Genomic DNA, 72,089 nt, shown 5'->3' with positions numbered 1-72,089 from the left:
TTCTCATCCATGCATGTGTCCGCTCTCCCTCTATCCACTCCTCCCCAAACCAGCCCATCCCCCTCATTCTTCCACTCCCTCCATTTCACATTTACATCAAAACATGTTGAATGGCCCACAATGCTTTGTCACAAAATAACAACTGTCACCTTCAGCAGAATTCATTAAATCAATGTTAATGTTGTTTTCCTTTAATGTAATTTCTGTCATTGAAATTTAATTCTCCAACAATATTTGGGAAGATTTTTAATTGACGTTTGCTGTAATTAATTGCTGGGCAGAAACCAAGGCAGAGACAGGGAGAAGTTAAAAAACGCAACCTGACAGAGATTGGGAGAGAGGAAAGGGGTACTGGCGGGGCAGGCCGGGGAGAGGGGCCTGCTGGGACGGTTTCATCATCACGGCCACCCCCCTGCTGATGGGGTAGGAGAAGGGAGGGGGAGATAGATTCTTCTTCACAGTCGGGAGATTTAATTGCACACAGATTCCATTACCTCCGCACAAATGTCACGTTCACTTCTGATCAGTGGCAAGGCAGGGCCTGGCAGTCAGCCAGACTAGAGTGCAGAAAGTGTTCAGCCAATCAGAGAACCCATGGCAGACAGAGGAGAGGGACAGGGAGACTAGAGCATGCCAAAGATGTTAAAAACAAAGGACAGTCAAACACACAAAGCTGCCGATGCCACTACGACCGGTGTATCATTCAGCGAGTAAAGTGTGTAATTTTTGTTTTGATTGATATTTTTCAATGATTTTGCCAATATGACACAAGGTGGTCATGATAGTGTTTCATTTTTAATGACTATGTCATCGGTATGATGATATTCTGTAGACGTTTGTGCAAAACATGTTCTGTGTTAAAAAATGTAACGTTAGAAACCTAACCCTAAAACTGTTTCTAATTGACAAAACAAAAGAGAAAACATGTTTAGTATAATGTCTAATTTAAGTCACCATTCAAGATCCATACTTGTGTAGTAATACTTTCTGCAATGCATCAACATAGTTATAAATATGTTCAACAAAGTTTCAATATGATAAACCACTTGATAAATGTACACATTCTTTTAAGTTGTTTCAATATTTAAAGTCATAATGCAATTTGGTTAAATAAAAATGGAACATTATTTGGCCTGAACAATTAACAATTCTTGAAAATACTTTGAGTATCTGTTGGCATCTAGATTAACCGAATTCTAATTAGATGCAAATTAGCATAATACATTAAATCCTACTGTGCTGCAGACTAGTTCACAGATTGGCAGAGCACACACACAACATTAAAAGTCATTTTAAGAGTGGATGTAGATAGAGTAAGAATGTGCTCTTACCGTGTTCACTCGTGTAGGAAAGACTGGCGCTCCATTCTTCCAATGAGAATTCAGCTTAGGTTCTTTGGAGGCGGGATCATCAGCAGTTCACAGATGACACTGTATTTAAGTATGCGAGGGACAGACAGAAGAGAAGGACAGGGGAGATAGATATATGTCTATTACAAACAGGATGTGAAAAGGTGGGGAGAGTCCCTACAGTTCACTTAACCCACATCAACCATGAATGTGAAGAGGGAAAATTAAACGTGATCAGTTCCAACCACACATATTTTACATGAGTTATGACACACTGATTCCTGTTGTCATCTCATGACCTAAATACATATCGAGTCATGTCACTGTTTAAATCTTTACAAAGACAGATCAGTGGTGATTGCATAATGTGGTGATGATGCTGCTGATGAAAATGTCAGAGTTAACAAAATGACAACGTATACAACTACAGAACTCTGATTCTCATCTAACTCTGCATGTTCTCAGTGACACACTGAACTATAAACCCACACCATTGTCTGTGAGCTCTGTCTCAAAATAATCTGAATTTTGAAAGGCCATTTTCTGAACACCATTCAGTCAGTTACAAAATTACATTGTGAACGGTATACCATATTTTACGATATATCGGTATTGATACACAGACCGGTTTGGGTTTTTACTTTATCTTCTATAACTGTATTTTAATGTTTGGTTTGTTAAATGTGACACGCCGTGTGTTATGTACATTTCTATAGTTTACTCCGCATCTTGAGTCCTCTCTCTCAGCTCTCTCTCTTTGCATTCCGGTGTCCACAGACCAAGCCCCGCCCCCCTGTCAAGAAGCACATTTGTTGTTCCTCGACCACAAGACACTTGCATTCAGTCTGTATGGTCAATGCAGCACATGCAACAATGTTGATGACAACAATGCTGTTTTCACTTTGCTTCTTAATATAAATCCCCTAGCGTTCTATATTTACACTATTAGTTTATGTTTCTTACATCTGAAAACTGATCGTTTGTCTCGTCTTAGGCAGTTGGGCCTAAATCATGTTAGCCGCTAATGCTAATTGCTAGTTAGCTGGCTAGCTAATAAATGTACTGAGTCAGAGCAAACGTAACTAGCTATACAGCCTGATAATACCAGTGATGGTGGGAGACCTAAATTAGAATGTTGTTTGTGTAACAGTATCATCTAAATCAAAGAGGAATACTCAAAGCATGAATATGTTAAGTACATAAAGTAGCTAAGACAAAACATTCAATGTAGCCAAAGACTACAGGGTCCCCTAGGAAACACTTATCAACACTTTGGTTCCTACCCTGTCACAATAACTCCTCCCTGGCATTTTTATTTGTCGTCATGTCAAACACTGTATTCAAAGTGCCCACTATTATATTCTAACTATAGAATTATAATAATCATTATATTTCCATGGAACCAACAGTTCACCCAAGTGTTTAGCTCTAAATGGCAAATCAAATCGCAACATTTGGTTGAAAATAAGCCCTAGATTGTTTGGCCATATCATGCAGCCCTACGTGTGGAAGCCCTATGTATGAAAATACAGATTTTTTTGTGGGGGGCGGGGGTTCAGTTGAATTGAACAGTATAAAGCAATCAGAATGGAGAAAGACCCATTGAAATCACTTAGAATGTATGTGTTGCCACCCTAGGATCACTCACTACTCAAAGCAAATTTAGAACTTTTATTATTCAAAAACATAAAATACCGTCAAATACTGTGATTCTTTAATTTTTTTATACAGTGATATCATATTTTAGCCATATCACCCAGCCCGAGTGTGTGTGTGCGTGACCATCTATGTCTTTAGGCCCATCTGTTTATGGCATGAGTGTATAATGCACTTTTGTTCTCCCACCAGAAGAACAGACCATGGAGATCCAGCTCCATTAATTGACCTTGCCTATGACAGCCAGTGTCAAAAGACTAAATATATAATTCTGACGCTTTCTCTGTGCAGCAGTAGTGTGTAGAGGCCCCAAACCAGACACAACAAGCCACAGGCCCGCCATCCCAACTCCTCATAATTCACGAGTGTGGAATTCAGCTAACCCCATTAACACGGCATTGTTTCCACAGGCGGGCCACATTCCTCTGCCCGCCATCAGCCTCTGAACCCCAGATAAGACCCCTCTGATTACCCGTCTGCATGCCTGTCATTACTCCCAAAAAATGTTGATCCCAATAGACAGCTTCACCTCTCTGAATTTATGGCTGCACCATTGGGGCTCTGCTCAAAAGAGCATTGGCTCAAAAAGGCCCTGTAAACTTTGAGACCCCGCACAGAAGGCACTCACACCAGGCCATTGAGAAAAGACAATGGCTCCAAGAAAATCTAACTGATGAGATCATTCTAAAAGAGATTCGATTCATGGTCTCATGTAAGGGATATAAAGAAAGTGTGAGAGTAAAAGTACTTTTGAAGGTAGGTAATTATACTTAACTTCGCAAATTAGCAGGAAGCAGTTAGAGTGGCTGTTTAGTTTATAGATGTGCCACTGGCTTTCCATCCCAAAAAACTGAACAAACAGCCAAACACTGTATGATACAGTACAGTATCTTGAAAGTCATATTCACTGCCAAAACATCCAATAGACATATACAGTACAACAGCTAAGCTATGTTTCACTTGTGGACTTCCACACAGCAGCTGCTCAACACACAACTTTCAGCTTCAGAAGCATGTGTTTTTAATCTCCCCTTTTCACCCAAATTACAATCTTTGTCAGTTTCAAAGGGAACTAGTAACCAGCAACTTTAAAGTAGTGTGTTAATAGATACTTAATTTGTGTGTCAAGTTTCCAAGCGATCTGACAACAAATTTGTGGTGTTTGTTCTACCCAGGTCCATGAAACATTAGGTAAACTGGATGGGATCAAGGATAACCTACTTTTCCCCTGGGCTGGGCGGTGTGCCGTATTTTACTATATACCGGTATTGATGCACGGACCGGTATGGGTTTTTACTTTATCTTCTAAAACGGTATTCGAATGTTTGTTTTGTTAAAATGTGATATGCTGTGTGTAACGTCCATTTGTACAGTTTACTCCGCTACTCGAGTCATCCCTCTCCGCGCCGCTTTCCACACAGACATCGCCTTGTCACTCAAGGAGCGCATTTGTTGTTGCTTGACCACGAGACACTTTCGTTCAGTCTAAATGGTCAATGCAGCACACGCAACGATGTTGTTTCCACTTTGATCTTAATATAAATACACACGCGTTCTATAATTACAATATTAGTTTGTGTTTCTTACATCTGCAAACAGCTAGTTTGTATTTTCTTAGCAAGTTAGCCTAAATCGCTAGTTAGCGGGCTAGCTATGCGGTTTATTGTTGCCTAGCTGACTCGCACTGAGTCAGAGCAAACGTAGGTAGCTAATACAGCCTGATACCAGTGCTGGTGGAGACCTAAATCAGCATGTTGTTTGTGCAACAGTATCTTCTAAATCAAAGAGGAATAGGCTAAGCATGAATATGTTGGCTACATGAATAAAGATTTGATGTAGCCAAGGATTATAGGGTCCCCTAGGAAACACGGAACATCACTTTTGTTCCATGGCATTTTCATTCGTTGTCATGTCAAACAACACTGTACTCAAAGTGCCTACTATTATTTACATTCTAACATTAGAATTAATATAAACATATTTCCATGATTCCAAAAGTTCACCCAGGTGTTTTGATCTAAATTGCAATTGCAACATTTGGTTAAAAAAAAGGCCTAATTTTTTTGCCCATATAGTGGCAGTGTGGAAGTTCTCAAATGAGTGCAGGAAATTCAGAAATTGATGGAAATGCAAGTTATTTTAGGTTTAAGTTTTAATTATTTTTATTTAACTAGGCAAGTCAGTTAAGAACAAATTCTTATTTACACTGATGGCCTAGGAACAGTGGGTTAACTGCCTTGTTCAGGTGCAGAATGACAGATTTTTACCTTGACAGCTTGGGGATTTGATCTATCGACCTTTCGGTTACCAGCCCAATGCTCTAACCACTAGGCTACCTGCCACCCCAATTGAATTGAGCAGTATACTTTAATAATGGGAATTGATGTAAAATATATCACTAGCCACTTTAAACAATGCTACTTAATATAATGTTTACATACCCTACATTACTCATCTCATATGTATATACTGTACTCGATACCATCTACTGCATCTTGCCTATGCCGTTCTGTACCATTACTCATTCATAGATCTTTATGTACATATTCTTTATCCCTTTACACTGTGTATAAGGTAGTAGTTTTGGAATTGTTAGGTTAGATTACTCGTTGGTTATTACTGCATTGTCGGAACTAGAAGCAGAAGCATTTCGCTACACTCGCATTAACATCTGCTAACCATGTTTATGTGACAAATAGATTTGATTTGAAAACAATCAGAATGGAGAAAGACCCATTGAAATAATTTAGAATGTCTTGCCACTAGAGGTTGACCGATTATGATTTTTCAACAGCGATACCGATTATGGGAGGACCATAAAAGCCGATACCGATTAAAAAAAAAAAAAAATCGGCCAATTTTTTTATTTGTAATAATGACAATTACAACAATACTGAATGAACACTTATTTTAACTTAATATAATACATCAATAAAATAAATTTAGCCTCAAGTAAATAATGAAACATGTTCAATTTGGTTTAAATAATGCAAAACCAAAGTGTTGGAGAAGAAAGTAAAAGTGCAATATGTTCCATGTAAAATATGTGCCATGTAAGAAAGCTAACGTTTCAGTTCCTTGCTCAGAACATGAGAACATATGAAAGCTAGTGGTTCATTTTAACATGAGTCTTCAATATTCCCAGGTAAGAAGTTTTAGGTTGTATTTATTATAGGAATTACAGGACTATTTCCCTCTATACCATTTGTATTTCATTAACCTTTGACTATTGGATGTTCTTATAGGCACTTTAGTATTGCCAGTGCAACAGTATAGCTTCCGTCCCTCTCCTCGCTCCTCCCTGGGCTCGAACCAGCAACACAATGACAATTAGCGCGCGCTAACTAGCTAGCCATTTCACTTCGGTTACACGAGCCTCGTATCAGGAGTTGATAGGCTTGAAGTCATAAACAGCGCAATGCTTGACGCACAACGAAGAGCTGCTGGCAAAACGCGCGAAAGTACTGTTTGAATGAATGTTTACGCGCCTGCTTCTGCCTACCACCGCTCAGTCAGATACTTGTAGCAGATACTTGTATCAGATACTTGTATCAGATACTTGTATCAGATACTTGTATCAGATACTTGTATCAGATACTTGTATCAGATACTTGTATCAGATACTTGTATCATATTATATACAATGCAGGACACGCTAGATAATATCTAGTAATATCATCAACCATGTGTAGTTAACTACTGATTATGATTGATTGTTTTTTATAAGATACGTTTAATGCTAGCTAGCAACTTACCTTGGCTTACTGCATTCGCATAACAGGCAGCCTCCTTGTGGAGTGCAACGAGAAAGGAGGCAGGTTGTTATTGCGTTGGACCAGTTAAGGTTGCAAGATTGGATTCCCCGAGCTGACAAGGTGAAAATCTGTCGTTCTGCCCCTGAACAGGGAAGTTAACCCACTGTTCCTAGGCAGTCATTGGAAATAAGAATGTGTTCTTAACTGACTTGCCTAGTTAAATAAAGATTAAATAGAGGTGCAAAAAATTAAATAAATAAATACATCAGCGCCCAAAAATACCGATTTCCGATTGTTATGAAAACTTGAACTCGGCCCTAATTAATCGGCTATTCCGATTAATCGGTCGACCTCTAGTTGCCACCCTAGGGTCACGCACTACTCGTGAAGCAAATGTAAAACTTGAATTAATCGAAAACATAAAATACCGTCAATATGAAAAATACCAAATAGATATGATATTTTGGCCATATCGTCCTACTCCCCCCCTCCATGTCCAATACACAGCGGGACCACAGTCAAAGGGAGATCAAACCATACATAATAAGGGCCCCATTGACAAACGTCAATACCAAAACATTATATATGGACCAAATGGTGGTTGGTAGCCTCAGAATGCTGTCTGTGTCCAACACAGTCCACCTGAGCTGCGACTGCCTGTCATCAGGTAGCTAGCAGGACTCCATCTGACTAAAGAGAGAGAACATGGTGGCTGGATCGGATCAATGGCTTGACCCATTAAGTCACAACACTCCTAGTACCTCATCTAATAAGAGCCGGGCTCCAGGAGCACCCATGGCTGACCCATGCTGCTGGTGACAATTATAAGAGAGTGGTCTTTCAGCAGCGACGCCCACTTGACCTGGCAGCGCAAAGGCAAGGAGGAGATCCACATGATTTAAACTCCTCCCTAAGACGTGCTGACAAGGTTAGAGGGTCAACGCAGACATTAACAGGTCAGTGTGTGGCTCACTTGGGAACAATTACTCCCAGTCACAGCTAAGTGGACACTTGATTGAACACGACGGAGGCAGGACACACTTCCCACAGATAACAATCCCCAGAGCCATTTAGGATAAAAAGCCCTTGTGATACAGCCTTTATGGGCAAAATTCATCTTCCTTTTCCCCTTTAAAGCAATGTGAGAGTGATAGAGAGGCATTCTTTGGAGCAGATGAGCCTCTGAGCATTAACATTTTCTACCAATGCTAATAGCAGCTTATGACATCCAGACAATTACAAGGTGACAGAAAATAATAAAACAATGGCGAGACTGTGTTAATTTCATTAGGAATCAATGAATCCGTTTTCTTGCTTTTTGTTACAGAATATAGAACATTTTAAGATACTGATAATGTAGTATATTATAGAATTATATTATATAATATAGAACTGATAATATAGTGTTTTGGACTTTAACAATTAAGTATAAATGGTCTCAAGGCTCCAAACCAATTAACTTTGAAACCAATGCAATCCAAATATCTAGAAATAGGCCTATATGTGCTTATACTGTAAATATACTTGAGATGAATGAGGGATATTTTGTTAAGGTAGAAGCAGACTTGGCAGTGATGTTCATGTGTTTTCTAATTAGATCTGCCATTGTTGCATTGTCTTGTTTTTTTCCAATCTGACCTTTGACCTACTGACAGTTTGACACACCTCTCACCACAATGAGTAAAACTTCTCCCGGTAAAGCTGATGTTTTTTCCACGTACACAGTAAAACCTTCTACATGATTCCCATCGGAAACAGTTCGGAACAGTTTGTGCATATATTATGACAACATTTTGTGACGTTTTTGTTTTGGTCCTTTTCGGCTGTTGGTGCACACAAAAGATTTGAGGAAAGATGAAGTTCAGGAACCAAAGTCTACACTCCGTCTGTCATTGGTCAACAGTAGGGATTCTTCAATGAAGTGTTTGTTGTCATTCAACGATAACGAGACAAGAGTTTGGACACACCTACTCATTCAAGGGGTTTTCTTTATTTTGAATATGTTGTAGAATAATAGTGAAGACATTAAAACTATGAAATAACACTAAGCATCATGTAGAAACCAAAAGTGTTAAACAAATCAAAATAAGTAGCCACCCTTTAAATAGATGACAGCTTTGCACACTCTTGGCATTCTCTCAACCAGCGTCACCTGGAATGTTTTTCCAACAGTCTTGAAGGAGTGCCCACTTATGCTGAGTACCTATTGGCTGCTTTTCCTTCACTCTGCGGTCCAACTCATCCCAAACCATCTCAATTGGGTTGAGGTCGGGTGATTGTGGAGGCCAGGTCATCTGATGCAACACTCCATCACTCTCCTTCTTGGTCAAATAGCCCTTACACAGCCTAGAGGTGTGTTTCGCATCATTGTCCTGTTGAAAAACAAATGATAGTCCCACTAAGCGCAAACCAGATGGGATGGTGTATCGCTGCATAATACTGTGGTAGCCATGCTGGTTAAGTGTGCCTTGAATTCTAAATAAATCACTGACTGTGTCACCAGCAAAACAACCCCACACCATCACACCTCCTCCTCCATGCTTCACGGTGGGAACCAGACATGCAGAGATAATCTGTTCACCTACTCTGCGTCTCACAAAGACATGGCGGTTGGAACCAAAAAATTTACATTTGGACTCATCAGACCAAAGCACAGATTTCCACCGCTCTAATGCCCATTGATCGTGTTTTTTGGCCCAAGCAAGTCTCTTCTTCTTATTGGTGTCCTTTAGTTGTGTTTTTTTTGAAGGCCTGATTCACATATTCTCCTCTGAACAGTTGATGTTGAGATGTGTCTGTTACTTAATTAACTGCACCTCAGAGTTTAATGATTTCTGAGGCTGGTAACTCTAATGAACTTATCCTCTGCAGCAGAGGTAACTCTGGCCAGTTTCATCATAGCGCTTGATGGTTTTTGCCAAGAAACTTTCAAAGTTCTTGAGATTTCCCGGATTGACTGACATTTATGTCTTAAAGTAATAATGGACTGTTAGTTTCTCTTTGCTTATTTGAGCTTTTATTTGCCATATTATGGACTTGGTCTTTTACCAAATAGGGCTATCATCTGTATACCACCCCTTTCATGTCACAACACAACTGATTGGCTCAAACACATTAAGAAGGAAAGAAATTCCACAAATGAACTTTTAACCATTCATATCTGTTAATTGAAATGCATTCCATGTGACTACCCCATGAAGCTGGTTGAGAGAATGCCAAGAATGTGCAAATCTGTCATCAAGGCAAAGGGTGGCTACTTTGAAGAATTTAAAATATATATTGACTTATTTAACACTGTTTTGGTTACTACATGATTCCATATGTGGTATTTCATAGTTTTGATGTCTTCACCATTATTCTACAATGTTGAAAATAGTAAAGATAAAGAAAAACCCTGGAATGAGTAGGTGTGTCCAAACTTTTGACTAGTACTGTATATATAAATGAGAAACAGATGTGTAGGTCAATATCTTGCAGATAAAGAACTGCTCGTGGTAACGAACATCTCCGTGTAAAGTGGTCACTCCATACTTTTCATGCACAAGCATGGCTTATCGATTTGCAAACACATTTTCCCAATTTGCATAAGCTGTGTGTTGGTTGAGGTATTGTTTTTTTGTTCATTGTTTATTTATTTTTCCTTCTCTAAAAATCAGTTCCACATTGTCCTCCCTCTGCAGTGGGCTGAAGCAGCTGTTGGCTGTTAGTGGCTGCAGACGACACAGTTCACCACTTCTCCAGGAGAAATCGAGACAGAGTGCACCACAGCTGCAGCTGATGAGAGCGGGTGTAAAAGTGTGGCAGACAGAGAGAGGAGATGGAGGTTGAGAGAGACGGAGATAGTGGGAGAGTGAGAGGATGAGAAAGAGAGTGAGTGAATGAGAAAGAGATTTAGAGAGAGAGAGAGAGAAAAAAGGCCAGGCATTGTCTTCCACACTCCTGTTCCAGAAATAGAATGACTTTTCTCATAAGATGGTAGAAATATCACTCTATCCAACAGAGCCCGGCGGACTATGCCATTACAGGTCCATCCTCATCACAGGCACTTCCCCTCTCCACGACGGAGGAGCATGAGGCAAGGCGAGCGAGCGGTAGAGGAGCCAGGAAGCCATGCTTTAGGAAGGAGGAAAGGAGCTGAGGCAGAGGATGTCTCCCCGCTCTCTCCCCCCTCTCCAGCTCCTCTCATTAACTGGGATCCTTTCCAATTCATTTAGGACCCCTGAGATACAACCTTCCCCCAGAATTTACCGAAATGACACAATATTAGCAGATTTGCATATGCAGAACTGTGGAAGCAACAGGCTCTCCTGCTCAATTGACCTATTGGTTGTTGTGGCAGCGGAGTTATTCCCGGGGACGATTTTGTAACCAAGTGTGCGTCATGTGAATACCATCTGGGTACCACTTATTTAAAGCTGGCAGAAGTCCCGTGGCAGCCACCCTGGCAATGAGGAGGAAGGGAATAAATTGCATCATTTACTTAACATCCATTTGCCGTCGTGCCCGTTAAAAACCCATGACTAAATAATTTGGTTATTTCGGCTGCCAGTTACCGCTGTCAGCCAAATTGCGTTGTACATGCGACAAACAGTGCAACTGTCAAAGGGCTGATGAAGGAGTTATCGTAGATGTTAACCACATGAAATTACATTTACAGCAAGTATATTAACAACCTTCAATCCATTTACAGCAAAGAAATGTCCCAGCACATTATGTACAGCACACCACACATAAACAGACAATAAACACATTGTAATTATAATGCCAACTCTTTAATTAGTGGGTCATTTGGGGATGGTCGAACTCACTAATTGTCAGAGTGATGTGAATGGATGGGGGGGAGGGGGGACACGTAAGGAGATCAAGCCTCAGGCCCAAAGTTATATATTCCCTACTCTCCTAGCGTGTTAGGAAGCAGAAAATTCAATTGGCATGGTTCCAAAGTAGAAGAGTTGAGTTCCAAACAAACTAAATCAGGAGGGACAAACCTCATGCAAATCATTTACATGAGCTAAACTGTAAGAAAGCCTAACACATCTAAAGGTCTCACATAATGAAGGTTTTCAGAGTGAGAACAATAAGTGCCCATTATTAACTGGCTAACAGGTGATCTACGGTAATAATGTCAACTCGAAGGGCCCAGTTATCCATCTGGATTTGCCTATCGGATAGGATTAAATGCATAGAAATAGAATGAATATAACAGACAAATCGTTGACTTGAATGGAGACTCTGGTTCTATGTATTCTATTTCTATGCATTTAATCCTATCTGATAGCCGAAATACGGATAGATAACTTTGGAAAAACTGGGCCCAGAGGACCAACGGCAGCTTCAATAAGATCCATTTCCAAGGGTTACAATACAATATAGAGAACATATTTGTATCCAAAGATTTACTTGTCCACATTTTCACCCACTAACACTGCTAATTGTCCTGTGGAATATTACACCTGATTACTTAACAGATACCTTGCCTCACAGGCTGTAAATCGGGTTGCAAACATGTACTTGACCTAACAACAACAACCTATCCATAACAGGAGAGGACAAAATATACTTTGCGCAATCCATTTTCTGTAGAACATCTACTGCACTGGAAATCAATGACAATGTGAAGTACACATAACAATGGAGCATGAATGTATACCCTGTGATACAGTGGGTGCATTGCAACCAACAGTTAGAATGTTGCGCTGTGCTACGTATTAGCGCTGGAGTTCTTAAAAAACTAGTAACGGGAGATTACATACATTTTATTAGATTTTATTTAACTAGGCAAGTCGGTTAAGATCAAATTCTTATTTACAATGACGGCCTACCAAAGGCAAAAGGCCCCCTGCGGGGACGGGGGCCTGTGATTAAAATAATACAATATAAATATAGGACAAAACATACATCACAACAAGAGAGACAACACTACATAAAGAGAGACCTAAGACAACAATATAGCAAGGCAGCAACTGCGTGTTAAAGCAAACTTGCTTGCAACCAAAAACCTACGAGAATAAACAAGCAGGTAGGCTACACCAACATTAGTTTTCCATTCATACGTGTCAGGTAAATTCCCACGCAGTAGATTTGCCTGGATAAAAACGAGGAAATACTGTATTTCAGTTGTATGGACTGATTGTCAAATGGATAAATCGCCCCTTAGTCTGCTGAAAGTAGGACTAATTTGTTCCGATGATTATACCAACCAGAGGGTGAACATATCTTGAAAGACTTTGGTTACAAGCAGTCCTAAGGTGACACCAACATCATCTTTTAGGGAGCGGTAAATGAGGTTACCAATAATGGTTGCAATTGAGATCAGCTGTGCGGATGAATTTAGTGCATATTGATGGTTTAACAAGAGATCAGCTGGCGATAATCTGGTAGCCATCGACGGTCGCAATGGCGAAGGTGCATAAAGATGTCAGAATATAGATTTGACGTTATTGTTTTACCTCTATCCACCAAGTTTTTAAACAACGGCGCGCAACCTGGTTCAACGCGGCAATAAATCAGCATAATATACTTTTGGGGTTTTTCAAAGTGCCGCCGTCTTGGAGCTAGAATTGGGATCGTGTATACTGCGCTAATGATGACACAAAAAAAGTCAAGGAGAGCAATGTACAATACAGCGAACTTAGCAAACGAGGCATTTGTGGTAAGTACATGGGGGGGCCGCCATCCTTATGGACCTCTGCTATTGGCCCAGTATATCTTCAGGTAATGTATCCCCTAACAACAAGAGTCATATCAGCCTGGTAATGACAACCTGGCTGTCTTTTGTTGACATGTTGTTCAATGGTCGGTTGGCACCCTTGAAGTTCACTATAAACTATCAAAAATAAAGAGAGTCGCACACTCCACCCTGAAGAAGGCACAGTGATGCCGAAACGTTGGTAAATACCCAATAAATTACTGGGAGTTTATATATGGTGTGTGCGACTATTCATTTTGACAGTTTATTCACCGTTAGTCAGCACCTCCACACAAAATCATTTTTCTGGGTGTATGTTTTTTATTCTACCCCTGAAGTTTACCCAAATAACAACACAACACCTCCAACAGTACCTCCAACAGTATGATCTCACATGATAGGAAAGGAGAGTCAGCTCCAGTGTGATTGGTAAGCCCAGGTACAATCAGAGGTGGAGACTAAACAAAAATAAAAAACAACACCAATGTATTTGCAGAGTGTAAAACCATGCAGTAGCTAAACAGGTTCTGACAGTCAATCTCACCAGGAGATGTGGTCAGCCCTTAATTCCACTTTGAAGAATGACTGCATTCAAAACAGTCAAATTCCATCATTTCTCATTTTCAATTAACCTGTCCATGTGAGGTTTATCTGCCACCTTATTGTGTTCCACTAGATCATTTATGTGAGATCGGCCATCATAGAGAAAAGAGAGCCGAGATAGAGAAATATTGTGAGGGATACTAATCTACCATCCATCTTATATTCTAATGTATCCATTATGCTCTAAAAAGAGGCTACTCGACTATTCATTTTATGAGGCATTTACAAAAAAAGATGACACTGCAAGAGTTTCACATGGTGATTAAAACTCTTTGAATTAGCCCTTCAATCATCACTTACAATTGGGTATAAAGTACACAGAAACACACTCCAGAAGCCTAAACCTGACTACTCTATAATATTAAGTGAAAATATTGATTTCCTCATTTCTAACTATGGGGCTCGCCGTTAAATTGAGATATTGATAAGTCAACACGTAAAAGTGTGTACATAATGTCATAATTCCACAACGATAGTATTAACGTCATGGTATTTTGCAGGACTTGTGTGTCCCACAACTCCCGCATATCAACCAATCAGCATCCAGGATCCAAACAACTGGTTTTATAATATCCAATAGCTCACAACCTTATTTCTCCATCCACAACAAATACCCTTTCAACTTTACTGTAAGCCTGTTATTAAACACAATGGCAATACTAGAAATCCTACCAGTGAGTTGGATGCTCTGCTACTGGATAATACTGGATGTGCATTCACTTAAGTGCTCCGATGTCCCTGGTCAGTGTAACATTCCAGATTTCAAATACAAGGAAGCTGTGTTTTTGGTCCTTTTGGTAGTGACGTACATTTCACCGTACATTTATAATAACATGTAACTCCACAGACTCCCAAAATCTCATGTAACTAGGGTAGTTAAGTGCTACCTAAAGTATACCTTATCAAGAGTGTGCAAATGCATACAGTAGCCTATATGCCTACTGTATGTGAAGCAATAGCAGCCGGTGCCCATATGGGATTTTTTTATTTAAAGAAATGATTTCATGAGCATGGCTTTATTTCCATTACAGCATATTGGATGACCGTCATTCATATTCCATTCACCCAGCTCAATGTAACAGAGATAGGTTTAGGCTACCACATGATACTCTAAATTATCCTTATATGCAACATGAGGTTGTTACAACCTAGCCGACGAATGGAAGTTTATACCGTAGGTGGACAGGTTGAGAGACAAATTAGAGTAATCAAGGTGACAGACAATGGCACATTCAATACCAGCTTGCACACTCTTGCCTGCATCTAGCTGATCTAGGGTGTAACCATTAGTCCAAAAGTTGAAGATGAGTTATTGGACAAATTCAGGTAGGTTTATCCCTGCTTCGTTCAGTTTCCGTCCGTTTAGTCATCCAGGTCCCGAGGCAACAAAGAATCACCAAACCATCACACTATAGACACCATGCCTGACTGTTGGTATAAGGTACTTATTGTGGAAAGCAGTGTTTGGTTTTATCCAGGAATAATGGGAACCATGTCATCGTCCAATGTTTTCACAACTTGATACGAGTACACCTGTAGTAAATTCAATTGATTAAATTGATTGGACATGATTTGGAAAGGCTCATTCCAGTCTATATAAGATCCCACAGTTGACAGTGCATGTCAGAGGAAAAAAACAAGCCATGAGGTCGAAGGAATTGTCCGTAGAGCTCCAAGACAGGATTGTGTCGAGGCACAGATCTGGGGAAGGATACCATAACATGTCTGCAGCATTGAAGGTCCCCAAAAACACAGTGGTCTCCACCATTTATAAATGGAAAGTTTGGAACCACCAAGAGTCTTTGTAGAGCTGGCCAACCGGACAAACTGAGCAATCGGGGGAGAAGGGCCTTGGTCAGGGAGGTGAACCCGATGGCCACTCTGACATGGCTCCAGAGTTCCTCTGTGGAGATGGGAGAACCTTCCAGAAGGACAACCATCTATGCAGCACTCCACCAATTAGGCCTTTATGGTAGAGTTGCCAGACAGAAGCCACTCCTCAGTAAAAAGGCACATGACAGCCCACTTGGAGTTTGCCAAAGGGAACCTAATGGACTCTCAGACCATGAGAAACAAGACTCTCTGGTCTGATGAAACCAAGATTGAACTCTCTGGCCTGAATGCCAAGAGTCACATCTGGAGGAAAGCTGGCACCATCCTTACAGTGAAGCATGGTGGTGGCAGCATCTTGCTGTGGTGATGTTTTTTAGCGGCAGGGACTAGGAGACTAGTCAGGATCAAAAGGAAAGATGAACGGAGCAAAGTACTGGGAGATCCTTAATGAAAACCTGCTCCAGAGCGCTCAGGACTTCAGACTGGGCGAAGGTTCATCTTCCAACAGGATAACAACCCTAAGCACACAGCCAAGACAACTCAGGAGTGGCTTCGGGACAAGTCTCAGAATGTAGAACATAGGGAAAATAAAGCAAAACCTCTGAATGAGTAGGTGTGTATCAGGTGTGTCTGACTAGCGCTAGCTAATATTAACTACCTAACTAAATACTGTATATACAGTACCAGTCAAAAGTTTGGACACAACTACTCATTCCAGGGTTTCTTTATTTTTACTCTTTTCAACATTGTAGAATAATAGTGAAGACAAACTATGAAATAACACATATGGAATCATGTACTGTAGCAACCAAAAAAGTGTTAATCAAATAAATGTGAGATTCTTCAAAGTAGCCACCCTTTGCTTGATGACACTCTTGGCATTCTCTAAACCAGCTTCATGAGGTAGTCACCTGGAATGCATTTCAATTAACATGTGTGCCTTGTTAAAAGTTAATTTGTGGAATTTCTTCCCTTCTCAATATGTTTGAGCCAATCAGTGCTGTTCTGACAAGGTATGGGTGGTATACAGAAGATAGCCTTATTTGGTAAAAGACCAAGTCCATAATATGGCCAGAACAGCTCAAATAAGCAAAGCTAAAACGACAGTCCAACGTTACTTTACGACATGAAGGTCAGTCAATCTGGAACATTTCAAGAACTTTGAAAGTTTCTTCTGGTGAAGTCGCAAAAACCAACAAGCGCTATGATGAAACTGGCTCTCATGAGGACCGCCACAGGAAAGGAAGACCAAGAGTTACCTCTGCTGCAGAGGATAAGTTCATTAGAGTTACCAGCCTCCGAAATTGCAGCCCAAATGAATGCTTCAGACTTCAAGTAACAGACACATCTCAACATCAACTGTTCAGAGGAGACGGCATGAATCAGGCCTTCATTGCTGAAAAGAAACCACTATTAAAGGACACCAATTACAAGAAGAGACTTGCTTGGGCCAAGAAACACAAGCAGTGGACATTAGAGCGGTGGAAATCTGTCCTTTGGTCTGATGAGTCCAAATTTGAGGTTTTTGGTTCCAAACTCTGTGTCTTTGTGAGATGCAGAGTAGGTGAATGGATGATCTCCACATGTGTGGTTCCCATCGTGAAGCATTGAGGAGGAGGTGTGATGGTAAGGGGGTGCTTTTCTGGTGACACTGTCTATGATTTATTTAGAATTCAAGGCACACTTAACCAGCATGGCTACCACAGCTTTCTGTAGTGATATGCCATCCCACTTAGTGGGACTATCTTTCAACAGGACAATGACTAAACTCACCTTCAGGCTGTGTAAGGGCTATTTGACCAAGAAGGAGAGTGATGGAGTGTTGCATCAGATGACCTGGCCTCTACAATCACCCGACCTCAACCCAATTGAGATGGTTTGGGATGAGTTGGACCGCAGCGTGAAGGAAAAGCAGCCAACAAGTGCTCAGCATACATGGGAACTCCTTCAAGACTGTTGGAAAAGCATTCCTCATGAAGCTGGTTGAAAGAATGCCAAGAGTGTGCAAAGCAGTCATCAAGGCAAAGGGTGGAAGAATTGAAGAATCTAAAATGTCAAATATATTTTGATTTGTTGAACACTTTTTTGGTTACTACATGATTCCATGAGTTAGTTTTGTTGTCTTCACTATTATTCTACAATGACGAAAATAGTAAAAATAAAGAGAAATCCTTGAATGAGTAGGTGTCCAAACTTTTGACTGGTACTGTATATTATATAATAAATTAGGGATGCACGATATATCGGTGAACATATCAGAATTTGGACGATATAGCTAAAAATGCCAACATCAGTATTGGCCCGATGTCTACTTTATGGCCGATGTGAAAAAAAAACAATGTTAAAGCTGTGTGCATGCCTATATAACATGATGTAATGACGCCACGTAAAATTTTGCGCTGCACATGCAACACAGCATTCCTAACCTAGCCCACAGTTTCTGCTGTGTGGATCGAACAGTCAACAAGTCGAGCAGTCATTGGAAAGAGTAAGTAAAAAATAAAAAAGTCAAAGGCTAAATAAATTCCATTATCTTGGCGTTAATGTATTGACCTTGAATCACCCACGACAGCGTTCTTGACTGGTCGAGCACCGGTACACACTAACGTTACTAAGTGTGTTATTGTTCAGATGTTGCCCTACCAGAGTTACACAGTAATAGCGTCACTGCTATCAGCTTCACAACATACTATGGAACGCCGTTTGGGTCAATACACATCAAACATCACCATTTGATGCGTTAAATACGTTTTTAATTTGACACGTCAATTAACACAGTTTTATTATAGAATGTTGTGTGTTCTGAATTTGCACGTGCAAGCCAAGCGCCAATATTACTATCAGTAGCACTGTCAAAGCTGCACAAAAAAGTCTGCAAACAAGCAAACACCGGCCAAGAACAATGTGTTTAAAATCGCGTTGGTAATAAAGCATTATTTGTTCGAACACAACTTCTGGGGTAGCTAGCTAGCTTTAGCTTGGTACCTAGATAGCACCAATACAACCAGCCTGAAAACAATGACCAGTAGAAACTGCAGTCATTTTCACAATTCTTAGGATTGATATAGGAATCCTTGTGAGTATTAGCTAGGTAGCCACTTGTTGTTCACCTATTGAAATTGAACTTCAGTTCATGAGAATAAATAGCTAGCCAGCTACTTCACCCTGTTGCCCAAATCTAATGTTATAAGCAGCCAGCTAGCTTCATCTGGCTAGTGAGGCTTAACCTGACCGGGTTGTGTTGTGAAGCTAGCCACAATAAGGATTAGGCACAATAGTGGAATTTGTGGTTTGCCTTCAAAATAAAACTACCTCTTTGAAAGTGATGCAGAAGGTTACAATTGATGGAATCATGCCATATGTAGACTAGATAATGTTAAACAAGGTTGGAATGTGAAGCAATGAAATGGGGTATCAGTCTACTTGGGGACACCCACAGAACACAACTGAAGAGTTTACACAAATATTAGCGTTGTAGCTCTTATCGTGGGACTGTGACTGTGTGAAATCCCCTCCCCAGTCAGCATATTGTGTGTATTGACATTCATATGGCACTGTACAGCTTTACCTAAGAATTGGGGATCAATTAAACGGTGTAGCAGACTATTCAATACACAAAATATTTTTTCCCAACATCCTCGTCAGAGTTATCAGACTCCAAAACATTCACACAAGTATTGTTTTTCCTCGGGAATAGTGTTCAATAGACATAGGTTGAAAATAAATGTGGCTCAATTCACAGTTGTTTCAGAGTCCTGCAATAACACAGTCGAAAAGGAAGGTTAAGAGGCTTATCAATTTAATTGACCCCAGGTACGTGCTCCCTGGCCGCAAACATGGAACAGTTTTCCTTAAAGTATAATTTTAAGTGTAGCTCACAATTTAAAAAATGTAACCTTTATTTAACTTGGCAAGTCAGTTAAGAACTTCTTATTTACAATGATGGCCTATCGGGGAACAATGGGTTAACTGCCTTGTAGAATGACAGATTTTTACCTTGTCAGCTCGAGATTCGATCTAGCAACCTTTCGGTTACCTGCCTAGTGGTTTGTTCAGGCATTAGACATTCTTGAGTCTGAAGCAGATATTTTTGAGATAAGCACATTTTAAACATTATCAAATTAAAAACTATACAGATAGTGATAATTTGCCATATCGCCCAGCCCCAATTTCAACCTTGTTTAGCATGATCTATTAAATTATGGCATAATTCTACTATTTGTATTCATTTTCATCACTGTCAATTACATACTTTTATTTTGAAGGCCAACCGCAAAGTCCACAATTGTGGCTAATCCTTATTGTGGCTACCTTCACATAGATGGGTCCGACTACAATTAATCAAATAAGAACTGTCTTATAAATTAGGGTTATTTTAGATGATGACACCTAGCTAGCTAACTATAGCCACTGAAACAGATTGTTCTTTCCCAAAAACGTAGCAAAACAACATTGTTTGCATCCATGCCCTGGCTAGCTTTTTTTTAATGACCAGCACTGTAGGTGCGCGAGGCACCTTTACCAGCATTATAGCATACGTATCGATAAATCGTTGTGACCCATGAAAAACGAGTGATAGTGTAATCAATGTGTAATAACTACGTAAAAGATGAATGAACGTGTTAAATTGTTATGTGACGTACAGTTATATTCAGGTCTTGATTGGTCAACAAGCTTATTTGAAAGATCAATGAGACCCAAAAGGCATTCCATAGAAATCCTGGTTGAGAATGAAACGACTGACCAAGGAACAATGAAAGAGCACAGCAAGTAAGTGAAAGAAATAGGTTTTGATTATGTTTTACTGGTAATGGGGACATATGTAAATGCCAACAAAATAACTTTTTGGTCAGTGTGGTGTGTGTAACCTTTATTTAACTAGGCAAGTCAGTTAAGAACAAAATCTTATTTACAATGACAGCCTACCCCGGCCAAACCCTGACAACGCTGGGCCAATTGTGTGCCGCCCTATGGGACTCAAAATCATGTCCAGATGTGATACAGCCTGGATTCGAACCAGGGACTGTAGTGATGCCTCTTGCACTGAGATGCAGTGCCCGTGTGTGTGTTAACTATTTAACTGTACTAGAATGCTTAAAAGGATGCTAAAGATTTTAATAAAATCGGTATTGTTTTTTTGGGCAAGAAAAATATTGGATATCAGCCAAAAATGTCATATCGGTGCATCACTAATATATATATATATATATAAAATAAATGTACCTACTACGGTGTGGTGCCTGGCCGGGTATACTATTCAGGCTACCTATAATTGTGTCATCCTAAAGTATTATGCTTTCTGCTGACATTCCAAATGACAACAAATGTGTTATGATAGATTTTGATCAAGAACTCGTTACAGAATCGGAAAATAGACATTCTAATCTTAACATCCATAACGGAGGGGGTCACATCCATAACGTTTGTTTTTGCTCTTTAAAAGTAAGAATGGAAAATTCAATCTATTCAAAATCATAGTTTTTGTGTTTAACCAAGCCTCTCCTTCGAAATGGCTATACATATTTTGCCCAAGACTTACAAACTCAGACTTTTGCTATTATGTTCATTCTTCCCCAAAAAGCCTGTCCATTTCATGTAACATTCATAACGCTTCTTATTTTCTTTATTTCTCCAACATGCCAATATATAAAAGTTCGTTTTTTGGAGTATACACTCCCTCTAAGAGGTACTATAGACACACATCAAAAACTTCATTTGTATTTTGGTTTTCCATTCTGTGAAACATTAAGTTGTGATTTTGCGTTCAAATGTAACGTCCATAACGTGGGATTCATCCGCTCTCCATCCAAGGACCAAAACAAACAAGTCAGCTAAATATCCCCTCCAACACATCATTTAGTAAGTCTATTGACCAAACTGATAAACAAAAAAATATCACCTGAGAAAATAAGCATCTCTCTCTGAGTGGTTGGGGAATGGAGCCCCACCCTGCTTACCACACTGAGAGCAAAAACAAACTCCCTCCAAGGAGTCTGGGCAAATACAAGTCACACGCTCCAACCAACACAGGCAAACAACAACAATGTCAGAAGATCTACTGGGAGACTGGGCTATCAAACAACAGCAGCTCTCACACAAACAAGGTTGTGTGTTTGTGTGTGTGTGTGTGTGTGTGATAGAGAGAAGCAGAGCGAGAGGAAGAGAGGCATGGAAAGAACAAGGCAACAGTAAACATGTCGTCCCCCACAAATGATGCAGCTTATAGAAAATGTGTTTCTCATGAGGATATGCATAAACAGTGTAAAAAGCATTATGAAACACCTGCAAGTTCCATGATACAGACTGACTAGGTGAATCCAGGTGAAAGCTATGATCCCTTATTGATGTCACTTGTTAAATCCACTTCGAATCAGTGTAGAAGGGCAGGAGACAGGTTGGATTTTTAAGCTTTGAGACATGGATTGTGTATGTGTGCCATTCAGAGGGTGGATGGGCAGGACAAAACATTTAAGTGCATGTTAGTAGGATCCAGGCGCACAAGATAGTGTCAAGAACTGCAACGCTGCTGGGTTTTTATGCTCAACAGTTTCACGTGTTTATCAAGAATGGTCCACCACCCAAAAGACATCCAGCCAACTTTTGATTTATTTTTACTTAAATAAAGGTTAACTAGGCAAGTCAGTTAAGAACAAATTCTTATTTACAATGAGGGCCTACCCCGGCCAGGTAAGCCAGTTGAAAACAAGATCTCATTTACAACTGCGACCTGGCCAAGATAAAGCAAAGCAGTGCGACAACAGCAACACAGAGTTACACATGGGATAAACAAACGTACAGTCAATAACGAAAGAAAAATCTGTATACAGTGTGTGCAAATTAAGTAAGGAGGCAAGGCAATGAATAGGCCATAGCGGCAAAGTAATTACAATTTAGCAATTAACACTGGAGTGATAGATGTGCAGATGAGGATGTGCAAGTAGAAATACTGGTGTGCAAAAGAGCAGAAAAACAAAAACAAATATGAGGTAGGTAGTTGGTTGGATTGGCTATTTACAGATGGGCTGTGCAGAGCTGCAGCGATCGGTAAGCTGCTCTGACAGCTGATGCTTAATGTTAGATGTCTCCAACTTCAGTGATTTTTGCAATTCGTTCCAGTCATTGGCAGTAGAGAACTGGAAGGAAAGGCGCCCAAACAAGGTGTTGGCTTTGGGGATGACCAGTGAAATATACCTGCTGGAGCACGTGCTACGGGTGGGTGTTGCTATGGTGACCAGTGAGCTGAGATAAGGCAGAGCTTTACCTAGCAAAGACTTATAGATGCCCTGGAGCCAGTGGGTTTGGCGACAAATATGTAGCGAGGACCAGCCAACGAGAGCATACAGGTCGCAGTGGTGGGTAGTATATGGGGCTTTGGTGACAAAACGGATGGCACTGTGATAGACTGTATCCAATTGGCTGAGTAGAGTGTTGAAGGCTATTTTGTAAATTACATTGCCGAAGTCAAGGATCGGTAGGATAGTCAGTTTTACGAGGGTGTGTTTGGAAGCATGAGTGAGGCTTTGTTGCTAAATAGGAAGCCGATTCTAGATTACATTTTGGATTGGAGATGCTTGATATAAGTCTAGAAGGAGAGTTCAGTCTTGCCAGACACCTAGGTATTTATAGTTGTCCACATATTCTAAATCAGAACCGTCCAGATTAGTGATGCTAGTCGGACGGGCGGGTGCGGGCAGCGATCGTTTGAAGAGCATGGATTTAGTTTTTCTAGCATTTAAGAGCAGTTGGAGGCCACGGAAGGAGTGTTGTATGCATTGAAGCTTGTTTGGAGGTTTGTTAACACAGTGCCCAAAGAAGGGCCAGATGTATACAGAATGGTATCAGCTGTGTAGAGATGGATCAAAGAATCACCAGCAGCAAGAGCAACAGCATTGATTATATACAGAGAAAAGAGTCGGCCCGAGAATTTAACCCTTTGGCACCCCCATAGAGACTGCCAGAGGTCCGGACAACAGGCTCTCCGATTTGACACACTGAACTCAATCTTAGAAGTAGTTAGTGAACCAGGCAAGGCAGTCATTAGATAAACTAAGGCTGTCGAGTCTGCCGATAAGAATGCAGTGATTGACAGAGTCAAAAGCTTTGGCCAGGTCGATGAAGACGGCTGCACATTACTGTCTTTTATCCATGGCAGTTATGATATTGTTTAGGACCTTGAGTGTGGCTGAGGTGCACCCGTGACCAGCTAGGAAACCGGATTGCATAGAGGAGAAGGTACGGTGCGATTCAAGATGGTTGGTGATCTGTTTGTTCACTTGGCTTTCGAAGACTTTAGAAAGGCAGGGCAGGATGGATATAGGTCTGTAACAGTTTGTGTCTAGAGTGTCTCCCCCTTTGAAGAGGGGGGTGGCCGTGGCCACTTTCCAATCTTTAAGAATCTCAGACGATACGAAAGAGGTTGAACAGACTAGTAATAGGGGTTGCAACAATGGCAGAGGAGGTGTTAAGCATATCCCAGTTTAGGTCACCTAACAGTAAGAACTCTGATGATAGATGGGGGGGTGATCAATTCAAATATGGTGTCCAGGGCACAACTGAGGGCAGAGGGGGGTCTATAACAAGTGGCAACAGTGAGGGACTTATTTCTGGAGAGATGGATTTTTTAAAGTAGAGGCTCAAACTGTTTGGGCATAGACCTGGATAGTATGACAGAACTCTGCAGGCCAACTCTGCCCCCTTTAGCAGTTATATCTTGACGGAAAATTTTGTAATTGGGGATGGAAATTTCAGAATTTTCGGTGGCCTTCCTAAGCCAGGATTCAGACACGGCTAGGATATCAGGGTTGGTGGAGTATGCTAAAACAGTGAATAAAGCAAACTTAGGGAGGAGCCTTCTGATGTTAACATGTATGAACCCAAGGCTTTTACGGTTACAAAAGTCAATAAATGATAGCGCCTGGAGACACGCAGGGCCTGGGTTAACCTCTACATCACCAGAGAAACAGAGGAGGAGTAGGATGAGGGTACGGCTAAAGGCTATAAGAACTGGTCGTCTAGTGCGTTGGGAACAGAGAATAAAAGGAGCAGATTTCTGGGCGTGGTAGGATAGATTCACGGCATAATGTACAGACAAGGGTATGGTAGGGTGTGAGCACAGTGGAGATAAACCTAGGCATTGAGTGACAATGAGAGAGGTTGCATCTCTGGAGGCGCCAGAGATGCAATATTAACACTAACGAGTACGATCAACAATTTGTGATCATTGTTGAGTGGTCCCTGCAGCGTACCATCACAAATATGTCATTGGAATGGAAGCAAAATAATGTATGATGCAACAAACACGACTAAACAGCATTATTGTCTGAAAAGCATCTAAACAATGTTTTTGTACTGATGGGAAATAAGTCTTCACAACTTTATTCCTCAATTTCACCTTTTATTGTAAAAGATAAATGCAAACATCATCCAAGCATCACACAGAACACATCCACAGCCAAACTCACTCCAAAAACCAGTCTATATAACTTGTTGCACTGACAAAAAAAACTAAACATAAGCTAGCAACCTAACAGCTAGACTTGTTTACTATGTACCACATCTCTGGTGAGCACAAGCGAAAAATGCAATATTGTTTAGAAAAGAGATGCGTATCAGCTAACCTAACAGCGGCCAAATTCTTTGATGGCAGTCATGTTTGTTTATGTTTGACAAGCGAAAACTCCCTAATCCCAGAATTCCATTCACTATAAGACGCAAATAAACAAAGTCAAAGATGGCTGCGCCCAAAGCCCAAAAAATTTGCCCACTTCTCAGCATATTACAAGTCTTCGATGTACTTGTTACAGTGTATACAAGAACAGGAGCACATGTCTTGACAAGTCATCTACAGTTTTTGACAAGTCACAAAGCAAATAAAATGTTATCACCTCACAGATCATCACCTCAAATACAAGCCTAATGCATAGCCTAACAGTAGCACGAAAGCTAAACAGGGTGGCCCAATTTGGGTGAAACCATTTTAGGGGGGTTTGTGGGGTTCATTTCATTTGAGGGGGATTTCAAGTTCATGTGGGGAAGGTATCGTGGGGAGATATGCCGCAGGAAATATTACTATGATGGGCGATTTATCAATAAATGGGGGGGCCAAACCCCTGGAACGGGGGGGGTCTGTGCTGGCAACCCTGAGTAACGATAGTTACGAAAGTCAGTCGAGTAAACCATCCCTTCACCTCATATTTTTATAACATCTTTGGTCTGACAGACGTTTACATGACAACTAGAATGCATTGTATAATGTCAACAAACATGGCGCCACACATAGCTGGCATTTACACTACATGGCCAAAGGTATGTGGACACCTCAAATTAGTGGATTTGGCTATTTCAGCCACAGCCGTTCCTGACAGGTGTATAAAATTGAGCACATAGCCATGTAATCTCCTTAGACAAATATTGGCAGTAGAATAGCCCGTACTGAAGAGCTCAGTGACTTTCAACGTGGCAGCATGATAGGATGCCACCTTTCCAACAAGTCAGTTGATGACATTTCTGCCCTGGTCAACTGCAAATGCTGTTATTGTGACGTGGAAACATCTAGGAGCAACAAAGGCTCAGCCGCGAAGTGGTTAGCCAGACAAGCTTACGGAACAGGACCGACGAGTGCTGAAGTTCGTAGCGCGTAAAAAAAAAATGTCTGTCCTCAGTTGCAACACTCACTACCAAGTTCCAAACTGCCTCTGGAAGCAATGTCAACACAATAACTGTTTGTCGGGAGCCGCACAAAAGCCTAAGATCACCAAGCATTGGCTGGAGTGGTAGAAAGCTCGCCACCATTGGACTCTGGAACAGTGGAAACACTTTCTCAGGAGTGATGAATCGCGATTCACCATCTGAACGTCCGACAGATGAATCTGCATAGTTCCATCGGTAAAGTTTGACGGAGGAGGAATAACGGTCTGGGGTTTATTTTCATGGTTCGGGTTTGGACCCTTACTTACAGTGAAGGGAAATCTTAATGCTACAGCATACAAGAACATTCTAGATGATTGAGGCTTTGATTACAAATGTTGTGGCAACAGTTTGAGGAAGGCCCTTTCTTATTTCAGCATGACAATGCCCACGAACACAAAGCAAGGTCTATACAGAAATGGTTTGTGGAGATCAGTGAGGAAGAACTTGACTGGCCTACACAGATCCCTGACCTCAACCCCATCTAAAACCTTTAGGATGAATTGGAACGCTGACTGCAAGCCAGGCCTTGTCGCCCAACATCAGAGCCTGACCTCACCAATTATCTTGTGGCTGAATGGAAGCAAGTCCCAGCAGCAATGTTCCAGCATCTAGTGAAAAGCCTTCACAGAAGAGTGGAAGCTGTTATAGCAGCAAGGGGGGGGACCAACTCCATATTAATGCCCATGATTTTTGAATGAGATGTCCGATGAATAGGTGTCCCAATACTAAGCAAAGTAGTGTTGCTTAGCATTAACTCTTCGTAATCAGTACAACCATCCAAAAACGTGAATAAAACAGTAAATACATTATGCTCCATACATACAGTAGAAACGACAATATACAGAAACTATAATGACAATGTAATAAGGCACTTACTTTGATAGGAACACACACAAAAAGTTTTTATTAGCAAGGAAAACAAAAAAGAACGTAATGTGGGCGTCAGCCGGAAAATGTGCCAGCAGGAAAAAGTTTGTGCAGGTTCTGTTCTGAACGGAGATGTGCAAATGTCTGTATTCTTGATCTGGGGAAACACTAGGGAAGTGCTTGGGCTCTCGTTGTAGACGGCTCAGTAAAGACTCAAACATAAATTGTCTGCAACAGTGAAATGGGCTACTGCTATGTGAATTAATGAAGAGGCGGAACACACCTCAATTCAAACTGCTGTTATTAAATAAAACTTGTTATACAATCATTTGAAATTGACAAGTTGAAAGAGCCTTTAGATAATTTGCAGGCAGCATGCCTTGTTTTGAGGGGAGTGCAGGTTAACTGTCCTGTAGCGTAACTATCACACTTTGGAACAGTGAGTGCATTCTGACATCAGCCACATAAAAATTTTAAAAAGTCACGCTGGGGCGACCGTTAGAAATATTTGGAATTCACACTTGAAAAGGTTAAGGTGCTCTTAATGTTTTGTACAATCAGTGTATGTACAAATATGTCATGACTGTAGCTCAAACGGGACAGGAGATATGCTTGTTCAAAGTTGTGTCTGAGATATCACGTGACAAACACATTTCAGTTGATTACTATAGCGCCCCTTTGGGGCAATCAGTGTAATTTTGTAAATGCCAGAACTCTATGGTAAGATGCACTTCACCCAAGTTCCTTCAAAATTGAGCCAGTGGTGTCTGAAATATTGCGTGTAACTAACATACTGACGGAGACAGATCCATAGTGGCTCCTCAATTTCAACACACCCCTTGCACAGTCTTCACATTTTTCTAGCCTAAAATATAATCTAAAAAGTAATTAAATAAGATTTTGTTCCTATTGATCTACAACAACCTACTCCTCATTTTCAAAGTGAAGGCAATACAACAACACAAATCTAAATGACTAAGAAATACAAAATGAGAATGTATTGATTGCATATGTTTTCACACCTCTGAGATAATACTTGGTGGAAGCACCTTGGGCAGCCATTACAGCTGTGGATCATTTTGAATAATATTCTACCAACCTTGCACAACTGTTAATTAAGGAAACTTAGTGAGCTCCAAAAGTTTTGGGACAGTGACACGTTTTGTTGTTTTGGCTCTGTACTCCAGCACTTTGGATTTGAACTGATACATGTTTTTATTCATATCGGGTGAACCATTTAGAAACTATAGCACTTCTTTTTTTTTCACATAGTTCCCCGATTTTAAGGGGGCCAAAAGTATTGGGACAAATTCACTTATATGTCTATTAATCTTTTACTGCAGTGGGCTAAATTAGGGTCACACAGAGTGTTTCTTGGCAGTCTTAAACAAATCTACTTTAAAAACAGAAGTATACACCTCACACACATGGTTATGGGCTTGTCAGATAGAGTTTAAATGTATTGAATTTTGAGTTTGCATCCCAATATTACACTTTATATACATCACAGACGACTGAAATATAACAACACAATTTGTCATAGAAACACCAGATTTCAACAAATCTTTTCAAATAATGTTTGTTAATTATATATATTTTTTTATATAACATTCCACCCATGAGGCCACTAGGTCATTTGACTGCAGAAAAGGGCTAGAGTAGTCAAAAGTTTAGTATATGGTCCCATATTCCTAGCACGCAATGATTACATTAAGCTTGTGACTCTACAAACTTGTTGGATGCATTTGCACAAATATCATCCCCCAAAGACATACTAACCTCTCACCATTACAATAGTTATCGTAAGCTCCCGAAAATGCTATTTGTGCGTCTGTAATTTTGACAAAAATAATGGACATACTTGCTGTATGTTGCCCTAAGAGAGTTGTGCAAAGTAGAATAGTATTCACAGCTGTAATGGCTGCCAAAGGTGCTTCCACTAAATTTTAACTCGAGTGTTAAGACATATGTAATCAAGACACTTTCATTGTTTTATTGTGTATTAATTTTGAGTTTCTCTTTTTTTAATACTTTCTTTCCCTTAAATGTGAAGGCAGCAAAATGTGAAGATACTGTTAAGGGTGTGTAGACTTTCACTAGGCACTGTAATTCCCCCATTTTCAGGTGATCTGAGTCATTGAGGTAAGCCAAGTCACCATCAGCATTTTATTCATCTACTATGTTGTGAGGACAAACCACATCAGTAATGATTTCATTTAGGTAAAGCCTTTCCTTTCAATATGCAATATCATATGCTTCAACTCAATATTCAAGGGACTCTGAAAATAGAAGTCATGAATCTAGGTTAACACAGCCATTATCTACAAAAGGTACTGTGTCCTCATGAGAGACTCTAAATCCTCAAGGCCTTCCACAATCACCAGCCTTGAGCACCACGCTTATATTTCAGCCTACTATAATAAGCCTAGTGAAGAGTGAGCTGTAAACCATCCATACAGTTATTCTTTGGATAACTCTTCTCAAGGAGGGAGAACTTCTATTTGAACCATTCAATCAAACTAGTAGCCTAGATGTTGACATGTCTGTCAATCAAATCCATTTTGGTGTAACACCTGTCACTTTCCATGATTTGCTTACCCTCTCAGACTATTGTCAAATATACGACTAATAATATACGACTAATAATTTACGTTTTTACAGTACTTCCCAAATAGTCCACCCAGGTACATTGTACCACTTACGGATGTAGGACAAATAATGATCCTGTTCTACTCTCTTCTACTGGTACCTTAAATGAGGCAGAGTAGTTGTAACAGTAACTTTAGACTTTCATCTATGTTCTGTGCTCATCAGAGTAGTTGATCCTCTCCCAGAGAGCAGTACATCTGAGAATTACAGCTCCCCTATTACCACCCAGCTGGTAAATACATATCAAATAAACAAGCAACAACCACTCAATTAAGAGCAGCCTTTTTAAAAATCATGGTTCTAAAACATGCATGTACTAACATCTAATACAGAAGAAGACTAGAGCAAAAGGGGACATTCAACTTCAAAGTTAAGTTACATCAGTTTTATTTACTAAGAATATTTCAATTGGCATCATTTCACTAAATCATTCAAAACATGCTCCAATAAGTTAATTAATATGCACCTCTGATTTAAAAAGGTGTTTTAATCGTGAACATAGGCCAGGGAAATGTGGGAATAGTGTTGTTCCATCTCAAAGTAATAGTTCAAATGAAACGGATCATTTTCTTGAAAGGAGAGAGTGAGAGCGGAAAGGAACAACATTGTTTAATTCAAAGGCAGAGAGAAAGAGTGCATTAACAACCTGTCAACAAAATTTGCATTGCTGCTCTCCCCTGTCTCTCCTCTAGCCCACAGTGCTGCCGGCTCAGATCTGAGTACTGTGATGGCTTATCACATCGTGAGCGGCAGGGCTAAGCTGGAGCGATGCGCCCAAGAACATGATCAAAGCACAGCAACTTTCCGCCCAGCCCTGATGATGGAAGAGCAGGCCCTGCCATGTTATGTTTCTTGTCAGGGTTGGGCTGCCAACTGAGAACACACCAAAGACGCCAAGGCTGGGACTGGCTGGCTGACTCCCTTAGCAGTGCTCTGCTCCCTTGGCCTTAATGCACATGTTGTGAAATAATATAGCTGATTTAAACTAGTGTTGCTGGTGTTCTAAAGGAGGTATTACTGCTTATGTTTAGGTGTTTGGTGCTAATTCTCATTGTCGAGCACAGGCAGATCCCAGATTATTGAAAGCATCAGTACGATGAGAAGGACTGTGGTCCAATAGGCAAATACCTTAAGGTCATGCACACGAGGCAAAAATTACATTTTTGCATGTACTTTTCAATTTAGATGTATTTATTATTATTTGGGGGGGAATTTTGGTCCATTAATATTAGTATTTTCAAAAGGTCAAAATAAAAATGTTAGACAGTTTGAGAAAATGTATATTTTCATTATTTTATCATACTACCATCATCAAAATGTCATGAATTGTAACCACTTTCAAATTGACATACATCCATAACTTCAAAGTTTACCACATTGAATCACACAATTTAAAAGAACATTTCATAGAGAATGTTACAAATGGAACTATATGTAGTAACTTAATCCGGTCATGGGGTACTTTAACAAAATGAATGAAAAATATTTAGGCAAACTTCATCCAGTGTCCAGCAAAATGGACTCCTGTGATATCATTAAATATGCTCATATTTGCATATCACAAAATGTGCATAATTTAATACAATATTTCAGAGGGGGGAAAGTATTATATTTGTGTACACATTCAACTGGTACAAATTGATTATGATATGATTAAGGGGAAAATAACAAACATATTAGGGTGTGGTGCCTGGACCTTAAAGGAAAAATCCACCCAAAACCACTCATTCCTATAATTTGCAATGTTACACAACACTAACATGTGAGAACAATATGTTTCATTTTGTCATTATAATAAGGTTGTTAGCAACACGTGGAAATCGTTGTGGAAATCTGTTGCAGCTCAAGTCAACTACAAAATGGGCTGGCTGGCTAGCTAGCAAATGTAGCTACACACAATAATACCAAAGTAAATATAGGCATGTGAAGTAGCTAGTTAGCTATAAAATCTCCTAAACAATCAATTATCAATTTCGGAGCCTACAATCTCACCATGTTCAACTTGCAGATATACGTGCCTCACAGAGTGGAGTCACATTCGCAACGATCATGCAACGGCCCCACGCAACGTACTCTGGACCGAAGAGGCAAACAAATAGGATAAATATGTTAGACCCGCTGTTAAATTACACATTTCTCGTGGTAGGAATATGATCACTGGCTCATTTGAAAGAAGACAACGTGCTGTATTGAAATCTGACATGTATGATAGACATTTACACTAGAGGTCGACCGATTAATCGGAATGGCCAATTTTAAATTAGGGACAATTTCAAGTTCGGGAATCAGTATTTTTGGACACCAATTTGGCTGTTTGTTTTTGTTTTTTTACACCTTTTATTTAACCTTTATTTAACTAGGCAAGTCAGTTAAGAACACATTCTTATTTTCAATGACGGCCTAGGAACGGTGGGTTAACTGCCTTGTTCAGGGGCAGAACGACAGATTTTTAACCTTGTCAGCTCTGGGATTCAATCTTGCAACCTTACAGTTAACTAGTCCAACGCTCTAACCACCTGCTTTACATTGCACTCCACGAGGAGCCTGCCTGTTACGCGAATGCAGTAAGAAGCCACGGTAAGTTGCTAGCTAGCATTAAAAACGTATCTTATAAAAATACAAAAAAAATCAATCATAATCACTAGATAAACTAGTAATATCATCAACCATGTGTAGTTATCTAGCGTGTCCTGCGTTGCATATAATCGATGCGGTGCGTAATCGCGAAAAAGGACTGTCGTTGATCCAATGTGTACCTAACCATAAATGCCTTTCACGATCCCGGATCCGGGATGGGTAGCATCAAGAGTTAAAATCAATACACAAGTATATATTTTTAAAACTGTACATTTAGTTAATATTGCCTGCTAACATGACTCATTGCGAACTGTGTGAAGACTATTTCTTCCTAACAAAGACAGCCAACTTCGCCAAACTGGGGATGATTTAACAAAAGCGCATTTGCGAAAAAAGCAATCTCGTTGCACGACTGTACCTAACCATAAACATCAATGCCTTTCTTGAAATCAATACACAGAAGTATATATTTTTAAACCTGCATATTTAGCTAAAAGAAATCCAGGTTAGCAGGCAATATTAACCAGGTGAAATTGTGTCACTTCTCTTGCGTTCATTGCACGCAGAGTCAGTGTATATGCAACAGTTTGGGCTGCCTAATTTGCCAGAATAGAATTTTACGTAATTATGACATAACATTGAAGGTTGTGCAATGTAACAGGAATATTTAGACTTATGGATGCCAACTGTTAGATAAAATACGGAACGGTTCCGTATTTCACTGAAAGAATAAACATCTTGTTTTCGAGATAATAGTTTCTGGATTCGACCATATTAATGACCCAAGGCTCATATTTCTGTGTGTTATTATGTTTGTGTGTTATTATGTTAACTAAGTCTATGATTTAATAGAGCAGTCTAACTGAGCGATGGTAGGCACCACCAGGCTCGTAAGCATTCATTCAAACAGCACTTTCGTGTGTTTGACAGCAGTTCTTCGCAATGCTTCAAGCATTGAGCTGTTTGAATTCAAGCCTATCAACTCCCGAGATTAGGCTGGTGTAATCGATGTGAAATGGCTAGCTAGTTAGCGGGGGTGCACGCTAATTTCAAACGTCACTCGCTCTGAGACTTGGAGTGGTTGTTCCCCTTGCTCTGCATGGGTAACGCTGCGCGGGGGTGGCTGTTGTCGTTGTGTTCCTGGTTCGAGGCCGGGTAGGAGCGAGGAGAGGGATGGAAGCAATACTGTTACACTGGCAATACTAAAATGCCTATAAGAACATCCAATAGTCAAAGGTATATGAAATACAAATCGTATATAGAGAAATATACCTATAATTCCTATGATAACAACAACCTAAAACTTCTTACCTGGGAATATTGAAGACTCATGTTAAAATGAACCACCAGCTTTCATATGTTCTCATGTTCTGAGCTAGGAACTGAAACGTTAGCTTTTTTACATGGCACATATTGCACTTTTACTTTCTTCTCCAACACTTTGGTTTTGCATTATTTAAACCAAATTGAACATGTTTCATTATTTGAGGCTAAATAGATTTTGATGTATTATATTAAGTTAAAATAAGTGTTCATTCAGTATTGTTGTAATTGTCATTATTAAACACTTTTTAAAAATGTTTTTTTATATTTTTTAAAATCGGCCAATTAATCAGTATCGGCTTTTTTTCGGCCCTCCAATAAATCGGTATCGGCGTTGAAAAATCATAAATCGGTCGACCTCTAATTTACACAATCTTAAAGTCAGATTCCTATTAACTTCCAATGTAGTGAGAGTGGCTTTATCGCAATGCTACATCAGAACTGCATAATTTCTGCCTGCTTGAAAAACAATAGCTCAGATACACATGAAAACGTGAAATGACCCAGGGATTCGATAGGACATCCCTCAAAGATGCACAAAAACAATATTACATTCAAATTGGGTGAATCTTTACTTTAAAGGCAAGAGACCTCGTACACAAATGTAGAAACACACACATAGGCGAGCTGAGAGAAACAGGTGTAGAGGTCTCGCAAGGGAAGCTGAACACAGATTGTAGCATATGGCTGGGCCTCTGATGTCTGCTTAAAACTGTTTGCTGCGTACCTGTGAAACACCCAAAAGGGACTGTGGGTAACTCTAAGCAATGCTGGACATATTCTACTAGGGAAATTCTGCTAAGAAATACAGAATTTAAGTAAATAGTGCAGTATTCTAAATAATTGTCAGGAAAAAAAATGTGCTTGTGCAGCCAAGGTAATAATAGGAGTACAGTGATTCAGAAAGTATTCAGACCCCTTGACTTTTTCCACATTTTTTTACGTTACAACCTTATTCTAAAATTGATTACAATTGTTTTTCCCCTCATCAATATACACACACACACACACACACACACACACACACAATACCCCATAATGACAAAGCAAATGTGTATTAAAAAAAATATGAAATATTACATTTACATAAGTATTAAGACCCTTTACTCATTACTTTGTTGAAGCACCTTTGGCAGCAATTTCAGCCTTGAGTCTTCTTGGGTATGAGGCTACAAGCTTGGCACTCATGTATTTCAGGAGTTACTCCCATTCTCTACAGATCCTCTCAAGCTGTAGTTGTAACAGTTTAGCTTCGTTACCCATCACTCCACAAAAGCCGCGGCCCTTGCAGAGCAAGGGGAACAACTACTTCAAGGTCTCAGAGCGGGTGATGTCACCATTGAGACGTTGTTAGCGTGCACCCCGCTAACTAGCTAGCCATTTCACATCGGTTACATAAGGAGGAAACCAGGCACCATCCCTATGTGACACTTTGCATTCAGGCCAAAGAGTTTAATCTTGGTTTCATCAGACCAGAGAATCCTGTTTCTCATGGTCTGAGAGTCCTTTAGGTGCCTTTTGGCAAACTCCAAGCGGCCTGTCGTGCATTTTACTGAGGAGTGGCTTCCGTCTGGCCACTCTACCATAAAGGCCTGAATGGTGGAGTGCTAATGAGATGGTTGTCCTTCTGGAAGGTTCTCCAATCTCCATAGAGGAACCCTGGAGCTCTGTCAGAGTGACTATCAGGTTATAGGACACCTCCCTGACCAAGGCCCTTCCCCCCCCGATTGCTCAGTTTGGCCGGGCGGCCAGCTTTAGGAAGAGTCTTGGTGGTTCCAAACTTCTTCCATTTAAGAATGATGGAGGCCACTGTGTTTTTGGGGACCTTCAATGCTGCAGACATTTTTTGGTACCCTTCCCCAGATCTGTGAAGACACAATCTTGTCTCGGGGCTCTACGGACAATTCCTTCGACCTCGTGGCTTGGTTTTTGCTCTGACACGCACTGTCAACTGTGGTACTATATATAGACAGGTGTGTGCCTTTCCAAATAATGACCATTCAATTGAATTTAGCACAGGTGGACTCCAATCAAGTTGCAGAAACATTTCAAAGATGATCAATGGAAACAGACTGCACCCAAGCTCAATATCGAGTCTCATTGTAAAGGGTCTGAATACTTATGTAAATAAGTGATATATATATATATATAAAATACAGTGGGGCAAAAAAGCATTTAGTCAGCCACCAATTGTGCAAGTCCTCCCACTTAAAAAGATGCTAGGCCTGTAATAAATACTTATTTTCCACCATAATTTGCAAATAAATTCATTTTAAAAATCCTACAAATGTGATTTTCTGGATTTTTTTTCTAATTTTGTCTGTCATAGTTGAAATGTACCTATGATAAAAATTACAGGCCTCTCATCTTTTTAAGTGGGAGAACGTGCACAATTGGTGGCTGACTAAATACTTTTTTGCCCCACTGTATGTGTGTATATATATATATATATACACACACACACACACACACACACACACACACACACACACACACATTTGCTAAAACATTTGCTAAAATGTCTAAAAACCGGTTTTCACTTTGTCATGGGGTATTGTGTGTGTATTGATGCGCAAAAACATTATTTCATCCATTTTAAAACAAGGCTGTAACGTAACAAAATGTGGAAAGGGGTCTGAATACTTTCCAAATGCACTGTATATCGACCTTGAAAAACACAGAGACGAAGGCCATAAGTATTGAGTCACTGAGGAGAGCAGAAAGAAGGGACTAAGGCCACCCCTCAACAGGGACACCAGGCATAGGAAAGCCTTGGCCAACCTGTAGGAGTGTCTGTAGTCTTATCCCCAGCCAAGAAGGTGCTGTTCAATACAGTGATTCCACTGCATGCATGTGACGTGAAATAGTTGACATCGGCTAGATGTGCATATCACGACATGTGACCACTTCAACCTACTTGTGAGACACACAGGCGAGTAGTATAGTGAAACAGAAAATTACTGAAATATCTAGATCAATACTCCACAACAGTCTGATCATAGCAGGCATCCTTTGGTGTTTTCAAATGTCACATTCATAGAAAGTCTCACCACTAGGAACAGTGTTGTGTGGGATCCCTCCCTTTACCCATGCGGATCCTGCCCGTGGAACCCTGGGTCAGGGAGAAACCCACTCACCCCCCCCCACCCCAGATCGGAGTCCTAATCCAATCAGCCCAGCTCTGCAGCCTATGGGTCAGACATGGAAGATGATATGGTGGCCTGAGTTCTGACCTGGGGGGGGCACACCTCCATTCTCCACTATGGAAGAAGTATACTACAGTAATATATATATATATATACACACACACACACGTGTATACACATCACAAGAGATTGGAACCATGCCAATGGTGACCTGTTTATTTAAAAGAAAAAACTTCTGCAATCCTTTCAATCTCCAAAATACGTCTCACATCTCAGATGCCCTTGAGGTTTGACAAGTCAGCTCTATGGCAAAAAAAGAATGTGTGAGAAAAATGTATGGAAGATGTACATATTTGAATATGAGGTGTTTAGATTTGCACAAGCATTTGCTTTCTTTATGAGTAGATTGAGTGAAACATTACTTTCAGGCATAGTCACTACGCTCTACACTCCTACACACATGCAAAGTTTTCACATCTAATGCAAACCAACAGTACTACAGAGAGTGTAGTTTGCAGCCGTAGACACATTGAAATGGCACAATTGTCTACTGCCCTTTCATTATTACTCTTCCATTCTAGTATATAAGTGAACTGATTTTACCTCCTTTCAATGGATTATTGATGATAAGCAGGTGAAACTAAAGTAATTAGGTCTCAGGTGGGCATCCACCAAAACAACAGAACCTGTATGATGTACAGTATAACATGAAATATACATAAATACTAAATTGTAGACAAACAACTGGCAACGGGTAAAAAACTAGGCACTAATGATTTTCCCCAAAAATCATTGCACTGAAAAAAAGGTGTGAAAATAATCAAATGTTCATGAGAAAATTGTATTAAAAAAAATGTACTAACTTTTTATCATGCAACAATAATTTTTTCATTATGTATAGTTAATTGATAGAAATTGCACACTTCCTTTCTTCCCCCTGTTGCCAGTGACATTATGTCACCCTCCCTTTTTTATGGACAGATGAGAGAGGAAGACAGTAATTAATGGTTGAATTTGTTAATGGCCGTCATGAGCGTGTGCAGTCTCCATGGAAACAGAGGAGCTGCTCAGATCTCACCTGAAGCCGTCCACTCCCTGACCAATGGCCTGGCAGCCTGGCATGGAGAGCACAGTGTGCCAGGGGCACGGCGCAGAGAGACAACAGCTGCCTGGGCACCCCACAGGGAGTGGGACAACACTAACCTTTACCCTGCAAATATTGTTCTGCTTTGCTTTGTTACCCATTCCATTAGAACGGAATAGCTCACTAATAAACACTGTAGGTATACTATTCACACTTGTGCTGCTTACAATCCTACTATTCATTCAACTCTGTATAAAACAATAATGACAGGGCAAATCCCCTAATACCAGCCCTAATCTGGAAACTCTATGTAGTGTGAATGCTCATTCCCACCAAAATAACTGTTCTTATCTTTGAGCTGCTATAGAGGGCACAGTCAGTTTACAGGCCTTCCGTACCCAGCACTGGGTATTTCAGCGTGTGTTCACAAAATACTGAGCAGTCAGATGAAAGAGCAAGCCCGCCCACTCTGGGATGGGAGTCCTCCTCAGACTGAATACATGAGTGACTGATTACTTTCTCACCAATTTAGCCTCAATTCTCATTATACACAGAGGACCCAAAACACACGCCTGTGTATGTACTAAAAAGGCCAAACTGAAAATCAGGACATTAAGAAAATAACACAGAAGCACATTACAGATTGGACAGGAATTCAAGGAGGCTAAGTAGTAAAACTGCATATGACTACCCTGTCTTGATTTTAATACTTTTTTCAGACTGAATTTTTTCAGTTGCAATAGAGGGCAGGGAAAGCACTGTAGTTTCATCTGACATATAGCAGTCTGAGAGGACACTGTTAGTGTGTTCCTGTCAGACAGAAGAAGAAAGGCTGGGGCTCTCTGGACACTGGCTATATACAACACCAGAGCTGGAAAGTATCAAAGAAAGTTCACCCTGTGCTTTTTAAACCTGGGTCAGCATTTGCGAAGGTCCATTTCTGCATAAGTGAGCACACAAACCCCAGTGCTTGTTCAAATAGTCTGCAGCTCTCTCTCAGGCAGCTCATGACAACAGCCCAGCAGCAGCATTGTTTGATCTTCAATGTTTTCCTTAATCTGGGTTGTCAAGGTTCGCTTGTTCAAGGCTGTTTACTTTACTTCTCCTACAAAAAGTGTTTTTTCCCCTCAGACAATGACTAATCCAAAGAGCAAGAAAGAGGGAGCTCTGCCAACGATAGATGTTAAAGCTGCGGTTGCCTTTAATTTTTTGATGGTTTTAGCTCCAATAGCACACCAGCTGCAGGTTTGGTTTGTGCCCTTATTGTGAGGAAAATGTAGATCTAACTGCTTTGTGCTTGTTATGTTCCCTCCTATTTTAGGGAAACAATCATGGTCTATATATACAAAATTATTAAAATATGATATACACCCTGTGTGCAAGTTACAGTGTGTTATTTTATTTGAAATAATGGTGATTTAATATAGTTCAAGATGTAAATAATAGAACAGAAAATAAATAGAATAACTGAACACACTTGCCATTATATAGTGCAACCAAAATATGTTTAAATTAATCTGTTAGTGCAACACTTAGCACTACCTTGTAAAAAACTTGAACACTACCGTTTGATATGGTCTTTGCTGTACAGCACCACTACAATAACAAACGTGTCATTTATCAAAGTTCATTGCTCTACTTTCAACATGGAATATATTCTTGCACAAAAATATGAATATAATCTACTACAACCCAATCAAAAAAAGTTATGTAAAACTTTCATCCTCCAACAGGTAAGCACTAACAACTCAAAGAGGGATGGTAATTGTAGCAAATAAGAAAAGTCTACCAAAGATGTCCCCTGTATATAGAGATGCTTAAAGTATAAAATGAGTATTCAATACCATTGCAGTGCACTATACCACAATAATGTTATTACACTGTAGGAGTGGTATTGTCTATGCAAGTGCTACAGTAACTATCAAATCGTGGTATACATTAGGTTGTCAACGTACATAACTGAATTATCAAAAACGGTGCTTCCTACTGTAACCATAAGAAATTATAATGTGACAAAATCTATGAAATTACGGAATTTGAATCGTCAGAGTCACAGCTATACAGTGAGTCTGGTCTGTCCTGCAGTTTGTGGAAGGTAGCACGTGGGGAAAAGTCCCTGATCCCTGATTTTGGTCCAAAGAAATCACGGCACTCAAACTTCCTCTCTACATTCAAAAAGCTCATGTTGATTTAAAATGTAAACATTTAGTTGACCAAGAGCATGGTTTCACAAAGTATAACTTGCACTTCTTACATACTCTTGAGATTGTTAAACATAAAATTCAGCCGGGGTCACAAACATGAGAAAATAAAGAGAGCAACTACCGACCAAACTTCTAGAAAAGTAGAAGATGCGGTATCTCGTCTTCGAATACTATCATTGAGCATTTCAAAAGGTATACGCTGCTTACAGCGATACAACAAGACATCGAGCAGTATTTCAGCTCTCGTGTAATATTATTGGTGTTGTTTATTTGTTTATTTCGCCATAGAAACAATATTAAAAAAACAGTCGCAAACAAAGACAAACTCCATGTGAGCGAGCTGAAATAGTATAGGCAATGAGTAACGAGAGAACATTATAATATGATCAACTTACCGGAATCGACAAAGGTAGGTGGACGCAGTAGACAATTCTGTGCTAGAGATAATGAACTGTACACGCGATCTTGTGTACCAAGAAAGCATGCAACAACCACACTGTAAATACTAACAATATTACTCCGCTTGGGGGGACTAACTTTAACTACGAGAAGATATCTCTGCTGCATTCACGGAGAGCGCCGTTACAGGGAGAATAATCTAGAGTTTCACAACACCTTCTGTCTCAAATACGAGAGCGAGCTCCTTCTAATGTTAATACAATTTAATGCGCTATAAAAGAAAACGGAATCGCGGATTTGGATGTTGTTATTTTCTGATGTTCCGAGTCCGTGACGTCATATCCACCTGCTGGGTAAACAATATTCATTGCAGATCTTCACAGAATTTGAACAGAACTAAAGTCACATTCGTTGCCAGTTACACAGAAACCAAGTCCAATAATGCAATTTTGCTGGGAGATTATGGATTATCTTTTGCAGAAAGGGTCGACACCAGCGGATTGTCATAAAGTAAAAATGTCTAGTTGTAAACTATCTCATTACAATTGAGGCAGAAAAAGCTTTCTTTTCTTTTTTCTGCGCTTTGTCCAATGAAAGGAGGGAGATCGAGGGGTGAAAGTTCGACCGAGGGACAAACTTTAATGAATGCAAGCAAACGTTCAAGTGTCCTATGTCTCGGCCTCAACTTTGTTGGAAACTATTTTGTAGTGGCAGACGTCTTCCCCTATATTATAAAGTGCATTATTAGTTACTTCCTCTAAATAACTGGTATAAGCCTATGAAAACGGACTTTTCCCTGTTCCAGCCCTCTTTACTGTCACTGAAGGTGTTCAGACATTATGGCAGTAATTAAAAGTATGTCATTTGCCCCCTACAGAAAATAATTATCACAGGTCGGTCCAATAGTCCAGTTAACACTCGTTGAAAAGCAACATTAATTTAACCTCAAGAGAAAATATTTGAAGTCTCTGTGTCCTTGATCAAGGTCTGAAAAGCACTGTTCATTTCATTACAAATGACAGTAAATTTATCATGGCTGCATCTAAAATTCCCAGCATGGCTGATGGGTTTTCTTGGAAAGTCTGTTTCTTTGGTATAGAGCGCCACCCTCTGACAGCAGTTGAAGCCAGTACCATCTCATTGCTCCTATGATAAAACAATAAACACAGACTATTAATGAAAGTGATAATTACTTTAATAATCAAATGTATAAATTGTAACAGTCACACAATTACTCCATCATATTTAAATTATGAAACATTTAGACATGCCTTCAACCTGTACAGCTCTCTGCAGCTGAAAATGAAAAGGCCTAAATTAAGCCTAAAAGTCAAATGATAGTTGAATAATCCTGAAAAAACACAAAGCCATAGAGTAAAGGGAACTGATGACATATTAGAGGCTCATTGTTAGCACGGTTGAAGACATCCAGTGATGGTGGATGGTGGGGGCCACTGTTCCATATTCTCCTCGTAAAGAAGTTGAGGAGAAACAAGCAGCCCCAAGGCTTGGGAGAGAGACATCAATCACGGTATGGCCCTTAGCTTGACCAGACCACGGTGTTGTGTTTAATGGTCCTCTGCTCTGCTCTCACACAGCCACAGAAACATGCAGGTGTGGGATTTGTGTTCAGTCCAGGTGAAGTCCAAACCAAGCAGTCAGTCACAAGGTGTTAAATTAGATAGAAAATGTTGTCAATTCAATCAAACGTGCAGCCGATCCAGACAATGCAGAAAACATACAACAAAAGACAATATTAGTTGTAACAAGTGTACAGTACTTTACACTCAAAACACAAAAGGAATACAGAGAAGAATATCTATGGATACCCCTAAACACTGGGGAATAGGAAATGATCTACATTAACTATTCCAACATAGAACATTAAAAATAAAATGACATAACTTGAAATAAATATTTTGCACTGAAAATAAACATGTATTGTTCCTGAAAACAAAACCTGCCTGATTAATCAGACAATGTTTGAAATTAAATTAATCAAGTCTTTAAATTGATTATAAGATGCACTCTCCTGGAACAAGAATTATGTATCTATATATATATATATATATTTATTTTGCATAGTTTTCCACACTTTGAGCATGTCCACAGTTTGATGTACATTATAGGACTGTAATTTATACATTTATAGTAACAATGGCACCCCTCTCTCTTTGCAACATCAAAGCAGTAATCACACAATGCACACAAAAAATATCATTCTCTAGGCAAACTACTAATTGGTGAAAATTAATTCAAAAATGTTTATCCATAATAAAGACAATACAACACACAATTACAAAGTCAGCCAGCCAATAGTCGGCTAAACGTATCTGTATATTGGGCATATTAAGCTCAACGGTGTCTAACATACAAGTGTCTTGTCTGAATTGTTTTGACATATTGTTGGTTTGATGTTACCAATGTGCTGTGGATTAGGCCTTGACTTGATAGAGTGCTGCTTCAAAACAAATGAATTGAGGATTACTATCAGTTATGTAACACCCTCTCCAAATGCACTCATGCACACAACAAAGTAATTAGCTTTCTGTTAATTAGGTAATTAAGCAAATGAAAAGAATCTACTCTCGATTTCCAAAGGGTTGGCTTTCATATGTTCTCCCCTGCTGCTGAGGGCATTAAGAGCAACAGAGGAACACTAGATGACTACCATTCTACATGGAATGAAAGGAAGCCACTTCTGGACAGGGTTCACAGATAATGACTTCTGAGGACATTTCACCCATCTGTGTCTACTCTATTTGTCAGCAAGGGACACAAAGCCTGGAAATAGACATGCATCTACATTTCACAACAAGCATCCTATGGGGATAATATTCATGTTTTACTTGTTCTTTACTGCTAAGGTTGATCAAACAATTGATTGATGTGGGTAGACGAAGGAAAATGACATTATTTTGCAAAAAGTAAGCTCTGTTGTTGTAGTGTGCTTTTCTGTTTATCTCAGAAGTGATAATACCGTGTGGAGTATCAGTAGAACTAATAGTGTCTTACAGCAAAAATGCCAGAAAAGAGTCATGACAAAAAGTTACCAGTAGGTGGAGATAATGGGACCAAGACCAAAGCATCAGAATTAGGGTTTCAAAGATACCAGTCAAAGTTACAAGAACATTCTGTAATTTTGATCATTAACAGGTAATTTATGGAAATCTATGGTAACTCTGGTAATTTGATACTTGAATAACCTGAAAAATTGTATTAATGTATAGTATTCATTTTTTTACATCTGTGTCCATATTGTCCATGAGTTACTTCTAGTACAATGGTTCCCAAACGTTTTATAGTTCCGTACCCCTTCAAACATTCAACCTCTAGCTGCGTACCCCCCTCTAGCACCAAGGTCAGCGCACTTTCTAATGTTGTTTTTTGCCATCATTGTAAGCCTGCCACACACACACACTGTACGATACATTTATTAAACATGAGAATGAGTGTGAGTTGTCGTCACAACCTGGCTCGTGGGAAGTGACAAAGAGCTCTTATAGGACCAGGGCACAAATCATTTTGCTCTTTATTTAGCCATCTTACATATAAAACTTTATGTGTTCATCGAAAACTGTGAATAACTCACCACAGGTTAATGAGCAGGGTGTGCTTGAAAGGATGCACATAACTCTGCAATGTTGGGTTATATTGGAGAGAGTCTGTCTTAAATAATTTTCCACACAGTCTGTGCCTGTATTTAGTTTTCATGCTTGTGAGGGCCGAGAATCCACTCTCACATAGGTACGTGGTTACAAAGGGCATCAGTATCTTAACAGTGCGATTTGCCAAGGCAGGATACTGAGCGCAGCCCAATCCAGAAATCTGGCAGTGGCTTCTGATGAAATTCAATTTTCACATTACCACTTGTTGCAATTTCGATGAGGCTCTCTTGTTCAGATATCGGTAAGTGGACTGGAGGCAGAGCATGAAAGGGATAACGAATCCAGTTGTTTGTGTCATCCATTATGGGAAAGTACATGCGCAATTGCGAACCCAACTCACTCAGGTGCTTCGCATTTGTATCACATTTGACATTGAGGGGGGTACGCAGCTAGACAGGAGGGAGACTCTGGCAGCGCTGGACAGGAGGGAGACTCTGGCAGCGCCGGACAGGAGGGAGACTCTGGCAGCACCGTAAGCTTGAGTTTATTTGCAAACAAAAAAATCATACAATGATGGAAAGACCTGTGTGTTGTCCTTGATAATGCAGACATAGAAGCGCTCCAACTTCTTAATCATAGCCTCAATTTTGTCCCGCACAATGAATATAGTTGTGGAGAGTCCCTGTAATCTTAGATTCAGATCATTCAGGTGAGAAAAAACATCAGCCAGATCGGCCAGTCGTGTGAGAAACTCGTCATCATGCAAGCGGTCAGACAAGTGAAAATTATGGTCAGTAAAGAAAACGTTAAGCTCGTCTCTCAATTTAAAAAAATGTGTCAATACTTTGCCTCTTGATAACCAGCGCACTTCTGTATGTTGTAAAAGCGTTACATGGTCGCTGCCCATATCATTGCATAGTGCAGTGCAGAAAATACAGTAGAGTTCAGGGGCCTTGCTTTAACAAAGTTAACCATTTTCACTGTAGAGTTCAAAACGTCTTTCAAGCTGCCCGGCATTCCTTTGGCAGCAAGAGCCTCTCGGTGGATACTGCAGTGTACCCAAGTGGTGTTGAGAGCAACTGCTTGCATGCACGTTTCCACTCAACTATGTCTCCCTGTCATTGCTTTTGCGTCATGTCACAAAGCTGTCCAGTACTTAAAAAATATCCTCTCCTGTTGTCCTGGTTTCCAATGGTTTGCAGAAGAGGATGTCTTCCTTAATTGACCCCCCATAATCGTAACGGACATATACTTATACTTATACGGTTACAGGGAGAATAATCTAGAGTTTCACTACACCTTCTGTCTCAAATACGAGCGCGAGCTCTTTCTAACGTTAATACAATTTAATGCGCTATAAAATAAAACGGAATCGCGGATTTGGATGTTGTTATTTTCTGATGTTCCGAGTCCGTGACGTCATATCCACCTGCTGGGTAAACAATATTCATTGCAGATCTTCACAGAATTTGAACAGAACTGAAGTCACATTCGTTGCCAGTTACACAGAAACCAAGTCCAATAATGCAATTTTGCTGGGAGATTATGGATTATCTTTTGCAGAAAGGGTCGACACCAGCGGATTGTCATAAAGTAAAAATGTCTAGTTGTAAACTATCTCATTACAATTGAGCCAGAAAAAGCTTTCTTTTCTTTTTTCTGCGCTTTGTCCAATGAAAGGAGGGAGAGCGAGGGGTGAGAGTTCGACCGAGGGACAAACTTTAATGAATGCAAGCAAACGTTCAAGTGTCCTATGTCTCGGCCTCAACTTTGTTGGAAACTATTTTGTAGTGGCAGACGTCTTCCCCTATATTATAAAGTGCATTATTAGTTACTTCCTCAAAATAACTGGTATAAGCCTATGAAAACGGACTTTTCCCTGTTCCAGCCCTCTTTACTGTCACTGAAAGTGTTCAGACATTATGGCAGTAATTAAGACTGTCATTTGCCCCCTACAGAAAATAATTATCACAGGTCGGTCCAATAACACTCATTGAAAAGCAACATTAATTTAACCTCAAGAGAAAATATTTGAAGTCTCTTTGTCCTTGATCAAGGTCTGAAAAGCACCGTTCATTTCTTTACAAATGACAGTAAATGTATCATGGCTGCATCTAGAAGGCACCGCATGGCTGATGGGTTTTCTTGGAAAGTCTGTTTCTTTGGTATAGAGCGCCATCCTCTGACAGCAGTTGAAGCCAGTACCATCTCATTGTTTCTATGATAAAACAGTAAACACTTTGATTATTAATGAAAGTGATAATTACAATTTACACATTTGATTATTAAAGTAACAGTCACACAATTACTCCATCATATTTAAATTATGAAACATTTAGACATGCCTTCAACCTGTACAGCTCTCTGCAGCTGAAAATGAAAAGGCCTAAATTAAGCCTAAAAGTCAAATGATAGTTGAATAATCCTGAAAAAACACAAAGCCATAGAGTAAAGGGAACTGATGACATATTAGAGGCTCATTGTTAGCACGGTTGAAGACATCCGGTGATGGTGGATGGTGGGGGCCACTGTTCCATATTCTCCTCGTAAAGAAGTTGAGGAGAAACAAGCAGCCCCAAGGCTTGGGAGAGAGACATCAATCACGGTATGGCCCTTAGCTTGACCAGACCACGGTGTTGTGTTTAATGGTCCTCTGCTCTGCTCTCACACAGCCACAGAAACATGCAGGTGTGGGATTTGTGTTTAGTCCAGGTGAAGTCCAAACCACGCAGTCAGTCACAAGGTGTTAAATTAGATTGACAACATTTTCTATCAAACGTGCAGCCGATCCAGACAATGCAGAAAACATACAACAAAAGACAATATTAGTTGTAACAAATGTACAGTACTTTACACTCAAAACACAAAATAAAGGAATACAGAGAAGCATATCTATGGATACTATCACAGCTGGCTGAAGGACTGGACCAAGGTGCAGCATGGTAAGCGTACATTTTCACTTTATTAAAAATGACGCCGACAAAACAAAGAACAAAACCGTGAAGCTTTGGGCTATGTACCCTGAACAAAGTCAACTTCCCACAAAACAGGTGGGGGAAAAAGGGTACCTAAGTATGGTTCTCAATCAGAGACAACGATAGACAGCTGCCTCTGATTGAGAACCACACCCAGCCAAACATATAGAAATAGAAAACATAGAACATAGACTGCCCACCCAAATCACACCCTGACCAAACCAAAATAGAGACATAAAACGCTCTACGGTCAGGGCATGACAGTACCCCCCCCCAAAGGTGCAGACTCCGGCCGCAAAACCTGAATCTATAGGGTAGGTTCTGGGTGGGCATTTATCCGCGGTGGCGGCTCTGGCGAGGGATGTAGACCCCGCTCCACCTCTGGCTTGGCCCACTGGTGGCGCCTCTAGAGCGGGGACCTTCGCCACCACCCCGGACTGGGGACCCTTGTAGCGGGCCCCAGGCAGGAGGGAGACTCTGGCAGCGCCGGACAGGAGGGAGACTCTGGCAGCGCCGGACAGGAGGGAGATTCTGGCAGCGCCGGACAGGAGGGAGACTCTGGCAGCGCCGGACAGGAGGGAGACACACAGGAGACCTGGCTCTGGGAGCAGGCACAGGACTCACCGGGCTGGGGAGACATCCAGGAGGCCTCTTCCTTGGCCGAGGCACCGGACACACTGGGCCGTGAAGGCGCACTGGTGGTCTCGAGCGCAGAGCTGGACCCACCCGTTCTGGCTGGATGCCAGCCTCCACTCGGCAAATGCAGAACGCTGGCACCAAGCACACCGGCCTGTGAATGCTCCGCTTCTACACCGTGAGCATCACCCCATAGCACGGTGCTTGACCAGTCCCATGCTCTCCACGGTAAGCACGGGGAGTTGGCTTAGGTCTGCTTCCTGACTCTACCACACTCCCCATGTGCCCCCCAAAAAAAAAAAAAAAAAAATTAGTGGGCTGCCTCTCGGGCTTCCTTGCCAGCCGTGTTCCCACATACCGCTGGTTCCTTTCTCCGGCTGCCTCTGCTCTCCTAGCTGCCTCCACCTGTTCCCATGGAAAGCGATCCCTTCCCGCCAGGATCTCCTCCCATGTGTAGACTCCCTTGCCATCCAGAACGTCCTCCCATGTCCAGGAGTCCACCTTACCATGCTGCTTGGTCTGTTGCTGGTGGGAAGTTCTGTCACGGTTGATGGAAGGACTGGACCAAGGTGCAGCATGGTAAGCGTATATTTTCACTTTATTAAAAACGCCGACAAAACAAAGAACAAAACCCAAACCGTGAAGCTTTGGGCTATGTGCCCTGAACAAAGTCAAAGTTAACTTCCCACAAAACAAGTGGGGGAAAAGGGTACCTAAGTATGGTTCTCAATCAGAGACAACGATAGACAGCTGCCTCTGATTAAGAACCACACCCAGCCAAACACATAGAAATAGAAAATCATAGAACATAGACTGCCCACACAAATCACACCCTGACAAAACCAAAATAGAGACATAAAACACTCTACGGTCAGGGCGTGAGATACCCCTAAACACCGGGGAATAGGAAATTATCTACATTAACTATTCCAACATAGGACATTAAAAATAAAATGACATCACTTGAAGTAAATATTTTGCACTGGAAATAAACATGTAGTGTACCTGAAAACAAAACCTGCCTGATCAATCAGACAATGTTGTAATGAAATTAATAAATTTTTTAGTTGATTATAAGATGCACTCTCCTGGAACAGGAATTATATATAAATATAGTTATTTATTTTGCATAGTTTTCCACACTTTGAGCATGTCCAGTTTGATGTACATTATAGGACTGTAATTTATACATTTATAGTAACAATGGCACCCCTCTCTCTTTGCAACATCAAAACAGTAATCACACAATGCACACAAAAAATATAATTCTCTAGGCAAACTACTAATTGGTGAAAATTAATTCAAAAATGTTTATCCATAATAAAGACAATACAACACACAATTACAAAGTCAGCCAGCCAATAGTCGGCTAAACGTATCTGTATATTGGGCATATTAAGCTCAACGGTGTCTAACACACAAGTGTCTTGTCTGAATTGTTTTGACATATTGTTGGTTTGATGTTACCAATGTGCTGTGGATTAGGCCTTGACTTGATAGAGTGCTGCTTCAAAACAAATGAATTGAGGATTACTATCAGTTATGTAACACCCTCTCCAAATGCACTCATGCACACAACAAAGTAATTAGCTTTCTGTTAATTAGGTAATTAAGCAAATGAAAAGAATCTACTCTCGATTTCCAAAGGGTTGGCTTTCATATGTTCTCCCCTGCTGCTGAGGGCATTAAGAGCAACAGAGGAACACTAGATGACTACCATTCTACATGGAATGAAAGGAAGCCACTTCTGGACAGGGTTCACAGATAACGACTTCTGAGGACATTTCACCCATCTGTGTCTACTCTATTTGTCAGCAAGGGACACAAAGCCTGGAAATAGACATGCATCTACATTTCACAACAAGCATCCTATGGGGATAATATTCATGTTTTACTTGTTCTTTACTGCTAAGGTTGATCAAACAATTGATTGATGTGGGTAGACGAAGGAAAATGACATTATTTTACAAAAAGTAAGCTCTGTTGTTGTAGTGTGCTTTTCTGTTTATCTCAGAAGTGATAATACCGTGTGGATTATCAGTAGAACTAATAGTGTCTTACAGCAAAAATGCCAGAAAAGTCATGACAAAAAGTTACCAGTAGGTGGAGATAATGGGACCAAGACCAAAGCATCAGAATTAGGGTTTCAAAGATACCAGTCAAAGTTACAAGAACATTCTGTAATTTTGATCATTAACAGGTAATTTATGGAAATCTATGGTAACTTTGGTAATTTGATACTTGAATAACCTGAAAAATATATATTAATGTATAGTATTAATTTTTTACATCTGTGTCCATATTGTCCATGAGTTTCTTCTAGTACAATGGTTCCCAAACGTTTTATAGTTCCGTACCCCTTCAAACATTCAACCTCTAGCTGCGTACCCCGCTCTAGCACCAGGGTCAGCATGCTCTCAAATGTTGTTTCTTGACATCATTGTAAGCCTGCCACACACACTGTACAATACATTTATTAAACATGAGAATGAGTGCGAGTTGTCGTCACAACCTGGCTCGTGGGAAGTGACAAAGAGCTCTTATAGGACCAGGGCACAAATCATTTTGCTCTTTATTTAGCCATCTTACATATAAAACTTTATTTGTTCATCGAAAACTGTGAATAACTCACCACAGGTTATTGAGAAGGGTGTGCTGAAAGGATGCACATAACTCTGCAATGTTGGGTTGTATTGGAGTCTCAGTCTTAAATAATCTTCCACACACAGTCTGTGCCTGTATTTAGTTCCATGCTAGTGAGGGCTGAGAATCCAAAGTGCATCAGTGTCTTAACAGCTCGATTTGCCAAGTTAGGATACTCTTTGCACAGCCCAATCTAAAAATCTGGCAGTGGCTTCTGATTAAATTCAATTTTCACAGAACCACTTGTTGCACTTTCGATGAGGCTCTCTTGTTCAGATATCGGTACGTGGATTGGAGCCAGGGCATGAAAGGGATAACGAATCTAGTTGTTTGTGTCATCCATTTTTGGAAAAACCTGTGTAATTGCGCACCCAACTCACTCAGGTGCTTCGCTATATCACATTTGACATTGTCCGTAAGCTTGAGTTTATTTGCACACAAAAAAAATCATACAATGATGGAAAGACCTGTGTGTTGTCCTTGATAATGCAGACAGAAAAGAGCTCAATTTTGTCCCGCACATTGAATATAGTTGTGGAGTCACTGTAATCTTAGATTCAGATCATTCAGGTGAGAAAAAACATCACCCAGATCGGCCAGTCGTGTGAGAAACTCGTCATCATGCAAGCGGTCAGACAAGCGAAAATTATGGTCAGTAAAGAAACCTTTAAGCTCGTCACTCAATTTTTTAAAAACGTGTCATTACTTTGCCCCTTGATAACCAGCGCATTTCTGTATGTTGTAAAAGCGTTACATGGTCGCTGCCCATATCATTGCATAGTGCAGAAAATACAGGAGAGTACAGTGGCCTTGCTTTAACAAAGTTAACCATTTTCACAGTAGAGTCCAAAACGTCTTTCAAGCTGTACAGCATAACTTTGGCAGCAAGAGCCTCTCGGTGGATGCTGCAGTGTACCCAAGTGGCGTCAGGAGCAACTGCTGGAGTGGTAACGCGCGTTACCACTCCACTATGTCTCCCTGTCATGGCTTTTGAGCCATGTCACAAATCTGTCCAGTACTTTAAAAATATCCTCTCCGGTTGTCCTGGTTTCCAATGGTTTGCAGAAGAGGATGTCTTCCTTAATTGACCTCCCATAAACGTTACGGACATATACCAGGAGCTGTGACAGGCCCGCCACGTCTGTTGACTCAACAAGCTGTGTGGTGGCATATTTCTGTTTTACCAAATGAGGAGAGAGTTAAACTTCACACACCTGTCAGAGTTATACTTAAACTACATCTGTTTTAATAATAAGCTTTGCAATAGCCTTTTTGACTTTCAATGATGAGCTATCTCCAATGAACCATTGAAAAGTACCAACAGAAAAGTACAAAGATCTTTTATAGCCAAGATACACCCCTCTCAACTTACACTGACGAACCACAGATCTTAGGAACAGTTCACAAAGGTTAAGATTTATATGAAAGATATCTATAAAAACATAGCAGACAACTTACTGCTCTGTCAACAGTTCTCATTGTAAAGACCAGTGTCTGGCCCCCTCACACTCCAAAAGGGAACCGTCTCTCCCTGATACGGCATAGAACAGAACCATTAGCTCATGTTATCTGGAATGCTCTTTAGGCTTTATTACCCAAAGACATTGTAAATCTCCTCTGTCAGTGCTATCTCATAGAGGCCCGTCCTCAGTGGAACACACACACGATACTCGATTCTGTCGAATAACACAACCATTATAATGCAATACAAGCATTATAACATAATCTTGCAATTTTCCACGACAGCAGTAACGCATAGAATTCACTGGCTTGTATGTGAAGCATTAACTGTTTCAAAATAATGGTCATTATGGCCAAACAGTTCTATTTTTGTTTCATCAGACCAGAGGACATTTCTCGTAAAAGTACGTTCTTTGCCCCATGTGCAGTTGCAAACCGTAGTCTGGCTTTTTTTATGGCAGTTTTGGAGCAGTGGCTTCTTCCTTGCTGAGCAGCCTGTTGCTCTGCTCACGGCCTGGGCACATGTCCTGCTGTTGTGTTGAGGTCCTTGCCTTCAGGGGTGGGGGGCATGGGGTGGGTAGAAGGGGCATAGGTCTGATATGGGGGGGCCTATATAGAGTGTGGCAAGAGTTTGGTTGGGATGGTCTTAGCTGGTTGGGGTGTGGCTGGTGATACTGTGGTCTGGGTGTAGGTCCTCTTGGTGTGGGTTCTCTCAGTGCAGGTCCTTCAGGAGGGGGTCTTGCAAGTCTGGGCGGGGTGTCCTTTGCTCTGTTGCTCCTGTGTGTGGTGCTGGGGCTATGGTTGATTAAAAAGTGTATCCTCTTGAATGTATTTGTGCATCAGAGACTAATGTCCTGAACGTCCTCTTTCAAAAGCATGATGTTCCCTGTGAACTGAAAGATGAAAACAGTCATATCCAATGTACACCCTTGACTTTATATGCTAAGCTAATATTTTGGGGGGATAAAATATGGGCAAGACACACCAGGGGCATGCAGGTGGAGACAGCCAAGCAGAGGGGTGAAACCAACTAAATGCGTGTGAAAATCACATCGGATCCTAGCTCAATAGCTAGCAAGATTTTACGCGTTACTGCTACTAAAAATGAATGAACCCCCATCAGTTATGTTTAGTATTTACCTAGCCAATACCACCAGTAGAAGGCAAAGTTTGTTATCAACTTGGGGAAGTAAATGCACTGTTGGGCATTGGAATAGATTAGCAGACAGGGTAAAGCCTCAACCCTTTTGTACATCTTTTCATTCAAATAACCTTGACAAAAAAGATATGCTTTGTGTGACTACAACGTCAAGAGTCAAAACCATAAAAAATATCGACATGTTCTAATTTAACAGATCATCAAAGCCTTCCCCGCCCGCCCGGCTTCGGCTGGATAATTATCATTCAATACAATGCATTTTAAAGTAAATCGTATGCACGCCTGGCCGTGGTGAGTTCAGCCCACAACAAATATGTAATCCTACCACCACTATTGTAAGGGATTTCCTCCTCTTCTTCCAAAGAGGAGAGGCGAAAAAGATCGGAGGACCAATATGCGGCGTGGTAAGTGTCCATGGTTCCTTTAATACGGAATAGTACACATGAACAACTGAATACAAAAACAATAAACGTGGAATGAACGAAACCCAAAACAGTACCGCGTGGTGAAAAACACAGACACGGAAACAAACACCCACAAACACACCGTGAAACCCAGGCTACCTAAGTATGATTCTCAATCAGAGACAACTAATGACACCTGCCTCTGATTGAGAACCATACTAGGCCGAAACATAGAAATACCCAAATCATAGAAAAATAAACATAGACTGCCCACCCCAACTCACGCCCTGACCATACTAAATAATGACAAAACAAAGGAAATAAAGGTCAGAACGTGACAACTATTGCACAAATGTAACTGCTACATACAAAAATATCAGGTCGTCAGAAAATTACAAAAACAAAAGACCATACTTACATTTATAAAACACTGCTTTAGAAGTTACGTGCGTGCGGAAGGAGTTTAATAGACTTTACCGAAGATATTCGCTTCACTCGCTAGAGATGCATTTCCAATCCAGACTTGAAAAACGTCAGCTCGATCTCAAATACTAAAGCTGACCCCATCAACCTCTTCCTCTGTAAAGGAAAAAAGATAAACAAAAGACAAAAAAACTATATATTATAAATGGTACGTGTTTCGGCTACCTCAGTCAGTCACTTCAAATTCTAGCATTAGTGCCAGAGGGTCGGTAGGTAGTGTAACAATAATTTGGTTCATTTGTTACAAAGCTGGGTGGATGGTCATTTATAGTCTCAAAGCTATACATAGTAATCAGTATTTTATACATTTGTTAATTTTACTGATAATCAAATGAAATAAGATTCTATCCACATCCTCTGTCCCGTTGTCGCAACATGTTTTATGTTTCAACCAAAAACTCTTGTCTCAGGCAGTGAAAACTTGTAAATTATCATAATTTGCAAACAGGATTCTGATTTGTGCCACTTAAGTCATGAAAGTTATGTAACAATGTTTACAAGAAACCTTCCATTGAAACCACAATCTAAATGAAATAAGTGATTTATATTTTCAACCAAGGAAGTGGACCTACCATAGAGGCCTTCTATCTCCATGCATTAAGTGATAGACAGGCAGGGCAGTCACAGGAGGGATGTTGTTGTATACACTCAAACTCTACTCGGAGAAAATCAATGCATAATTAACTACTACTTACTTGCTCGAAGAGATAAAATGAAGTTCCTCACATGAACTCAGCTAAACTGTTTGTACTGCGTAGATCTTTTTCAGATTGGATTCACACTCCCTTGAAATGACCTAAAAGAGAACAAGAGGCTTCTGGAAATCAAGCCCATTCCCAAACACAGATGTTTACCAAAGCCTGTATCAAAGTAAGACGTTCCTTGGGCACATTGGAGCTGCATTGATACTAGACATGGCACTGTTAGCCATATCTATACATGACACATTCAAGGATGTGATAAGGAATTCAACATAGAAAATCAGGGGAAATAGTGGGTAGGTCAATATCTATGGTTTATGATTAGAGGATGATGCAGATCCCGCATTATGAACTTGAACCATGAAAAAACCTTCTCTCTGCATTTTGACTGCAATTATGCAAATGTTATGGTAAACAAGGCTATCTGCTGAACTTCGATTAAAATGTACAGTACCTTGGACAGCTGACTTTTCCAATAAAGGAGTCCAGAAGTCACATGATGTTAAGGTTGCCTTTACACACAAATTGGTCTTTTGACCTAGTTTGGCTGACACCTGACTCAAAGTCCTCCTGAGTTCAGTCTGAAAAGGCTCCTTGATGTTTTCTGCATGATTCATCGATAATGAAGGGGGCTGTGCTTTTTACAGGTTGGTTCTTCTGGGTTTTCTCACTCAAACACCCACATGGACAGCCACACACCGCCCCCGAGTGTTGCCCCCCTTTCAAATCCAAACACTGACAGGCCTCAACCACGAAGGATTTTTAAGAGAACCAATCATAAACCAATCATCATCACAATTTCTGCGCAAATACTGCATTTACAACGATCTCCTGTCCAGACGAGTGTGTCACAGCTCTCCTTGTGCTGTCAGTCACGTTTGCCGTGTCAGCCAGGCTACTTTTGACCAAAGATGATCTATTATACTGACAAGATAGTCCAGTGACCTTTCTAACAATGGAAATACATGTCCTCAAAGATGGAAGGCATGTGGGAGGAGGCGAGAACAGATGGAACCATTCTAGCCATTGAGAGGGCAGATATGAGTGTGAACAATAGGCACAACTCTGATATAAAGTCATTATTTTCAAAGTTGTGGAAATGCCACGTGTGTCCACTTATATCAGTTCATTCATAACCTAACCATTACGAAACTTTTATTCAAATAAGCCTCACGTAGCAAATTAGCTATTACATTTTTTGTTGACCAAATTCGACACTCATGGACCTCCATACAAAAATTCCTCACTTCGTGGTCCAATTTTCGTGGACAGATTTTGGACGGAATAAACCCTCTCGCTTCACCTCTTCCTCCCGGTTTTTACCCATCACATCAGATCTTTCCACAGATACAAGTATGCTATGTAGAACAAACATGCATCTCTAATATGTTGAATTAGAAATCATGTCGGCTCTAGATGAGGTATTTCTGTCTGCAACGTTGGAGCAGTGAGTCAGGCTTTCCCCAAGAAATGTACAAAGAAAAAATAAGAAAAAACATTAAATAATTGATCTATAGTCTCTCTATGTTCCATCATTTTCCTACAATTCGCTGAATGTACAGTGCATTCGGAAAGTATTCAGACCCCCTTTTTCCACATTTTGTTACGCTACAGCCTTATTCTAAAATGTATTAAATAAAAACATTTCATCAATCTACACACAATACCCCATAATGACAAAGCAAAAACAGGTTTCTAGAAATTCTTGCAAATGTATAAAAACAAAACAAAAATGAAATACCTTATTTACCTAAATATTCAGACCCGTCTCTATGCAACTCTAAATTAATCTCAGGTGCATCCTGTTTCCATTGTTAATCCTTGAGATGTTTCTACAACTTGATTGGAGTCCACCTGTGGTAAATTCAATTGACTGGACATGACTTGGAAAGGCACACACCTGTCAATATAACGGGGAAGGGTGGCAAAACATTTCTGCAGCATTGAAGGTCCCCAAGAACACAGTGGCCTCCATTACTCTTAATTGGAAGAAGTTTGGAACCACCAAGACTTTTCCTAGTGCTAGCCTGCCCAGCCAAACTGAGCAATTGGGGGAGAAGGGCCTTGGTCAGGGAGGTGACCAAGAACCTGATGGTCACTCTGACAGAGCTCCAGAGTTCCTCTGTGGAGATGGGAGAACCTTCCAGAAGTACAACATCTCTGCAGCACTCCACCAATCAGGCCTTTATGGTAGAGTGGCAAGGCGGAAGCCATTGGATGGTTAGCTAGCTTATATTATAAGAATAAACAAATGTTGACATAAATGCAGTTCTATAGCTTCAAAATATTTCTTACAAATGGTGGAGGGTGCCAAGATGGAGGAATAGTGTCTTCAAAACAGTCATCTAGTGCAGGAATGTAGGCTGCTGTATCGCATTGGTGAAAATCAAGACTGTTCTCAGGGCAGGTCTGCCGGTTTTGTGTCGCAGAAGTGACTTTTTGGAACAGGTTTGGAGAATTTACACAGCATGTTAGGAGAATTAATGTGGCAGGTTAGGATAATTACCGTGGCAGGTTAGGAGAATTAGGTTAAGGTAAGGAAAAGGGTTAGGGTGAGCTAAAATGCAAAATTGTCCAAGGCGCGACTTTAACAAATCTAGCTGGCGGTGAAGAAGATGGCTGACGTTTTACATGCCTGTAACCAATTGTGCTATTTTGTTCTTTTTTTTGCATTGTTTAACTTATTTTTTTTAACTTATTTTGTACATAATGTTGCTGCTACTGTCTCTTATGACCGGAAATAACTTCTGGACATCAGAACTGGGATTACTCACCACGAACTGGAAGAAGCTTTTTCCTTTAACGGGTCCGATGAGAGATATACTGCTCTCCCGGGAACAGGCCCAGATCCCCATCATTTGCGTGAAGAAAAGATGGAGGAAAAGAGGTTGCAGATCGGGCTGTCTTTTGAGAATCCGTAGGTGAGCGAGTAAACTCCCACTGCCATCAATTCTACTTGCTAACACGCTATAATTGGAAAATAAAATTGATGACCTACGATTACGATTATCCTACCAACGGTACATTAACAACTGTAATATCGTATGTTTCACCGAGTCGTGGCTGAACGCTGACACAGATAATATAGAGCTGGAGGGATTTTCAATGCACCGGTAGAACAGTCGCTCAGTCTTTGTTCTTTATCGACCCAGACGTTCGTTCTAAATGTTCCATTGCCATACTGGCTTGCTTGCTTGCTAGCTAGCCAACTACAGTTAACTTACAGTCACGTCAAAAAGCACAGCCAGAATAACACCAAAGTAGCCGCATTTGCATTTGTTAATGAAGCACGATTTCACCTGGCATAGAAAATATGCTCACTCGTTAGGTCACTATTATTCAGAGGAGCTAGCCAACAACACAACTAACACAATCACTTCAACATGAAGCTGGAAACACTGCAAACTAGCTGCACTTCGTTTCATTTTACCTCTTTTAAAATGTAAATTTCTATGTATATATGCCTGCTGATTCCTGATTTCGACTGGCTGAGAAACGTTGCCTGCATCTCGTTCCAACTCCCGACACATTCATTGCTATGGGACAGCTGGAGATTGAATTTCAATATAGAAACAATTTTATAATGTCAGAGACAGACAGCAAGCAGATCTCCGCTGTTGAAAACTAAATGTTAGTCTAAAAGAAATGTGAGATAATGATTAGATACTTTTTATAGTGGAGATCAAATGTATAAATTGCTTGACTGGGCTGAAGAGACAATGGATTGCGCAGTCAGATGGAACAGAGTAAATAGGAATTTTAAAATCATAGATTTAGCCGGTGGTAATTTGTGGAATTGACAGCGGCTGGAATGTGGTTTTAACCAATCAGCATTCAGGATTAACCCACCTGTTGTATAAAAAAATGATTTAAAAATGCTACAAAAATGTGGAACTTCTAGGCTTAAACCGTACACACGTTGAAAACAAGCTGGCTAACAGTGTACATGGCTAACAGGACAAGAACTAGCACAGCTAACGTTAACAAGTTAGCATGAAAACTTGGCTAAAACAACCATAATACACTTCACAATATGACAAACTACATGTCGTACATTAGTTCATACATATTTCGTGACAGTTTGGTCGTAATTATATCAAAAGAAAGTGACATTAACTGCGAAAAGGAGCGGGAGAAGCATTTTCAACCTACCATTAATTCCATCAGCATGAAACAGTCGGGGAAAATGGTGTGCACAAATAATACAGCAGCTAGGGTACAATACCGACAACCAACCACACGATTTCTGTCAAGTACCTCTGAATGAAAGCTGTCAATATGAATAATTGAAACTATAAGACATATTCAAACATGAACTCAGTAACATGAATTCAAAGCTTATTAAACTAATTTTGGCGAACTTAAAACAGGATATATGTTCTTACTCTGTTACACGTGCAAGGTGGGAGGTCATATAAAACACCATGGAGTCTTCAGGAGGACCATTCATTCCCTCAACCCTTTTCTACATATGAAATGCTCTGGAGAGCCCTGACTTTGGCAACCTAATTATATTTCGACCTAGTCGGGCACAATTGCAACACTTCACAGGTTTATCATATCAAAATGATCTTATTTTCCACAACTTCCACATATCGACTTCTCCTACTGATACTTGACACATGTCCAAAAGCCATACAGTGAATACAATGCATCGGTGCATGGCACGAACGGTCTGTCATGGTGATTCACATTACCCAAATGCACCTGGTAGAGAGAGACTCCGTACAACAACAAAAAAATAACAGACTCTTTACATTCACTCCTTTCGCAACACGATTCATCCGACGGGCATCAACCACTCCAGGGATACTCTTCATTTGTGCAACAACGACTTCCCACGAGATGCCATTTATTACCCCCGTTACAGGTGCCCTACACTACAGCAACGCACGACACGGCATATTTCTAGAATCGGATGAGACTCAACATGTGCTCTTTCTGTTCCTCCGACTAACAACAGAAATAAAAAAGGCCACTTCTCGTGGTCCTTGCAGCTTTGACTTTACCCGCCACTTCTTCCACCAGGTTGGATATCAAAATGGTTCCTCGGCCTCCCGGGTGGCACAGGCATTGCATCGAAGTGCTAGCTGTGCCACCAGAGACTTTGGGTTCGAGCCCAGGCTCTGTGGCGACCGGGAGGTCCATGGGGCGACGACCGGGAGGTCCATGGGGCGACGCACAATTGGCCTGGCGTCGCCCCAAAGGGGTAAAAAAAAAAAAAAAAAAAAATACATTTGGTACTTCATTCAGGTGGTCATCTTTAAAAAAACGTACTCCTACAAAATGATATGGGACTTTAGCAGAACGCAATGTTTTTTTTTTCAAAAACAACTTCAAAAACAAATTCTTCATCAGCCCATTTAAAATTATTATCAAAAACATGCCTGATGCTTCTTGTCAGAAGCATGCTTGTTGATACATTCCCAGTGGAAACCTAATGATCTTTAGGTCTATATGAGTAGGTCTAGTAGGCTGCAGCATGTTGCAAGAGATGTATGCCTAATTTGACCTGGGGTTTAGGCATCCTTTTTATTGGCCTACCTAACTCAGTGTTTATCGGGCCTATAAAGTAACAGAACACCCTACTGTTATGAAGCATAGGCCTACATTTAAAAACATTTTTTTTTTAAACAACAGTCAATAAAAGTCACATCATATAATAACTGGCTGTTATTGCTCTATCCTAACTGCAGGCAAATAATAGCATTCCCTAATAATGGCATTCCCTAAATGCCACTGGCACAGTTTGAGAGCTGTCCCATAGATGTTTAGTTTGATGAAGTTCTCTAAAGTTGAATAACATATAGCAACTTTGCATAAAATAAGTACTATACAACATGAAGAGAGGTGCATTCCATAAGCTGTGAAACGGTAAGGGCCATGCTTTCTCCTCTAACCTTTACATACACTTCCTGGTCAGTCACATAGGGTTATAGGTCACTGGTCACATGTACAGTATACAGGTAGTCTCATTGACTGTATAGGGCCTGTATAGCGCTGCTATAACATCCTATATTCTTCAGGGAAGGCTTTCCACTAGATGCTGGAATGTTGCTGCAGGGATTTGCTTCCTTTCAGCCACAAAAGCATTAGTGAGGACGGGCACTGATGTTGGGTGTTAAGGCCTGGCTCGCAGTCAGCGTTCCAATTCACCCCAAAAATGTTTGATGGGGTTTAGGTCAGGGCTCTGTGCAGGCCGGTCAAGTTCTTCCTCACTGATCTCGACAAACCATATTTTTTTATTAATGTACTTTTACCCCTTTTTTGTGATATACAATTGGTAGTTACTGTCTTGTCCCATCGCTGCAACTCCCCTACAGACTCGGAAGAGGTGAAGGTCGAGAGCCATGCGTCCTCCGAAACGCGACCCTACCAGGACGCACTGCTTCTTGACACACTACTCGCTTAACCCAGCCGCACCAATGTGTCAGAGAAAACACCATCCAGCTGACGACTGATGTAAGCTTGCGGGCGCCCGGCCCTCCACAAGGGGTCACTAGAGCACGATGGTACAAGGAAAACCCGGCCGGCCAAACCCTCCCCTAACCCGGATGACGCTGGGCCAATTGTGCGCCGCCTCATGGGTCTCCCGGTCATGGCTGGCTGTGATACAGCCTGGAATCGAACCCAGGTCTAGTGATGCTTCAAGCACTGCAATCCAGTGCCTTAGACCGCTGCTCCACTTGTGAGGCCCCGACAAACCATTTCTGTATGGACCTCGCTTTGTGCAAGGGGGCATTGTCATGCTGAAACAGGAAAGGGCCTTCCCCAAACTGTTGCCACAAAGTTGGAAGCATCATGTATGCTGTAGTGTTAAGATTTCTCTTTACTGGAACTAAAGGGCCTAGCCCGAACCATGAAAACAGCCCCAGACCATTATTCCTCCTCCACCAAACTTTACAGTTGGCACTATGCTTTGGGGCAGGTAGCATTCTCTTGGCATCCGCCAAACACAAATTTGTCCGTCGTGATTCATTACTCCAGAGAACGCAAACTCTGCTCTAGAGTCCAATGGCTGCGAGCTTTATACACCACTCCAGCCAACGCTTGGCATTGTGCATGGTAATTTTAGGCTTGTGTGCGCTTGCTCGGCTATTGAAACCCATTTCATGAAGCTCCCGACAAACAGTTCTTGTGCTGACGTTGCTTCCAGGGGAAGTTTGGAAATCGGTATTGAGTGTTGCAACCGTGGACAGAGAATTTTTATTCGCATCAGCACGCGGCGGTCCCGTTCTGTGAGCTTGTGTGGCCTTCCACTTCACGGCTGACATTTCCACTTCACAATAACACCTCGATCATACCTACAGCGTCATTGCGCAAAAATGGTACGAAGCATCATCTGGATAAATGTGCAACAAAAGTCCAGCGTCTACGCATACAGTTTGACACATACTGTATGTTCGATAAATCCAACCAATGCACTCCTTTGAACGCAATGCTAGAAAGCAAACGCAGAGTTCCATTGGAAATGAATGTACTTCTGGTGTACCACAACGCAATGACACTATCGGTGTGCTCTAGGCCAGACTACACTATACACTATTCCCCTGAAAACCGGATTAGGGGACTCTGCTCAGGCGTTTATTTTATGCCTGCTATGATAGGCCCCATAGCTCATAACCTAACATAAACAAGTAGCCTGCGAAGGAGATAGACCCTCAATTACCCCCCCCCCCCTCTCTCTCTCTCTCCCCCTCCCCCACTCCCCTGAGTAGGCTGATTCCCCAAACCCAACACCTCCTTTGGCCACTTTCCTTCCAGTTCTCTGCTGCCAATGACTGGAACGAATTGCACACCAGTGTTTCAACTTGCGCATACTCATCTGCACATCTATCACTCCAGTGTTAATTGCTAAATTGTAATTACTTCGCCACTATGGCCTATTTATTGCCTTACCTCCTTACTTAATTTGCACACACTGTATACAGATTTTTCTATTGTGTTATTGACTGTAAGTTTGTTTATCCCATGTGTAACTGTGTTGCTGTTTTTGTCACACTGCTTTGCTTTATCTTGGCCAGGTCGCAGTTGTAAATGCGAACTTGTTCTCAACTGGCCTACCTGGTTAAATAAAGGTGAAAAAATATAAAAAAATACAGTACTGCATTTCTGTGAATCCTGCACTAAAATGCCTTGCCTGCAGAGGGCACTGGTGAATCACAGCTGTTAGATTTGTGTTATCAACTCCATTGACATAATGCATACCGTCGTTGCCACATATCATATTATTCCATATTATGTGCATAGTTTGTTAAATAAGATGGATATGTCTCTAACATATCACATATAATTGGTGATAGTAATATGTGGGCTTCTGTCTTATAGTTTTTCAATTGTTTAGGCTACAAAAATTGTTGGTAGTCTTATAGGCCTAGCCTACTTGGTAGTGCCAACTAATCATGTTGGCAAAGTTGTGTAAGCCTATCCTGCATATTGACCAGTCAAAATTGGACTGCATTTGGAAACATATGTGACTAATAAAGTAGAAACAGGAATACAATATTTCTAAGTAGACTACAATAGCCTACTGTTTGCTCCACTGGAAACAGATTCATCATCTATTCCACGGTTCAATGTAATTTCATTGAAACAACGTGGAAACAACGTTGATTCAACCAGTGTGTGCCCAGTGGGCTATGTCTGTTCAGGGGATAAGAGTCATGGATCATCTGTAGTGACTTACTAAATAGTAAATGCAATCAGAAGAGTCATACACTTGGGTGAGATAGTAACTCAAACACATGGGTCAATAGAACTATATCTCTGTGACCCTTGGTAGCATTTTCATAATGCACCTGTCCTGTGTGACTGTATGACTATGAATTCACACAATGACTTACAGTATATTTTTAAATTAGATGATGATCGTTGCATTTTAGGTTAGGTTGGTTGTATAAGACTGTGCCTTTAAAGCTGACTCAGCGTAAAAGTAACGGAGCCCCCCCGCCGAAACGATTGCATTTGACAAGGTTTTCTATAGGCTACATGAAAAAGCATGCCTGAGGAATGCATGAGACAGGATCCAATTATTGAATGAGTCCATGTATCGCAGAATAGTGTACACGCACAGGACAAACGTTTCCGTTTCTGATCTGAGGACGTGGATTACATCTCATCTATCTCGAGATTAGCCTCTGGCTGTTCAGTGTTTTCGGTCTCTACCTCATCCGATTCAACCTCGTTTGGCACCGTAAATAGTAGACATATTTTCCACAAATACAAACCAACGCGTATAGTTTATATACAACTGTTCTTTAATTCTGGATCTATCCATAAACCATGCCTTCGATTGAGCGGACTGAACAGTGGTTTGGCTATAGCCTACCATGCCCTATTAATTGCGTGCTGAAGTGATGATGACGGCCTGTCCCCCGTTTTATGTTTATTTTTTCTGCAAGACGAACGAGAACCTCTGCCATCAGTGGAAATGGAGATATTTTTTTGAAATTTGTGCCCATTAAACGGATCCTTTTAAAATGGTGTGTGCGAACACTGCTATCAGCAGAAAATGGAACTACGAACATGGGTGTATTTCATATTCGAAACGGACACTTGTGAGATGAAGGATTACAAGAAAAGCAATGTAAAACGGTGACTTCATTTTTCGATTGATATCAATTGCTTTTGTTAATCAGGCTATGCTTTAAACCCAGGAGAATAATTAATTATATTCTGAATAGGTTAAAACGCAGATTCTTTTTAACCTGAGGTATTTTTGACTTAAATCAATCATTGATACTTCGACGAGAGGAAGCAGGACAACTTGATGTGCGAATATAGAATCAACGCGGCTTTGACAATAGCCTGGTTGCATAGATGGCAAATACAAGCGAGTTTGGGGAAAGCAATCCTTCACTACAGAATTATGCTATCACCGCCTCTGCGGTGAAACTGGCCTCGCTCGGTCTGATCATTTGCATGAGCCTTGTAGGGAATGTGGCGCTGTCCCTGCTGGTGCTGAAAGACAGCTCCCTTCAAAAGGCTCCGTATTATTTTCTACTTGATCTGTGCTTGGCAGATATAATACGGTCTACCGTGTGTTTCCCGTTTGTGATGATATCAATCAATAACGGTTCCACCTGGACATACAGCATTATAAGTTGTAAGATTATTGCTTTCATGTCAGTCCTTTTTTGTTTCCATGTAGCGTTTCTGCTCTTCTGCGTCAGTGTCACCAGATACATGGCGATAGCACACCACCGGTTTTATTCCAAACGAATGACATTATGGACATGTGTGGCAGTGATTTGCATGGTCTGGACCCTCTCTGTCGCTATGGCTTTCCCCCCTGTATTCGACGTTGGCACCTACAAATTCATCCATGAGGAGGAACAATGCATTTTCGAGCACCGATACGTGAAAGCAAACGATACCCTGGGCTTCATGTTGATGCTGGCTGTCATCGTGGGAACAACACACGTTGTTTACATAAAGATGCTGTGTTTCGTTTATGACCACCGCAAGATGAAACCCGCTCAGCTGGTCCCAGCTATAAGCCAAAACTGGACTTTCCACGGACCAGGTGCAACTGGGCAGGCAGCTGCCAATTGGATTGCAGGATTTGGACGTGGCCCCACCCCACCAACATTAGTGGGCATCAGACAAGCCTCGCATAATGGAAACAGGCGGCTGCTTGTCTTGGATGAATTTAAAATGGAGAAACGCATAGGGAAAATGTATTACATGATAACTCTGGCGTTTCTTCTCTTCTGGGCCCCGTACATTGTTGCTTGCTACCTTCGAGTTTTTGTCAAGGGAGGCACCATTCCACAGGTCTACCTGACTGCGGCGGTGTGGATGACGTTCATTCAGGCGGGGGCGAATCCCATTATTTGTTTCATATTCAACAAGGAGCTGAGGATCCGTCTCAGAGCTTGTTTCCCGTGTTGTCTCAGCACACAGACGCCTATGTCTATGGAGCCTTACTGTGTCATCTGATAGGTTCAACTGTTATTTTAGACAAGGGAAAACGAACAGAACTGTCATGTTGGTATTAAAGCCTATAGGTGATATTTCTCAGTCGCTCTGCTTGCCCAATTTTTCCACATATGTTGAAGGCCACATTTTGTGATTTGCACATACAGAAAGTGTATAAAGTTGCCAATTTTGATTTCAAATACTAATAATTTAGCATATTTTATGAATCTCATTAGTATTTTCTTTGAGTATAGCCTAGGCCTATGTCAACCCTGTGAGAAAGACATATGACGTGTGTAATATTCTGCAAAGCTATTTTGTTGCTTTATTCTAAACAAACCAACAAAAAAAAAATGACTTTGTATCTTTCAGAAAATCATAGAATTATTTGTGTGGAGAAAGTGTTAACTCACTTTTACAGTAATTTGCAAATACATGTTCTTCCTGGATGTTGACATAATCTGGTGATACAAATGCATCCCTTGTACATTCCCTGTAAAATAGACAATAGATCATTTGTTTTTCTATGGACAATGACCATGGGACTCTAAAAGAAGAAAAGTGTCAGTGCTACAGAGAGGTGTTTGCATTGTTTGGACTTCTGAGTAAATAAACAACAAATGAATGATGAGTATTGCTTTGATTCTGTAATACACAATAAGCAAATGGTTATTGGACAGTATCTGTTCAGTTACAATACAAAAACCATATGGGAACATCCATTTCCAATCGTCATCCACAAACCCAATTACTTTCAGCTTACCATATTGTTTGTGTATTGTAGCCCTTTCTGTACTGTAGCACAAATTATGTGGTGTATTACCCTGAAACAAGAATATGATTATACTCAAATCATGTTATTTTAGAGTTTACTACTTTATTCCATGCTGTAATGCGAAATACGGCCATTATTCGTATACCATAGTATTTAACTGGCCTTAGGAAGTTTGTGGTCCTGAAAAAGAAGTGCAGTAAGAGTCCAGTTTTCCTCTGATTGCACACTCCATTCTTCTGATAAGACTTTAACTAGCCAACATGTTTTTTTTAATTTGTATATATTTCACCTTTATTTAACCAGGTAGGCCAGTTGAGAACAAGTTCTCTTTTACAACTGGCCAAGAACAACAACACAGAGTTACACATAGACAAACGTACAGTTAACAACACAATAGAAACATCTATGTACAGTGTGTGCAAATGTAGAAGATTAGGGAGGTAAGGCAGTAAATAGGCCATAGAGGCAAAATATTTACAATTTAGCATTAACACTGGAGTGATAGATGTGCAGATGAGGATGTGCAAGTAGAGATACTGGGGTGCAAAAAGATAAATAACAATATGGGGATGAGGTAGTTGGGTATGCTATTTACAGATTGGCTGTGTACAGGTACAGTGACCGTTAAGCTGCTCTGACAGCTGACGCTTAGTTAGAGAGAGGACATGCACCTCGCAGTATGTAAAAAAGCCAACAGTGTATAATAGTCATTATTTGGATCACTGCTCGTCTCTGTTACAGCCATGTAAATGAAAATCTGTCAGCTAATTGGAGTCCTTAATCTTTGTAGCCCGGTTCACCTCCCTATGGGGAATTGGGATAGAGTGGGAGTTGCTTAGCTCTTGTTTCTGTGCAGAGCCATCGCAGTATACCTACAGTACACCCTCCCTCCCTGGCCTGGCCTCACTGCATTCATAACCATTACCATCACAACATGCCTGCCTCATACTGACATCTGCTCCGCTCCACTCCCAGCATGTACATACAAGGCTATCAGCAGAATCTCTGTAGCTTCTGAGATACTGAATCTTACTCACCGTTGAATTCTCTCATGAAATACCATTTCAGGTCAAGCATTTTTTTTATGCAACAGTTCTGCCCCAGTAGTACTCTCTCTGCCTCTTTGCTGTGCTCATGAAAAAATGTTGCAGAGCCTGTACACGGCCATATTGTTGACCCCACATCTGCTGCTGTTATTTACTTTTCCTCCCTAGAGTAAGTTAGGGTGAAATCTGTATTATTGCATAGAGTTTATGATGCCCTTGTCTGAATATACCTACATTGAAATGGCAAGGCTCAGTGACCACATTGTATGTGCTAGTGTACTCCCAGTGAGCACCATCCATGGACGTCTAAAAGACATCATTTTGATCAATGGACTGTGGATGAGCTCCAATATTTGGGCCATTGGGAGATTGACCCGTTAAGAAGCTAATCTATATCAATACTGAGAAACTAGTTTGAAATGTAACTAGAGCTGAATAACACAGATTCCCATTAATAAATAATTGGATTAAGATGAGTCAACGAACGCTGGTCCCCTTAACCATTGGACAAATCTAATTATAGCTTTGCGCTTTGAATGAATGCACTGTAAAATGTAGCCTGACAATGAGAGATTTTCAGAGCTGTCAGACTTCCGGAGACCTGCGCTCTATTATTACAGAGAAAACTCTTTCTTTTGCTGATGTCAGAGGAGAATAGAACTTTCTGTTTTAACCTTTAAATTCCCAAACTCTTTCAATTCAACCACAATGTTAATGAAGTGCGGCTCAGTTATTTCGAATATGCTTTGGGCCCAGAGGTTTTCCTGCTCACACAGCCTGACCAGTAAAAACTGTGGGCCACAGAAGCATGGTATAGGGTGATGTGCGTGCCCTAGTTGTAGATAACAGAAAGGAACGTGCTCCTTCAATGAAATGACCCCTTGATTGCATTTCCTTCCTGTCTCCCGAGATAATATTTAAGCGTAGTATTAAAGTATAATGACTCTACGTTAACGTCGAGTGTTCATCATGACGTTGAGGAAGTCTGACCACACATCTGTATTAAGAAACGTTCAAATACACTTGACAGAGGTACATGATTAGACCCTTTTCCTATTTATTTGAATTGCATTTATTCCCAAAAACAAGTCCAGTGATTGAATGGCAGGTCCCACCACCACCACCAATAACAACAACAACAGCATAATGCACATAAGGTCCAGTCGCATACAGTACAATAGAACAACACGGTAGCGACAAAATGTCCTTTGGACGTCACACACTGTTAGTGGCCATTCACAATAGTAAACAGAGTAGCTCTTTTTGAAATGAGTTCTGTCTTGTCTTTCACGAACAAACCTTGAAAGGATTTTTATTCCATATCGGTTTAAACATAATTATGCAGATAATTAACGTTCACGTTTGTAAAGTCGCAAAGCTGTGCAAGTGAAACTGTATATTTCGTGGACCTATGTACAGATCCAGTCGTTGTTCTTGTTTGATTTGGAATGGCACTAGATACCATCAGCATTTACAGTGGGCATATTTTGTTTATTGTGAAGTCCAGAATCTTAAAAGGGTCATCCTTAGTTGCTACATCCATTTTGGACTTATAAATGAATGATATGTACCCATTGATTCTTGAAGAATATACGTATAAATGCCTCATGAGCTTAGCTCAACTGTAGTACCCATCAAAACCCCAAATATAAGTTTGTTTTACTCCAATGTTTGTAAACAAGGTAAATGTAAAACTACAATTTTGATATCATGGATTGTCAGTCCTTGCATCCATAGTGTAGTCTATGGATTTGAGAGTGGTTGCAATTCTCCAGCCTCATTCCTCAACTTTTTACTGAAACTGTGGCGGGGTGTCAACTTTGTTAATGTTTCAATTAAGGATTGCAGCTATAAGAAGGGAGAGCAAATTGTTCTTTTCAAATATAAGTCAACCTGAAAATGTCTATATGTTATCTTTAATACATATAATGGAAACAGTATTTTAAAAACGAAGGCAGACCTAGAAAATGACTATCAGCACTTCCCGTGGTTGTCCTCAGAGGTAGTAGTCTGAGTAGTTGTACGGTGAAAGACATTTTGATTTGCCATCTGATGTGGTGATGCATGCCAAATGTGGCACACATGGACATGTGTGATGTAGTCTTGTGCCAATGAAGGGAACCTGGAAACAAAGACAGAAATTCATACTGTGAACAAAATGTTACACCTTAGAGACAAAAGTCAGTCCATATTTTGTAAGGAAATCAAGGACTCTTTCTGCTGTTCCAATAGAAATGAAGTGGAGACTGAGGTATTGATTAGTGAGATATGGTGTGAGGTAATACAGAGAAGAGACGATGTACAAAACTTGGCCCACCTTGTGACTCATGGGGTGGCACTCGTCTCCCTTCTGTCCTATAGGGGCACACATCCTCAGGCTCCTGATCCACAGACTGACCGCACAGCACATCCCCTCTCCACACTGCAAGTCCTTCACACAGGCCTGGAGAGATTACACACCATTTTATAGAGTTGAATTGAAAGATGAAAAAAAAAGCTTTAGAGAAAACTGAGAAGCATTTAAAAGTGACTTTGTATTTTTTCCAAATACTGCTCAGTCTAAGCCAAACCCTTTGTACAGATATTGATTTATTTTTGGAATGTTTGGCGCTGCTATATAATATGGAGGTTATCGCAAGCTATTTTTTTTTTTTAAAAGGATCCTGAAATTGCTCAGAGGGATATGAACAAGTTGAGTGACTGCTCTCACTTTGAATGAAATGAAGGATTGAGATGAGGGAAGGAGGGGATGATTGAATGTGACAATCTGGGAGGAGAATCTGTTTCTGTTTCATGGTTGCTTGTTTTTACGTCAAGTCATATTAGCATCCCTATATGCCTGCACTGTTCTGGCACTTTTTTCATTTTTCATCTATTATATTTCATCCTCAAATTAGATACCACATTGTCATTGGAGCTGATAAAACAACATATGCCCAGCTTTAGACAATTCTGCTAAAAACTATAGATTTTATAAATAGAACAGTGCCACTACACAAATAGCAAACAGGTTGCATGGCACCCGAAGTACTATGCAACAATGCGTACCTGCGTTGTACTGCCTCTGCAAAAGCTTCGCTTTAGTTAGAAAACTAGGACCACTAATATATTGAAACCTTTTTCCTAGTTAAATCCATATTCAAGGAACATGAATTGTCCAAATTATTCCATATAGATGGGTATAGATACAGTATGTTGGAGACATTGAAAAAATATTTTTTCCCCATATTATCTGACACTGGTTCGCTCAGAAGGAACTATTGTGGTTACACAGTTTAAAATGTTAACTTAAAAGACAATAATTGTGCTCTTCTATATGGGTTGCTAAGGCAATCTCACAGCTGGCTAACCTCACATTGATTGAAAAGATACTTGTACTTGCTGCAACATAACGCAAACAGTTCTTCTCTGGGTATAGCCAGGCTTGAACTGATAATGACATACTGACATGAAACATGCTGTTATACAGACTGTAACTGCATTGTTTCTTCATCAGAGGCTTCTCATGGCACTCTGAGATCATTTACCCCCTGTTATCATTTCCGTTTTGGAGGAATTATTTTAATCATTATTTCAAGCTTACCATAACAAAATATGAAGTTTCTATAGTATCACCTATTCATAACTCGGTTGGCTTCTAGAACCTGTTCACTTCCACTTACCCCTGTGATGACTGCTGAGGACCCATGGGACACAAGCAGTAGGCAGAATAGCAGGGAGCAGCTGGACCGCATTGTGAAGCAGAAAGGTTCTCCAGCTACTGTGTTCTCCAGGGTGAAAGAGATGGTCTGCTGTGCGTTCCTACGTGTGTATGTGTGCGTTAGATGGACTTGGAAAGAGAGGTGGCCTCCAAAGTCTGGTGTTGAGGACAGAGAGAGGTTTATAAACTCAGCCAGCCATTCCATCTAAATGAGTCACCAGCATCGCCTCCGGAGAAAAAAAGAGAAGCCCAAGGTAAAGCTCAACACGACAATATCCTTCTGGCATTTTTTTATGTTGATGCCAATTCTTCCTGTTCTTTTCCACCATTATCATACCCTTTGAGTGATCTCAAGCCTGTAGTTGTGTTGTCATCCTTGAGCAGAAGATTCAGCATTCATACAGTATATGTCTCAGCCTCCAGTATTTATGCTGCAGTAGTTTATGTGTCGGGAGGCTAGGGTCAGTTTGTTATATCTGGAGTACCTCTCCTGTCCTATTCGGTGTCCTGTGTGAATCTAGGTGTGCGTTCTCTAATTCTCTCTTTCTCTCTTTCTCTCTTTCTCTCTCTCTCTCGGAGGACCTGAGCCCTAGGACCATGCCCCAGGACTACCTGACATGATGACTCCTTGCTGTCCCCAGTCCACCTGGCCGTGCTGCTGCTCCAGTTTCAACTGACCTGAGCCCTAGGACCATGCCCCAGGACTACCTGACATGATGACTCCTTGCTGTCCCCAGTCCACCTGGCCGTGCTGCT

General features: G+C 40.7%; 2 protein-coding genes and 1 long non-coding RNA gene across 3 annotated transcripts; 1 reads left to right on the top strand and 2 right to left on the bottom strand.

Annotated features, from left to right (window-relative positions):
- Positions 1-53,970: 53,970 nt before the first annotated feature.
- Positions 53,971-56,787, bottom strand: LOC121846843. The gene is made up of 3 exons (XR_006083832.1): positions 55,347-56,787; positions 54,887-54,987; positions 53,971-54,287 (listed from the first exon to the last, which is right to left on the bottom strand). It is a non-coding gene; the product is annotated as an uncharacterized LOC121846843 (long non-coding RNA).
- A 7,093-nt stretch (positions 56,788-63,880) lies between these two features.
- gpr27 (G protein-coupled receptor 27) lies at positions 63,881-65,914 on the top strand. Its single transcript, XM_024428440.2, has one exon. It carries the CDS (start codon positions 64,712-64,714, stop codon positions 65,831-65,833), a length of 1,122 nt encoding a protein of 373 aa, XP_024284208.1. The 5' UTR covers positions 63,881-64,711; the 3' UTR covers positions 65,834-65,914.
- A 2,754-nt stretch (positions 65,915-68,668) lies between these two features.
- prok2 (prokineticin 2) lies at positions 68,669-71,515 on the bottom strand. The gene is made up of 3 exons (XM_024428439.2): positions 71,296-71,515; positions 69,951-70,076; positions 68,669-69,755 (listed from the first exon to the last, which is right to left on the bottom strand). Exons 1-3 carry the CDS (start codon positions 71,365-71,367, stop codon positions 69,630-69,632), a joined length of 324 nt encoding a protein of 107 aa, XP_024284207.1. The 5' UTR covers positions 71,368-71,515; the 3' UTR covers positions 68,669-69,629.
- Positions 71,516-72,089: the final 574 nt, after the last annotated feature.

Source organism: Oncorhynchus tshawytscha, linkage group LG07 (assembly GCF_018296145.1).
Source record: "Oncorhynchus tshawytscha isolate Ot180627B linkage group LG07, Otsh_v2.0, whole genome shotgun sequence".
Lineage (NCBI taxonomy): Eukaryota > Metazoa > Chordata > Actinopteri > Salmoniformes > Salmonidae > Oncorhynchus > Oncorhynchus tshawytscha.
This window is presented reverse-complemented; position numbering and strand designations above follow the sequence as displayed.

Excerpts from the sequence above, each read along its gene's own strand:
- prok2 (XM_024428439.2), bottom strand. The coding sequence starts at position 71,367 with ATGCGGTCCAGCTGCTCCCTGCTATTCTGCCTACTGCTTGTGTCCCAT. Across the intron at positions 70,077-71,295 it reads CCTCAGCAGTCATCACAGGG|GCCTGTGTGAAGGACTTGCA; the intron begins GTAAGTGGAAGT and ends TAATCTCTCCAG. Across the intron at positions 69,756-69,950 it reads GCCACCCCATGAGTCACAAG|GTTCCCTTCATTGGCACAAG; the intron begins GTGGGCCAAGTT and ends CTTTGTTTCCAG.
- gpr27 (XM_024428440.2), top strand. The coding sequence starts at position 64,712 with ATGGCAAATACAAGCGAGTTTGGGGAAAGCAATCCTTCACTACAGAAT.